The 60,948-nt window shown below is 43.4% G+C and overlaps 2 pseudogenes; both read right to left on the reverse strand.

Annotated features, from left to right (window-relative positions):
• Positions 1 to 32,305: 32,305 nt before the first annotated feature.
• On the reverse strand, positions 32,306 to 32,424 carry LOC148442140 (5S ribosomal RNA; annotated as a pseudogene).
• Positions 32,425 to 37,733: 5,309 nt separating this feature from the next.
• Positions 37,734 to 37,852, reverse strand: LOC148442141 (5S ribosomal RNA; annotated as a pseudogene).
• Positions 37,853 to 60,948: the final 23,096 nt, after the last annotated feature.

Consider the following 60,948-nt stretch of genomic DNA (forward strand, 5'->3'; position numbering starts at 1 on the left):
TACTAATAATAATAATAATACGCTCAAAACCCTCTTCGCAAACCAGGACCTACTTCCTATAGGAAGGAGCATGATTCTGGGGACCAATGCCATGTAAAGTTATTGTTAGCAAACTCCAAAAACTTTTAGTATACTGAGGAGGCGATACAAATGTTTTCCCGGCGGCTTATTTTTTTTAAGACGTCTGATGGAGCAATTCAATTGTTGCTCCATCAGCATTTCTGCTCGTACCCTCAGGAGGGTGTGAGCAGAAATGTGTGAGAAAGCCTTAACCCGAACTTTAGACGGGTTTAGCCATTTTACACGGCTAAACCTGGGGCGAAGAGGGCGATAATTAATGAGCGCCCAGAATAATTGAATTGCGACACTTGGTGCTCATTAATTATCACGGCTTAAAAAACATTGCTGAATATTAGGCAGACCTATCGTGCCGCTAATAATGAATGGGCCTGTTATGCAAAAACTAGCGTTTTCGCTTGTGTAATGGGCCCATTAGTGATAATAAATAGGCCTCTATTACACAATATCACACATTTCAAACAGTTACACCAGCATAAGGATAGTAGCCTGACTTCACAAAGCAGGGAGAAACATCTTTCGATTTTTTTACTTTTCCTTACTTTGGATTCAGAAATGACCATAAGTGTGTCCGAAAATGCAGGTTAGATGGACCTGTTGCCATATTGATACTGTATGTCTATATTTTGGACCAAAAATATATATTATTACCCAAGTGACTATGGGGCCTGATTCAGACCCGCTCGCAAGCAGGTCGATGGTTCCCCACTGCGCATGCGCCGCCTCCGGCATGTGCATGCGTGATACCCGTTCAGTGACGGCAGCTCCGTCGCTACGGGTCTCGCTACAAGACGGGGTGGCTGTCGATGATGAGTGACAGCTCGCCCCGTTTTGTAGGCAGAGAGGGGGGGTGGCTGCACAAATGCAGGCATTCCCTTAGGAACGCCTGGCATTTGTGGGCGGCCCTACTGACATCACTTGTGATGTCAGTAGTGGACTTCCTGCTTTATTAGACCTGGAAGTCCACTCGGGCTTGCGGGAGCCGAGACCATACCACAGGGTCTCGTCGCAAGCCCGATGGTCGCGATAATCGCGAAGGACTCTAGGCCGCTCGCACAAGCTGTGGGTGGTCACCCACAGCTTTGCGAGTGGCCTGTAGAAGAGAAAAAAAAAGCCCATCAGACCTGCGAGCTGTCTCCGGCAGCGAGCGGGTCTGAGTCAGGCCCTATGTCTTTTCGGAGTTTGGCCTCGTTAGTTTACGCCATCCTCAGATGGTATAAACTGCTTGATGCCTATGGAGGCATTTTCGCAGGAGAGGCATCTTACAATCCCTTTCTTGCACCCTCTGTCTGGCTCCGGAAACTAACACTGTGCGCATGCGCAGAGTATGATCCCTTGGAGGAAGCAAATGTGAAAGACTTCTCCAATATGCAGGGGATGTAACTCACATGGACAGCGGTTATTGCACCCGCTGTCCCTGCAAGTTATCTTTAGTACATAGAAGGGGAATTTTTATTTAAAATGAAAAAGTTCATGGGGCGTGGCTTGGAGCGGCATGGCATAGGGAGAAACCTGCTTGCTCTCCTGATGAATATCCTGAAGATATGCTAAAGGAGCTGTGCCCCAGGATTTCCACTTATCTGCCCACTGAGTGAAGGTCTTCTACCCCATCTGCACCTGCAATGGGGACCTCTCCTGCGCTGCTTGAGGTGCTGCGGACTCTGACTTCCGGGTCTGGCAGTGGCTGTGTACTGGGCACTCTGGCACTGGGTTCTTCCTGGAGGTGTCACCTCTACCTCTTCTTTGCTGTGGTGGACCTGCACTTCGCTCTCTCTCCTCACTAGGCTCCGGTGTTTGTGTCTGCGGGTGTACACTGACGGCGGCCATCTTGGATCCAGTGGTGCAAGACAAGTGTTGCTGCTGCCTGGAGGGTGAGAGGTTCTCTGTGCCCTGCCCTCTATCTACCTCCTTGTTATCTCACCTCCCTGCTGTTTGGTCTCCCTGTTGATCTGCCAATTGTGCCAGTGCAGCTCTATTATACTCTGGTGTTGTTTGACTAGGACTTGTAGTTCATCTGGGAATATTTCTCACCTGAGGTTCGGCTTTACTGTCTGCATACATTGCATTGCCGCTGTGTTCCGGAGTGTCCGTCTTCAACTCCTGCAGCTCCTGCCTGTATTAATATCTCATCCTCTGGTTTGCTTTTACTATGGGAAAATCTGGTGTCTGGAACTGTTTCTAAACTGGAGCGTTTTGCGCGCAACTCTACTCCGTCTCCACCAGTGGACCCCCCTCCTGTTATTCCACCGCCTTCTCCTCCCACTGCTATGTCTGACTCTGCAAATGACCCTTATTTTCAACATATCCTGCAAGCGAATGTGGAGTCTGAAAAAAGAGTTATTGACAATATAGTCGAAGTGCAGATTGATGTTTCATTGATTTGTCATGACCTTCAGGGAGCGAGTGGGGGAGGCAGAACCTCGTATTTCTGCCGTGGAAGACCTTATGACGCCTATGCCTGGGCAGATCACGGCTGTTTCTGCTGAAGTGGCATCACCATTCAAAACTCTCTGACCTGGAGGGCCACCTTCGGATAAATTATTTGCACATTGTGGGTCTCCTGGAATGGACTGAAGGATTAATTCCTGAGGTGTTTCTTGAGGAATGGCTGGTAAAGCTCTTTGACAAGGATGCCTTTTCCCCGAACCCACCGCGTGCCTGCTACACCCCCTCCTCCTGGTGTTCCACCAAGGACATTTATTGCCCGTGTGCTTCATTATAGGGACCGTGATGTTGTGCTACGATTGATTTGTCTTCATGGTCAAGTTGGACAATCGGATTTCGCTGTGGATCTACAAAAAAGTTGTTCTAAATGTCTTCCAGTTAAACGCAAGCTTCTTGACCTGCAGCTACAGTATTCCATGCTTTTTCCTTCATGTCTTCGTGTGGTGGCGGATATCATTACTCATTTCTTCAATACCCCAGCTGAAGCTGGGGCTTGGTTGGCTGGACATCCACGGCCTCACCTTTGATATCCAGCTCTGGTCTTATTTGATTATTCCTGCTTCCAGTCTAGGAATACCTTGGTACATTCTGTGTGATTGTGTGACATTTCCTATTTGTGTGCATTCATTATGGTTCATTATTGTTTCTCTTTTTTTCCTGTTTTTTGGTGGGAGTGCAGTTGGGGGGAATTGATTACTATCTTTCTATTTGGGGTTGCAGCTCCGTAATGAAGCAAGTATAGAGGGCCTTGCTAGTAATAGCTTAGTTTATTTGTCTATTTGTTTTTTTGTGTACTACTGGTGTTTCTAGGTGGTGTGATAATGTTGTGGCTTGTTCTGCTACTATCGCACTATCGGGGTCGGCTAGGAGTTTTTATTTCATCTGATGTAGTTTAGAATAGTGTTTCTTTTACTACTTTTTTGGGATTAGGTATATCTTAGGTTTTGTAGGGTATGCAGGGTGGGATGTGGGTATGGGTTGGTTTGTTATTTTTCTTATACTGTTAATGTTTGTTTTATATTTTTGTGTGTTGCTACTTTATGCATAATGTTGATATTGCGGATTTTATGCCAGTTTATGTATATCCTTATTTTTTTTCTGTTTCCCTATTTCTCTTTATCCTCTTTTATCGCCTGTGACTTATCTTTATGGGATAATTCTGTGGGCCTCCGTTTGCTCACCGGGAATGTTCATGGTCTTAGTGATATGGTCAGAAAGCCTTGGTTTTGTTTCAGGTCAAGAAACTGAATGTTGTCTTTAGGAGACTCATCTCTTTGGTAGCCATATATGTTAGCTTTGAAAAAGCCTTGGGTGGGATGGATGTACCATTCTACTTTCTCTCATAATTCTAGAGGTGTCTCTATCCTGGTTCACAAGCGTCTTAACTTTAGTCTTGAGTCAGTCCAATTGATCCAATGGGTAGATATGTTTTCCTTAGAACATTTATTACCTTTCTGTTTGTGCATATACTTGCAGTCTATATCCCCAGCCATATTCTAATGAGGTCTTAATTAAGGCTGCAGCCTTTATAGCACTTTCTCCCTCTACCCTTGTTATTTGTTTAGGTTATTTTAATGTAATTGTAATGTATCCATCATTGGACCTTTGGAGAGAGATAATTTCTTCTGTACCCTCTCCCCATCTCCTTTTTCTAAACTAATTGCTGAATTAGGTTGGTTAGATGTTTGGCGTGACTCTATTTTATCTTCCTTTATCTGGGGGGATAAGAAACCTCGGATTGCTCTCCGTACCCTATGTAGATCCAAATCTGTAGGTGGTATGGCTCTTTCTAATTTGAGACTGTATTATATGGCATCATAAGTGTCTCATCTGGTGACCTGGCTGACAGCTGGTAGTGACACCATTCTGGCAGGTTTTCTTGGTGAGCAGATGGGGTCCCCTTTAACTCCCTTACAGGTTTACTTTATGTGAAAATGCCAGGCAGAACTCCCCCTTACTCAGGCAGGCTCTATTGGTTTGGTGTATTGCTAAGGATGAGGGTATGGACCCTGATGTCCCACTATGGTTTAATGGTGGTCTTTCTGAGCTGGGTTTGCTTGGCTTGGATTTATCATGGTATCAAAACACTTGCTCATTTGTTTCACAATGGTGTTCTCCATTATTTTGACCATTTGCGCATGGAACTTGGACATCCTCGTATGGCCTTCTATAAATAGCTCCAGCTCCGTCATGCCCTGCGCACCCAGTTTGGAACTGATCCTATTTCATTATCCCCTTCTCCTCTTAAACTTGCACTCCTTCAATTAGCTTCTCATAAGACGTTTGCCTATCTTTACATTGATGTAAGTTGCCGGATGCCCTTCTTCCCCTTAGGAATAAATGGGAACTAAATTTGGTCTCTCTTCAGGATGAGCAATGGACTCAGTTGGTATACTCTATAAAGGTACACTTCCCCTTGTGTTTCCAACAAATCCATTATTTCATTCTGCACAGGTCTTACCGTTCTCCTATTTCTTTTGCTCATATTGATGTTAATGTTCCAACTAACTGTCACAAATGTCATGCACTTTATTGCGATTTTTGGCATTTATTATAGGATTGCCCTAGGTTTATTGATTTTTGGACATTAGTGTGGTCAGATATTCATTTCACTCTCCCATCATTACTCCCACCAGAAGATCAACTTTGTCTATTTGCACTAGATTTTGAAGAAATGTTTAATATTACTATTTACCATTACTATTTAGGTTTATCTACTTTGGCTAAAGCGAGTATTGCCCATTCCTGATGTGCTCCTGACCCTCCAGACATACACAATTGGTGGGCGCTGGTTAACGTTACAAATGACCATGAACAATATGTTTATATTAGTTGTAAGGCCCTTCCTAAATTTCATAAGTTATGGGATAGATGGGCCCTTTCTCCACTGGGTCTTTGCAGACCTGTTTGGGATCCTACAATGTAATATTCTATCTTTCTTTCTTTCTTGTACAAGTGTTTCTCTAATATGTTTTTTTTTCTAATTCATTACTTTGTTTGTCTCCCTTTGCCTCCATGTGCGAGATCCTTATTAGTTCTGTGTTTTAGGCTTGGCTTGTTATTACTGGTTTCCAATTTGACCGTGTATTTTATTATCTGATGTTGTGTTCTCTGATGGCAAATCTCAATTGTCTTTTATTTGTATTTGTTTTTTGATTTCTTTATACTAAGTAGAAAAAGTTTTCAATAAAAATTTATATATATGGACTGTTAATAATCGCTGCAATGGCGCAACAAATCCTTTACTCCCTTGGTCTATGTTACACTGCCCTCTCCTGCTGTCCTCCTACCTATCTGACCATTCCTTCTCTGTCTCCTCTCATGACTCATCTTACCTCCCACTTCCACTAACAGTAGGCTTTCCCCAAGGTTCTATTATTGGACCTCTCCTATTCTCCCTGTACATCCTCTTTAGGTGAACTCGTCAACTCTTTTGACCTCCAATATCATCTCTGTGCTGATGATACTCAGATCTACCTTTCCTCCACTGACCTCTCCCCTTCTCTCCTCAATCACAATTCCAACTGTCTCTCTGCTATCTCTTCCTAGATATCCCAGTGCTTTCTTAAACTCAACATATCTAAGACTGAGCTGATCATCTTCCCACCTTCCCGCATAACCTCACTTCCCTCAATTTCATTATCAGTTGATGGCACAATTATTTCCTTTAGCCCCAAAGTGCGCTGTCTTGGAGTTATCCTAGACTCCTCCCTCTCCTTCAAACCTCACATTCATCACCTCTTGCAGTCCTACCGTTTCCATTTCAAAAATATTTCTAGAATTAGACCCTTTCTCACCTTTGATGCTACTAAAACCCTCATCCACTCACTTGTCATCTCCAGATTGGACTACTGTAACCTCCTCCTATCTGGCCTACCAGACTCTGACCTCTCTCCACTCCAATCTGTCCTCAATGCTGCTGCTCGGATCATATTCCTCTCTAAACATTCTACATCTGCCTTCCCTCTCCTTCAAGCCCTACACTGGCCCCTGTTCCTCTTCAGAACCCAATTCAAGGTTCTTACTCTCACCTACAAAGCCCTCATCCAATCATCTCCCATTTACATCTCCGACCTCATCTCCCTTCACACTCCTGCCCATCCACTTAGCTCAACAAATGCATGCTGTCTCTCCTGCCAACTGATTACTTCCCCCACCTCCAAGATTTTGCCCGTGCTGCTCCCTTCCTTTGGAACTCTCTCCCTCTCCCCATCAGACTCTCCACCTCTCTGTAAATCTTCAAACGGGCTCTCAAGACCCACTACTTCATAAAAGCCTATCAGCTCTCATCCTAACCCACTACTAATGCTCTTTCCTCTCTGTCTACCCCATCTGTGTCACGTTTGTCTGCCCCTCCCCTTTAGATTGTAAGCTCTCAAAAGCAGGGCCCTTTGCCTTCATGTGCTTCTCCTTATACTTTCTTCTACTCCTTACTCCCCACAAGGGCATCTAACTCTTGATTGCTGACTCTCTGCTGCTGCTTAATTTGAGTGTTATAATCACTAATGTAGCATATCCTTGTCCTGTATTGTACTGTGAGTCACTAGTTTCTTGTTCAGTTATGTTTATGTACTTTGTAAGGCGCTAGGGAACACTTGTGGTGCCATATAAATTAAGGATAATAATAATAATAATAATAATAGTTGGCCACTTAATCAGGGCTACTGTACATAGACAAAACAAAAGGCGGGGTAACATCCCAAAGAGGAAGAAATACAAAACATATATTTTCTTTGTTACAACGGAATGAGATTTAAATGTCGGCAGCTGTTTAGCTGCTGGTTCAAATCCCGACAGCGGCTGCCCGACAGGATGAAAATCCCAACAAAGGCAGGTAAGTATGCATCTTTATCTGCGCAATGCAATGCAACTATGACGCTCTAGGAGACAGTGCTGATTAATTTGATATGTAACACTTGTATATCTTTGTGCTAGCAAAGTCTAACGGGACCAGGCGAGAGGGGCTGTTTGGCATGACTGCAACAAAGAAGAGTGAGGACACATCTGTAGCAGGGAATACTTGTAGTAGACAGCTGGGTAGTGTTTCCTGACTGCATTCAGGTTGAAGGAACAAATCTATCATGTGTCAATCTGCTGTACCATTAGAATTTGTACAATATTGGGGCCTATTCTATTGGCCCCCCATAAGTATCCAATTCACAAAGTTGCGGCAGTGTATACCTAACTACCGAAGCAATTTAGTATAGTTTTGGTGCGTGGAAAGCAGCTGTCCCGGCAATCCCTAACAATGTTACCAAGGTAAACCCCACGGTTAATTGAATCTTCCCATAGATTGATATTGTACTACTAGAGGCCTATTTATCGAAATGTGAATGCTATTAATTTTATGTTGGTGTTGGTTGAGTGGAAATAAGTATTAAATGTGAATGCAATTCATTTGCAGTAAGGGCTACTTGGGGAGAAATAAGCCTATGTATTAAATGCAGATGCTATTAATTTATTTCTCGGTTGGTGAAACAAGGCTGTTTATTATATGTAATTATTTTAATTTGGGCTGGTATGGAAGAATAAGGACTAATACTGAATGGAATGCTATTCATTTAATGTTATCTTGTTGGGAGGCCTAATCATTAAATGTAGTGCTATTGATGGATTTGTGAACTGTGGGCCTGATTCAGAGCCGGACGCTATTTGCGCTCGCTCGTTCAGAAAAAGGGGCCGGCTATTTAAATTGAGCGCTCGCTCTTTGCGGTCTGTTGACGCCTCTATGTCTGAGCGAGCGAACGAAACATGCGCTCGCTATTTTGTAAAGACGCCCCCTGGCCGCTCGCATCATACGTCATCTCCACTATTTATTAGATCAATCGAGTACATCGAAAGGCGTCTGAACTGCTCGCAGTGCTTGTGGTTGGATTTTCCTACCGCAATCATGCGAACAGTTCAGGCTAAGAAACAACCAAGTGACGTGGCCGATGATGCTGCTTTGTTAATTATGCACACCCTTAAAACGCCCGTTTTGACCGTTTGGCACGCCTGCGTTCGGATCTCCACTCCCCGTTTTCAAGCACCTTCCCCTGTTACCACCCACAAGCGCCTCATCCTGTCACTCAAATTAGCAGGCACTCGTAATTTTGCGAACACACGTTTTCCGACCGCACTGACTGGTTGGCGCATGCGCATTACGACTCATATGCATGCGCAGATGTGCGAACATCGCACGGAGCGAACGAGCGGCCGCTTACGAGCGGCTCTGAATCAGGCCCTGTGATTGTACTACGCTACTTCACAGGTATCACCATGCTCCCCAAGAAAAAGGGGACTGGAAATGGAACCTAATATGGACTCCACTTATTCTAATGATTTGGGTATATTACAAGGGAATCGGTATGAAATACTGCCAGCCGCATGGTCCGATTCCCGGCAGCGGCAGCCCGACACTGGAAGAGATCTCGGCAGCGGCAGCCTGACAGCGCTGGAAATTCCGATCGTCTTAAGGTAAGTAATGACTAAACTAACCTAACCCCCCCTAACCCTAACCCTCCTTAGGGGTACCTAACCCTAAACTCCCCCCCAAGTGCCTAACCCTAATCCCCCCTGTAAGTGCCTTTCCCTAACCCCCCCTTCCCCGCTGCCTAAACCTAAGTCCCCCGGGGGGGTGCCTAACCCTAAGTCCCCCCAGGGGGTGCCTAACCCTAACCCTTCCTCCCCCTAGCCTAACCCTCCCAGGGGGGGTGCCCTAAGTCCCCCCCGCGGCTGTCCGCTCGCGGCGCCCAGCATCCCTTCAATCGGGATACCAGGCGCCGGTCTCCCGGCGTCGGTGAAATGAGCAGCGTCTACATCTAGACACCGGGCATTTCACCCTCGCCGGGATATGACAGTCGGGAAGCCGGCTGTCGGTATAATGTCAGCCGGCTTCCCAATTGCATCCCATTACAAGAATTATAGCAAAATGAGCAATGTGAGTTGAATACAAACTTGCCGACTCTCCCAAAATGTCCAGGAGAGTATTAAAAATGGTAAAGCTCTCATGGACTCCGGGCGAGGGAATTACCTTTTCGGAACCTGCCCACTTCCCCAGAGGATGATGAAGCAATTCTTGGATGCAAATTTTGGTATTGTAAAGCAGGGGCTGTGCCATGGTGACACGATTCATGCACCTCCCACCAGGACCTCCTCAAGCCCTGGGATCTCTTGCACGGCGCTAGATAAATGTGGGACAGTAAGGTTAGATAGTGAGGCCCCCCACCTTGCTTTTCCTCTTCAGAAGTTAGTAGTAGTCAAGTCATGTTCTATTGAGCCTAGTATTTGCAAAGATCAGTGAGAATTATATTTTCCCTCACCCTTAGCACCTGTTTATCTTTCTATCTAACCTTTCTGAACCTGGAACCTTTTGCTCACAATAGAGTTTATGAATCACAATTGCACTTGAGTACAAAATAGCAGGAAAGGGTTCATTGTTTGTTATGAATTATTAAACATCTGCATTTTGGAGGCCATTTGTTAAATGTTTACATTTCCCTCAACATGGTAAATCTGTGTTTGCTTTCTGCTACTGTTCCTCCTCATATGGAAAGAACAAAGTGGAAATAAAATTTAAATATTTTAAATTGTTTTCTAAATAGATGTGACAGATATACAATATGAAAAAGCATTTGGATAAAAAATTTCCTGCATTCTCCGTCCCCATTAGTGCTTCTGCCAAACATGTGTCATAATACAGTATCTTCCTAGTAACCCTCACGCCTTAGTTATGTTCTCATTTTTTAAGGTAATATCTAACAGTATGGGCCAAATGTAAAAGGGTGTCAGTTCTAGTAACAGTACAAACTCGCACCTTCTCGCATTTTTTGAAGATGCGAGTTGGTGCTGGGACTCCTAAATGTAATAGCCTGCGAACTTTTCAGCTCGAGGCTACTACACTATGCAAATATTTGCGAATATTTCCCTATGTAAACTTACACCTTTTAATGCGACTAGCATTAAACGGTGCCAGCTATACAGAAGCCATTACAGATCAGTGAGATCCATGAAGGCTTCTGTCTGTGTGTTTTAAAAAAATTACGTGCACCCCAACCCCAGAAGCATAACAGCCCCGGGCTCTGTACAGCCTGTCCTGGTTCTAAAAATACAGGGGCCAAAATGGTAGGTGGGCCCCTGTATATTAAGTATAAGCACAGGGCTTTGCTGAGCCAGTCCTGGTTGTGGAAAAATTGTACAAAACGAGTAGGGGTCCCCTGTAATTTCCATAACCAGCACCAGACTCTTTCTAGCGGGGGGTAATGCCATAGCCAGGGAAACCTTTCACCGGTTTCCCCGGCCAAAGCATTACCCCTGACTGCTAGTCAGCCCAGGCCGGGGATCCCTGGTGAGGTGGGGACCCCCCTAAAAAGGGGTCCCCCTCTCCAGGGCACCCCAGGCCTAGGCTTATATCCCGAAGCTATCCCCGGCACCCCGGGCCGTTGGATGCCAGGTTGATAGTGTAGTATTGTGTAAAAATTAGAAGTAAAAATATTGTCTTTAGCTGTGGTACTACACGTCGCAAGCCTTCCCCACATGCTGGTACTTGGAGAACCACAAGTACCAGCATGCGGGGCATTACGGGCCCACTGGTACTTATAGTTCCCAGCCAAAGAAATACTTAAAAAAAACACAACACATACTGTGTCAGTAAAAGTTTATTGGGGTAGATGTATGAAGCCCAGAAACAGTATCAGCGCACGTTAAGTGCGCTGATACCGTTTCTCCCCGATGTATGATCGGGGGTCTGGGCGGTAAATGACAGGGGCGCTATGCGCCCCTGTCATTATCGGCGCTGCTATCTACAAGATAGCAGCGCCGACAGCCTGGGCTATGTATGAACGGTCAGATCGTCTGACCGTTCGGCCGGCTGTAGCTGTCGTTATCGACAGCTACAGTCAGGCGCTAGCCTATCCCCACAGCAGGGACAGCGCTGTCCCTGCTGTGGCAGCTACCGGCTCCAGGGCTGCACGCGGGGATCTCGCGATACTTGCGAGATCCCGCGCATGCTCATTGGAGCCGGCCGGGCCTGACACACATCGCATCAGCACTAGGCTGATGCGATGTGGTCTGTAGCGGGTAGCGCCAGAGGGGGGAGTTAACGCTCCCCCTCTCCGGCCGGTGAGATGTTCACACATCTCACCGGTAGTGCTTCCTGCTTCGCCTCGGTAAAGAGGCGAAGCAGGAAGCGTTATAGCGGCACTTAACGTGCCACTATAATACATCTACCCCATTATAACATACATGCACACTCATACTAACTGACACACATACTCACCTAGTATCCCTGATGACATCATATCCTCTTGTCCAGTAGGATTCCATAGGGGTACCTATAATAAAAAATCCATACTCACCTTTCCTATGCGATGTTCCTGTCCTCTTTGGTCCCTGTAGGTATCCATGGGGTTAAAAAAAACGCAAACATCCGAAACCATGCCAGACAGGAGGAAAGGTATTTGGCCTTATGTCTTTCTGTTTAGAAACAGGTTAATCATACTCACATGCAGAGACATTTTTGTGTGTTTAGTTGTAAATATTTATGTACCTTTATATTGCTACATACTGACAGATACAACTCCATCTATACACATACAGTATGAATATTTCTACAGAGACATGTAAACAGTTGAACAACTTATGTATAAACATAAATTATATATAGAAGTACAGTGTAATAAATAAAGGTATGTACTGTAGCAGGATTTCTAACCATAATCCACAACGCCTCTAGATGAGGATTATATATTACTGATAGGTGAGTAACCTGATTTTTGTGGAAATTAATGAAAGAGAGAGAGGGGGGGAGGAAATGCGCCACTTACCGCCGGACATCGCATTAGTGCTGATCGCATGTGCACTAACATATGCGATCAGTACAGCAAAGGACAGCTCTTTCGATAATAGCCGTCCTATGCGATCTCTGCTGCACTGTGGACTTCCGGGTTTATGACCCGGGAGTCCATCTGCGCATGCGCAGAGTTACGCAGCGGCCGCGGGGAATGCTGGAAGGGATCCGATCGGATCCCTCATAGCAGCGCAATGTGGTAGAAGCCCATAGGCTTCTATAGGGTAACGTCAGCAAAAGCTGGCATTACCCTCCGCATAGGACCCTGGCGGCCAGGAGAATAATGCATACGGAAAATGCGGTAAACAGGGTTTGTACCGCATTTTCCGTTTAGTGCATCCCAGTCACAGAGAGAGAGAGAGAATGTCTGCCTAGGTTGTTGGAGCAGAAAGCGAATCCCTATCTGTAAGAAATAGATGAGTTTACAGAGCAATGAGCAGTTTGGGGTGAAGTGACACAATACTGTCTACCACTGTGGAATGTGTAATGAAAATAAAGTGCCTTCACGTACATGTAATCTTCAGCTTGTCACACTATCTGCGGGATTTATCCCCAGCGGGGGTATATTAAGTGGGAGGAATTATGGCTGCACTGGGGACATCTGACAGCTGATACAAGGGAGTAGAGAAAGCCAGCAAATTCTGGGAGGCATTTTTGTAAATGTGAATGCTCCTAATGCTGTAGAAGCCTCCCAGAACAGAGTTTTAGCAGTAATAATAATTAGTTACAAATGAAATACAGTGGCATATATATATAATAAAGAAGAAGAAGCAACAAGCAGAGCCACAAACTTTGAACAGGATGTAAAGACATTCAGCTGAGGTAGCCTGTGACTCGCCGGTTCCTTGTTTATGATGTGATCTCAGAATGATAGGAGCTGTAGTTGGAGAGCTGCAGATAATAATAATATACAACTGCTTCAACATTTTGTGCCTCATTTCTAAGGGGTCTATCTATAATTCTTAATAAAGTGTCCCTGTAAACTACCACTTCTTATTGCTGCATATCACAATGATAACAAATAGTTATTTATCGCTATTTATCAAAATTCTCTTTGATAGGATCCCATTACATCCAAGAGAATATAGTACAGTGGTAGCGGTCTTCAGGCCATGTATGTGCCATTATAGGCACAAATAAAATTGAAAATAGAACCTATAGGGTGCAATGTTTTACAACATCTAAAGATGCCAAGCAGAGCCATAACTAGACTTTTTGGTGCCCTGTGCCAGAAAGAGCATTGGCGCCCCCCTCATTTTTCAAAGGGACATACTGCACCCAAAAAAGGGCCATGGCTTAATGGGGAAGGGCCAGGGAAGAGATAGGAGAGGCCAGGAGATGCTGGGGATGAAATAAGAGGAAGCTACAAGCAAGAATGATAATAAACAGAAATTTGACAGGCCCAAACAGCGCCCCCTGACCTGTGGTGCCCTGTGCGATGGCACCGGCCGCACTACCCTAGCTACGGCCCTGATGCCAAGCTCAGACTGCTTTTGCAACTGAAAACAGTGGGGCTGTCACAGATAACTCTGATAATTGAGATGGTATCCCCATAATAATGGCCCCAATATAAATAACACAGCAATCCTCAGAATGCTGCAGGGTTCTGAGGATTGACTGCAAAAGTGGACAAACCCAGATGTAATAAAAAAAACTACAAATACCTCACTACCATCCTGCCCTGCTGTCCTGTCATGCTCTCCTGTTGTTCAATTTTTGTTGGTCCCTGACTTCTATGCTGACTTCCTCAACTCAAGTCCAACACTACCTGACACTGAGCCTGAGTACCCCTTTATTAGTATTCTTTCTGTTAATATACCCCTGCAATGCTGGGAGATAGTCATATTTTTACTTTATTGTATAGGTGTTAAATTAGATCATTTCATGTATGCTGTACCGTGCCTTGGTTGTTATATATTGGATTTACTTCATGTAAAAGACTGTAACCCATTGTCATGGAGTGTAATGATATTCCCTACTTGGTCTGAACTGCTTCTAAAAGGGAGGTGCGAGGCAAGGACTCTCCCTCTGGACATTATGGGGGAGCCCTGTCTGAACTGGAGTTAATGACCAACTGTCTTTGTGGAACAAAAGTACAGCATGTGACCCAGAGGGAGGTTATAAAAGGAGCTGCCCCCCTGACAGTTGGGCAATCCTGAGGCAGTGATGAAGAAGACTGGACCTGCGTTGGGACCCTTACCTGACAGGAAGAGACTGAAGGAAGCAGTGATATTGCTGACAGGCTTCTCACACTATCAGATCTGGTACTACAGGAGAGGTCTGTAAATGAGAGCAACAGCACCAAACATCACTACCTCACTCTGCAGCAGTCAGCGTTAATAGAACATTTAGTTTTCACTACAAGAGACTTAGCAATTTATTTCAGCATTATATTTATCAATGCCACAGTATCATTAGCCCTCATTAAGGAACATAAAGGATAGGGGCGGTCCCCTGATCATAATAGAGGATTGGAGACAGCTTTTGCCCTCACTCTCACTGACCCCCTACTTTAATCAGCTAATAACTCTCTCCTAGCAGCTCGTCCCATATAGTAACTGCCAACAGGCTGCCCGATTGGCAACACTTACTGTTGGCATAAAAAGAGCAGTCAATTTGGACTCCAAGTCGGCATTAATGATATTGCAGTTGGAACAAAAATATTTAAATTATAACTCAAAGTTAGTGAGACTGCATACTACAAAAGTATTGCCTCAGGTACAAAAGAGATAGACTAAATACTAGGGGCAATTAGCAACTTTGTTTCAGCACAGATCAGGAGTAAACCATGCTAACTGAATAGGACACATTTGTGAGGAGAAATAGGAGAGCACATCAGGGAAAACAGCAGGATTTGAGAAACTTATTCCAATACTGTTATTTACCAAGCCAAATACTGTGCACCACCTTTAAATAATTCACTGGCCTGCAACTAATAAACTGTTGTGAATTGGAAAGATATACTGTACTTCGTTGCAATGTTTATGTAGGACATATGTTGAGAGTTACAGCATCTTTTGTAAAGAGTGGTGATCTTTACCGCATGTTTTATTAATCCGTTTAGTTTCACAGACGTACAGCCCGGAAGCGAGATTATTCCAGTACAATAAAACTTCCTCTTATTGTCTGTATAGTACATGTATGTAACTGTGTCATCTTCACTCCACTGAAGCTATGTGTATTCAGAAAAGTATCAGTATTTCTGTTTCAAATATGCACTGTCATTGAAGTTGTTGTGAATAAATCATCACGTATAAGTACCAATTTGATTGATACATTGTAAGAAGAACGAGAAACTGCATACTTCATTGTAAGGTAACTCCTGGAAATATTGTCCTTGAGTGTGGCTGAGAGAATTGTTAAACTACCAGAAGCTTCGTAATACTCCACAGGTTAGGGGTATCACACACATCTCCGATGTTTTGAGGACTGCGCATGCACAGCAGGTGTACTCGCAGTGTGTCACTGTCGCAGCCTGATTGACAGGCTGCAGCATTTGGGAGGTGGAGCGGAGGTGTTCCCTGGTAGCGTTACCAGCAATGGGGGCGCTCCGCCCCCGTTTTCTGGGAGGGACGAGGCCAGGGTCTGCATGGGTGACCCGGCCAGGCTGCGGGAAGCTATAGCTCCTGAAGCCTGGCCAATGGAACATCGACAACAATCGCGACCGATGGTTGCGATTGTTTTGATGGTCACCAGTGGTTACCCCAGGCTGCGACCTGGATTGCAGAGCTGGGATTTCGCAAATGCAGCAAGGAGGTGTTTGACACCTCCTTCTGCATTTGCATTTTAAAAGTACGGAATTGCACAGCCGCTTGCGTGCGGCTAGGCAATTCCATCCATCTCTGCATCAGGCCCTCTGTACACTGTCAGATCATCAGTTTTAACCTGGGCATATAAACAGTAAACTGTATATGCTACATGCCTTTAAATTATTATCCTTGTAAAGTATTACTGGTTATCAAATAAGACATGAAAATATATTGAGTCTGAAGTTATTTATGATTTTTAATCAATATATCTAAATGTTTTTTTCAAGGTGCAGTTGAACAAGACAATATGATACTTGCCTAGTTGGCCAGTTGTATGATAGTGATGTGGCTTTACCTCTCATGATGTGGGATGCATAGGTCTGGCGGTATTTCAGATCGATCCCGGCAGTAGGAGCAGGTGCCTTGGAGCAGCAGAAAGTAAGACGTGTCCCCCCTCTGGGAAAGGTGAGATCAGTGCAAAGCACTGGGGAAGTAGAATAAATAGGCTTAAATCCTTCTACTCCAGAGTATTAGTACTAATTTTCCAAGTGGGGTTGTCCATTGGATAATTTGCTCCTTGTTTCATGAAAAGTTGTTTAAAATGAGCTATTCCTTTACATATGACTTAACATAGCTCCTGTCTTTACACCTTTCAACAAACCAGGAATGTTGCTAGTGTATCCTAAAACTGGACATGTTAATTCATTGTGACAGATGCACCATAACACTGTAATGTTGTGCTGTCTCTACACTCTGCTTTTCTTTCCACTGTAGCAGCTGCTTTTATTGCAGTTCTAAAGCTGTCTGTTTTTTATTGCTCAATGAGACTTTCACAATATATTTTCCACTTTCCTCAAGTCCAACTGACAATTGAAGGTGGATGTCGTAAAACATTTCCAAAAACTATTACTTTGCACTCCTATCCCTGATGGGTATTTATTAAAGGGAGTGGTGCTGGGTTTTACCGGACACCATTTAATTTCTAAACGGCTATTGACAAGATTTCTTAGATGCTGTTCATATACCTTTTTAATACATACTACAGTTCATTTATTTTGCGTCAGGATATCTTACAGAGTGTGCTAACCTCTATAGAGTGACAGAATGCTGCATACCAATTTATGGAATCTGGACAGGGGCTTGGTCACGTCATGGGGATCGGTCTTCAAATCCCGACGCCGGAAAACCGGCAGCAGTGAAGATCCCGATGGGATTGAGATAAGTAACACTAACCCTATCCTCCCCCTAACCCTAACCCTCCCTTAGGGGTGCCTAACCCTAACCTCCCCCCCTAGTTCCTAACCATAAACCCCCCGTAAGTGCCTAAACCTAACCCCCCCGTTCCCGCAGCCTAAACCTAACCGTCCCGGGGGGGTGCCTAACCCTAACCTTCCCCCGGGGGTGCCTAACCCTAACCCCCCCTTCCCCTAGCCTGTCCCTAACCCTCCCAGGTGGGGTGCCTAGCCCTAAGTTTTCTCCCGGCAGCCCTTAACCCAACACCCCCTCACCCCCCGCGGCTGTCCATGTCCGCCGCCCAGCTTATCTTCGTTCGCCATGCCGGGCGTCGGGCTCCCGGCGTAGGGATAATGATAGGCGTTGGGATTTCAACGCCTATCATTAGTCCCCTGTCGGGATTGCACAGTCGGGAAGTCGGCATGTCGGCCATCGGCTTCCTGACTGCATCCACTACTACCCTCTATGGCAGGTAAGCTGTGAAATGAGAGTTTAGGACCTGATTCAGACCCATTCGCAAGCTGCGATCGCTCGCTCCAGGCGTATGGAAATTCGGCTAAGTGACGTCAAGGCTGACGCTCGCAGGGTAAATCATAAGCACTCCCACTTTGTTTTGGCGAATGATCATTTTTTGTTTGTAGATGCCCACCAGCCTGTACATCATCTCCAGGAAGTGGAGGAAACCGTTGGTACATCGATCACCATCGGATGCGATCGCAGCACTTGAGGTTGACTATACCCTGCCGCAAGCACTGCGAGCCCTTTAGTGTATATTTCTAGCAAGCGACGTGTCCTATGACGCTGGCTGTTAATAAAGCACGCCTCTGAAACGGCGTTTAAACACTCAGACATGCCTGTGTCGGCAAATCCACTCCCCCGTTACTACTGCCCTGTCCCTGTTACCACCCATAAACTGCCTCTCCTGTCACTCATTCCTCTGAGCTGTATTTGCAGGGCGAGCAAGCGTATCCCGATCGCTCGTACTAGTTTGCGCATGTGCACTGCAAACTATACGTATGCGCACATTTGCAAACATTGCCAGCAACGACCGATCACTTGCTAGCGAGCAGGTCTGAATCAGGTACTTAGTGATAGGCAGTAGGAGGGCATAGCATTAGACTGTGAGCATGGTTGACGTTCAGCTGCAGGATGAGTCAAGGCTAGTGTTTGGACTCTGGTAGGGATATTTTGGTTAAACACTGGATTATGTCACAGATAGTCATTTAATGTTGGGGTAGACTGTTGGGAAGATGCTGTTAAGGGTAGGCTGTGGAGGACTATAGAGGTTACATACACTGTAGGGTAGCTGTAGGTTGTAGTTAAGGAGAATAGGGTCAGTTAAAATAAATGGTGAAGGACAATTATGATTACCAACAGCTGACTGTGGGCCTGATTCAGAGCCAGACGCTCGCTCTGAATCAGGGCCGGGCATTTTTTTTTTCAGAACGGCCTCCTGGCCGCTCACATAGCTGTGGGTGACCACCCACAGCTATAGTGAGTGGCCATGATGATGGTCATGATGGTCAAGACCATTACGACCATCGGGCTTGCGATGAGACCCTTGTGGTAGGGTCTCGTTGCCGCAAGCCCCAGAGAGCTTTCGGCTCTAACAGATGTCAGTGGGACGGCCCCAGATGGTAGGCGTTTCCATGGGAACGCCTCCGTCTGGGCAGCCATGCCCCCGGTCCGCCCAATAAAGGGGGCGTGCTGTCACTCAACATCGACAGCACGCCCCCTTTGGTACGAGACCTGGAGTGACGGAGTGCCCGTCGCTATCCAGGTCTCGCGCATGCGCACTGGCCTACCATCGACCCGGTTGTGAGCGTACAGTGCTTGCGACCGGGTCTGAATCAGGCCCAGTGTTACGATTTCTACGATGGCCTGTTCTGGTCTCTGTCCTCTTCTGTCTCTCTTAGTTCCAGCAGTATCACGCCACCAGTAGCTGCATAGAAATGCATTTTAGTGTACTGTACTTTGTAGTGGTACAGTATGGTTGGAATCAGGATTAACAGTTAAAGGTGAAGACATGCACACTACCTATTCATTGCAGAGACATAAAGACAACTGATGGAAACAAAGGGACCAATTTTGAGTCTGACAGATCTCGTTACACGGACGTAAATAGCGAGTTATAGCATACAGGGCCTGATTCAGCAAGGTACGCAAAGGAGAGAACACACGCACTTGGCCGATGTTTTTGCACTGCGCATGCGTGAACTAGCCAGTGCGATCGGGTTATGGTACGCAGACTACACGCAGTGTGTCTGCAGACCCCTCTGATATTGATTGACAGGAAGTGTCGCTTGTGGGTGGTGATGTGGGTGGTCAGGCGAACGCAGGCATTATAACGGCTTTATAGGGGCGTGCATAATTAAGGCAGTGGGGTGGCATACGCAGCCATACCGTAAGCTTTACACAGGAAGCGGCCAAAATCCTGCGGGGTCAGGTCAACCACTATTGTGCGTATAGGTCCGATGGTTCTCGATGTTACCGCTGTTTACGCTATCTTGCGTACTGATCAGTCTGTGAGTAAAGGGAGATGGATGGCTTAATATGGGGCTGGATGTCTGCATGTTGTGCTGCGGTCTCCATACGTATGCATTGATTATCATATTCTCACAGCAGATGGGTGCGTACGTCTGCTAGCGTGCGTTCCTTGCTGAATCAGGCCCACAGTGCACGTGTGGATGTAAATTTACATATATTTCCATATTTTCATCCTATTATTAGTTGGATGGATCTTTACTGGATCGGTCTTTGTGTGAAATATGGGCTTTTCGGGGCAGGAGCTGGGCAGCAACAATGCAATTGCACAGAATTGTTCTGTCTTAGGGCCTGATTCAGAGCCGCTCGTAAGCGGCCGCTCGTTCGTTCCGAGCGATGTTTGCACAACTGCGCATGCGTACGGATCGTAATACGCATGCGTGAACCAGTCAGTGCGGCCGCAAATCGTTTGTTCGCTAAATAGCGAATGCCTGCTATTTTGAGTGACAGGAGGAGGCGTATGTGGGTGGTAACAGGGGAAGGTGCTTGAAAACGGGGCGTGGAGATCAGAACGCAGGTGTGCTTAAAGGTCAAAACGGGCGTTTTATGGGTGTGCATAATTAATACAGCAGCATCATTGACCACGTCACTGGGTTATTTTATAGTCAGAACTGCTCGCAAGATTGTGGTAGGAAAAACCAACCACAAGAATAGCGAGCAGTTCATACGCTGGTCGATGTACTCGATTAATCTAATAAATACGGACATGACGTAGGATGCGAGCGGCCAGGGGGCGTAGTTTTAAAAAAAACGACCGCATGTTTTGTACGCTCGTTCAGACCTAGAGGCGTGAACAGACCGCAAAGAGCGAACGGTTCATTTGAATAGCCACCCCTTTTTTCTGAACGAGCGAGCACAAATAGCATCCGGCTCTGAATCAGGCCCTTATTGTAGTGTCATGGGAGTGTCACAGCATGTAGCTAGAGTTCTGTGTTATTCTGAGTTGTGCATATGGAGAAGGGAATCCTGTGTCAGGTGGCTCTCTTGCACATAGCATGGGGCTGGTGCAATTGCTGATAATAATGATGACTAGAGATTAGTGGGTCCGGTTCTCAGAGAACCGGACCCACACAACTTCACAATTCGGGCCGGGATCCGAGTCAGGCGGGAAAACCCGAGCAAAAACGGTTGTCGGATTCTTGCTGTCAGATTCTTGCGGGTTTTGGATTGTATATAAGTCCATCCCCGCGGTGATCAGCGCCATTTGCTTGCTGAGTCCTGGGCTGTCAGGTCTGTGCTTTGTCTGTGTTGATCAATACAGGGGTGTGCTGTGCTGGGCTGTGTTGTCCAATACAGGGGTGCTGTGTTGGGCTGCATTGTCCAATATAGGGGTGTGCAGGGGTGTGCTGTGCTGGGCTTTGTTGTCCAATCCAGGCATGGTGTGCTGTGCTAGGCTTTGTCCAGGGGCCTGTGTTGCCCATAAAGTGGTTTACTTTGCTGTGCTGTGTTGTCAATCCAGGCAGGGTGTGCTGTGCTCTGCCCAAGGCCTGTGTTATTTTTATATATCATTGGTTTGCTAATCCAGGGGTGTGCTGTGCTGTCCATCAAGGGGTGTACTGTCCAGGGTTGGGCTGTCCATCTAGTGTGCTGTCAAAAAGAATAACTGAAAGTAAAAAAAAAAAAAAGTTTTAAATATATTTTTGTGCTGTACCCCACACTGTATGTAGTACACCCCCCCCCTCCCTGTGTATTCAAAACACTGTGACGCTGCTGGCCATATTGTGAGTGATGCTGTTGGTTCATCATACTGCAGTGTATAATTCGTAAAGTATTATGAGTGACTCTGTTGGTCAGTAATACCGCAGTGTAATATTATTTATACAATTATTGTGACACTGTTGGTTAGTAATACCACAGTGTAATATATTCATAAAAAATGTTGTGATCCTGTGAGTGGAAACGTAGTGTAATATTCAACACGTATTGTTACACTAAGTGGTAGCGCAGTGTATTCATAAAAAATATTGTGACACTGTAAGTGGTAGCACAGTGTTTTATTCATAAAAAATATTGTGACACTGTAAGCGGAAATGCAGTGTAATATTCATTAAAAATATTGTGACACTAAGTGCAAGCACAGTGTTTTATTCATAAAAAATATTGTGACACTGTAAGTGGAAACGCAGTGTTTTATTCATAAAAAATATTGTGACATTGTAACTGGAAACGCAGTGTAATATTCAACATGTATTGTGACACTGTAAGTGGTAGCGTAGTTTATTCATAAAAAATATTGTCACACTGTAAGTGGTAGCACAGTGTATTATTCATAAAAATATTGTGACACTGTAGGTCATTAATACCGCAGTTAAATATTTAAAATTGGTACAAACTGACATGTGTGCTGTACCACACTTCGTTCGTGTTTGTTGATATGGAGAACAATCAGTTGTGAGGACAGAGAAACCACATACTAGTGCTGGAGCTGCTGCCAGTGCCACCAGTCATGACGATACTAGTCCGTCTATGTCATCTACTAAAGCCGATGCCCAAGGGCATACAGGGCTTAAGTCAGGGCATCTAAAATCAAAGAAGCAATTCGTCAGGATGCGGCCTGGGATCGGCCGCTACTCACCTTCGTGCCGGCGTCCTTGGGCTTAGGTGTTCAGTCGCTGGGAGTGGAAGTGAGTGGTGACTGAGTATTCTCCCTGGGGCCTGCTACGTCTTTTGTGTGTGCATCCTGGTTTCCGGGGTGCCGGGCATGGGCGCAGCCATGTTGGTCCATATCACCTGACTAGTCTCTCCCAATGGTAGTCCTGTGGTCACTCAGCTGATCCTCTGATCCAATGACCAATTACACAGGGGTATTTAAGTCTGACTCCAGGAACAGAAAACTGCTGTTCAACTTTGCTGTTCCAGCGACTGTGTTTCTCACCAGTGTGGCTCTGTGCTATTTCCTTCAGAGTGTTGCTTCAGCCTACTCACAGTTCTCCAGTATTTCCTGCATTAGCTTCCATGCTAATTTTCCATCTGAGACTTGAGCTCTCTCTCAGTTTTCCAGTCTTTTATGTTACTTTTCCTGTGTATTTTGTAGTGTGCTTCTCAACCTCTATTGCAGATTCTCTGTGAAACTGAGGTGTCAGGTTTCCTGCTAATTACTACTTAGCTTTCAGCTGGACCTCTACCAAATCCCAGTACATGCCTGTGTTCACATTTCTCTGAGTTCCTCTGTGGAAATCTACACCAGGATCTCTACATTCTCAAGTTAATTTTCAGTGTTCAAGTATTCCGTTCATTTCCAGTGTTCAAGTATTCAGTTCATTTCCAGTGTTCAAATATTCTGTTCATCACCAGTGTTCAAGTATTGCATTCATCATCAGTGTTCAAGCATTCTCAAGTTCATCTCCAGTGTTCAAGTAATCCGTTCTTCACCAGTGTTAAAGTATTTAGTTCATCACCAGTGTTCAAGTATTCCATTCTTCACCAGTTTTCAAGTGTTCTGTTCATCACTAGTGTTCATCATCAGTATTCAAGTATTTAGTTCATCACCAGTGTTCAAGTATTCCATTATTCACCAGTGTTCAAGTATTTAGTTAATCACCAGTGTTCAAGTATTCCATTCTTCACATGTGTTCAAGTATTTAGTTCATTTCCAGTGTTGAAGTATTCTGTTTTTCACCAGTGTTCAAGTATTTAGTTCAACTCCTGTTTTCAAGTATTATCTCAACTCCTGTGTTCAAGTATTATATCAACTCCTATGTTCAAAGTATTATCTAAACTCCCGTGTTCAAGTAGTCACTTCATCTCTTGTGTTAAGATACTCATGCTAATATAGTCCCGGTCTTTCTGCTACTCCCAGGTACCTGTCCAGAGGGCCGCGACCTGCCTACTTGGTGTAACGAAACCCAAATTCCAATTAGAGGGGTCACTGGTGAAGACCACCAAGTGGCTTAGACTCCACGTCTCTGGGCAGGTCTAGCCAAACCTGGGTTTGGCCACAATAGGGAGACCTAGTCATTGGCACCCACTTAGTTGTTCCCTAGCCACCCTAACCCCCTGGCTTTTATCTTCACCTGAGGATTTCCCATACAGATCATGACACAATCATTTACAATGGTAAATAAAAAGCATCAAAGGGATAGCTAGCTGCAGAAAGACATAAAATTGGCAATTGGCCTTTCACCACATGAACTGGCAAGGAAAGGCTAATATTTATGACTGGTGGTTCTGCCTCTTATGATGATGTAAGCACAAGTGAACATGCTGACATAGAAATTGAGGATGCTTCTGTGGAAGTGCACCAGGATGAGGAGATTATTTGTGTAGCTGACTCTAACAAGGATGTTGATGATGTGGATGTTGATGATGAGGATGTTATTTGTGTAATCAGACACCAGTGGAAAAAACAGTTATTGCCCATTGTCATTCCTGGGCATAAGACAAAAAAAATCCACTTTGTGGAACTATTTCTACCCAAATCCAGACAACAATTGTCAAGCCATCTGTACCCTTTTTAAATCCAGAGTAAGTAGAAGTAGGGACCTTAACCATCTAGGAACCTCCTCCATGTTACCTCATCTGCAGCGCATCCATCAAAATTTTTTTTGCAAAATTCAAGAAACTTTGGCTAAGAAAATAACAACAAGCAGTCCAGCATCAGCAAACTCCCTTCTCTATGCTAGATCCAGGCATCTGCCATCTTCACCACCAACACCTTCATCAACAATATCCTCAAACATGAAGCGATTGGTTTGTTTGGGCCCTCACAAAGAGTAAAAGTACCCTGACAAGGACCCTGCACAGTATATGCAGCCGATCGGTCAGCGCTACACTTACCGGAGTAGGCGGTAATGCCCCCTTCTGTGCGATTTAATGATGTCATGCATATGACTTGCTTAGTGGACGGGTCCGGCACAGGACACAACCATGCCCTGTAATGGCTAAGTGTTCCTGGAACTGAACTAAGATGGTATTCCAGTACATCCTCACAGCAACCCGTTTCTTGCTGTAATAACAGTCCTTTGCACCACCTTGTTATTACCTATTGTATTTCCCACTAGTTAAGTAGTCTTATTACTGATGTGGGATAGGGATATAGGGCCCATCATAGTTACATGTATTGCATCTCGATCTTCACCTGCACTCAGACTTAGCCGCATCTATGCAGCAACACCGCTCCTATTCATCAGCATGTGAAAGTATCCATCATCATTATCAGCATGAATTTCCACCAGCCCTATCCTTGGTTCAAGAGAGCCATCTGAAATCAGACAGATTTCTGCATGTGCACATCTCTAAATAACCCACCATTCTTCAAACCACATACTCATCCTCAAGTGGAGATGAAACTGATATGCATACTGGTGGATGAGGATCACTCTGCACTGCCTCATATCCATAAAGCAGCAAAGCCAGTGGTCTCTAGCATCTTCTGTGTATCAGCAGGATGTCTGACCTCCGACATGCACCACTGCGCATGCGTGCCCTGATGGTGAGTCTTTCCTCATCAGCATTCCAACATACCCTGGTTAAATAACCCTGAAACCTGGTTAAACTGTATCATATGTGAACTAACCACCACCAGCATCTTTGCTGCAACGATCCCGTTGCGCAATACGTCAACCAAGACCATTGCCAGAGAGCTAGTTCATGTCTTTAGCAGGCTGGGTATACCCAAGGAGATACTAACTGACCAGGGTACACTGTTTATGTCAAAAGTCATGAAAGAGTTATGCCGTCTGTTCAAAATTGAACAGTTAAGAACTTCGGTTTATCACCCCCAAACCGATGGGCTGGTCGAGAGGTTTAACAAGACGCTAAAACACATGCTTAGGAAAGTGGTCGACAAGGATGGTAGGGATTGGGATTACTTATTACCGTATTTATTTTTGGCCATAAGAGAGGTTCCCCAGTCCTCCACCGGGTTTTCACCCTTCAACTTGTTGTATGGGAGACACCCAAGGGGGTTACTAGACATTGCCAAAGAGACATGGGAGGGGCAGTCTAGTCCTTACAAAATGGTGATTGAGTATGTTTCTCAAATGCAGGAGAGAATTGCTGCGGTAGTGCCGATAGTGAGAGAGCACCTGGAACAGGCTCAACAGGCACAGCAGAGGGTATACCACCGCAATGCCCGATTACGCAGCTTTGCTCCTGGGGACAGAGTGTTAGTGTTGGTTCCCACTGTGAAAATAAACTTTTGGCTAAATGGCAAGGGCCCTTTGAAATCTTAGAAAGAGTGGGGCAGGTCAATTACAAAGTTTACCAGCCGGGGAAAAGAAAGCCGGAACAGATATACCATATAAATCTGTTAAAGCCCTGGAAAGATAGAACGGTACTGTCGGCCGTCCGAGCCCCTCCAGTAAATCCAGGGCCCTTAGTTCCCGAAGTGACAGTGGCAAAAACCCTGTCGGCAATTCAACAACAAGAGGTCAAGGAGTTTCTGATCAGAAATAGGGTGCTGTTCTCTGACGTACCTGGGAAAACCTCGGTCATTAAACATGACATAATCACTGACCCAGGGGTTAAAGTTAATCTAAAGCCCTATAGGTTACCAGAAGCACAAAGAGAATCGGTGTCAAAAGAAATTAAAAATATGCTAGAGTTAGGGGTTATTGAAGAATCACATAGTGAATGGTCAAGTCCCATTGTGTTGATTCCAAAGCCCGATGGGAGTGTGCGTTTCTGCAATGACTTCCGAAAGTTGAACAGTGTTTCAAAATTCGATGCCTACCCGATGCCAAGAGTGGATGAACTGATTGAGAGACTAGGGATGGCAAGGTATTTAACCACTCTTGACCTAACCAAAGGGTATTGGCAAGTACCATTAACCGAGAGCGCCAAACAAAAGACAGCTTTTTCAGCGCCAGAGGGCTTGTTTCAGTACAAGATGTTGCCCTTCGGGCTACATGGGGCACCTGCTACCTTCCAAAGAATGATGGACAGGATTCTAAGGCCCCATAGACGGTATGTGGCTGCTTATCTGGATGACGTGGTCGTTCATAGTCCTGATTGGCAGTCTCACTTACCCAGGGTACAAGCAGTGTTGGACTCCATCTATAAGGCAGGTTTGACAACCCAAAAAAGTGTTGTCTAGGCATGGAGGAAGTAAAATATCTGGGATACACCATTGGCAGAGGCCTGATAAAGCCTCAGCTCAATAAGGTTGATGCCATACAAAACTGGCCACGGCCTCTGAATAAGAAGCAGGTGAGAGCCTTCTTGGGAATTACGGGGTACTACAGGAGGTTTATACCCAACTTTGCCACCATGGCAGTCCCACTGACTGACCTGACCAAAGGCAAACAAAAAGTCATGGTAGAATGGAGTCCTGAGGCAGAGAAAGCTTTTCAGGAGTTGAAAGTAGCATTGTGTTCCCAACCAGTCCTGATGACTCCTAATTTTGAAAGGGAATTCATAGTACAAACCGATGCATCAGAAGTAGGTATAGGAGCGGTCCTGTCCCAGAACAAGGAGGGTGAGGAACACCCTATTTTCTATCTAAGTAGAAAGTTGAATGTACATGAGAGAAACTATGCCACAGTGGAGAAGGAGGCGTTGGCCATAAAGTGGGCATTAGAGGCTTTCAGGTACTACTTGGTTGGAAGAAAGTTCAAATTGATCACTGATCATGCCCCTTTGAAGTGGATGTCTGAAAATAAGGACAGTAATGCGAGAATTACGAGATGGTTCTTGGCGTTACAAACTTTTAAATTTTCAGTGGAACACAGGCCAGGAAGCCAGCTGGCCAATGCAGACGCGTTGTCACGCGTTCATTGTTTGGGGGCTTCAGTTGTTCCGCCCCACTGGTCGAAACAAAGGGGGGGGATATGTGATAGGATCACTGGTAAAGTGGTCTGTGGCAGGTACATTTGTCCCAGATTCCTGTCTTATGTGTTTTAAAACCCCCAGGAGAAAGTCTGCAGTGTAGCAGGCTTGAGTCTCGGCTTTTTGAAAAGCAGGTTTGGGACCTGGGGGTTGTGGGTGAGAGGAGAGGGAGGGCTCCACCCATGGCCACTCCAGGTTTTGGTTCTCACAGCCTGGTAACAGCCTTGTTAGGGTTTCCACCTGAGAGTGGCCAATATAAGCCTAGTGTGTTGAGGGCTGATTGTCTCACCTGGGAGAGCAGTTAGTGCCCAGACAGGGCTAGGATTTATGTTTATGTTTTCTTTATGTTACTTCTGACATTGTACAATAAAGACTGGTGCCAACCAGCTTGTACTCGAATCCAGTCTGGCGTACTGTTTCCCAGCTGCTGTGTGTGTAAGGAAGGAGTCTTCTACCCAGGAGAGGGACCCCCTAACCTGACTGTGTCACAATATATATATATCCTGAGGGCCCAGTGTACTCTCTGTGGTTATATACATGTATTTACATCATACTATCTATCAAGTTATGAACCCCTGTGTCCTTCTCTGGTCACTCTGCCAATAGGTCTCATACCCAGGCTCACTACGCTATATTCTGCTATTAGGTTATGGGTCTAGTATACTGTTCTGCTACCAGTTTATGAGTTCTGCCTAGCGCAAGTGGGATCTGAACCAAGACCATCACAGTGCACGATTCCTGCAGTGACACTGAATAAGAGGATCTCAAGGAATGCTGACAGGATCTTCTTTACCTGTATGAAAAATGTACAGTGATTAGCATGAGTTTTGAGAAGCTGACGGTGCACAAAAGTTTGCCATGGAGATGCAGTTAAAGCGGGAAAAGCTATGGATGGTTTTATTAGCAATTTTGGTGATAATCCAAGCTCAGAAGAAGTACAGTAGGTAGAGCTATGAGGACAATAGGTCTAGCTTTGCAATCACGCATAAATTCCATTATCCATGGTAAAGCGACCGCACATGATATGTGAGAGACTTTGCAGATGACTTAAATAAAGGGCTAATGAGAAGAATTAACTTGAGGTGCAAATTATATGCAACAAAGTTGAGTGCATGTAAGAACATGGCCAAACATATAAACATGTTATCCATCTCTAAGCAATTGACTTCAGTGGGCGTCATAGTAGATGACGAGGAGGTTGCAATGATGATTCTGCAAAACTTTACTCAAGAGTATGACTTCTTGGTACCAGCATTACAAAAAACTCAGCTTTCTCAGGTGCTGATACATATATATATATATATATATATATATATATATATATATATATATATATAGGCTTGCCATGTAATTCCTTTAATTTGGTACACATGTGAATTACACAGGTTCTGTGGCTAATTGAAACCAGGTGAAATGTAGAATTCAATATATATATATATTAGAAAGAAAACTTACTATAATGCAGAGGGATTAAGCATAAGATTCAATGTATCAATAAATCTATCAATAAATAAATAGCTGCTAGTGGAACCTCACTATAAAATCCAGAAGTACAGAACAAAAAAATGGAACTGCACTAATATACCAATTAGCCTCAAACACAAGAGCGATCGCGGGGTGGGGCTTAGTGCCGGGGGCGGAGCTTAGCACCGGAGGGGGGGTAGCTGCGGCGAATGGTCGGCACATGCGCGGGCACTTAATCACTGTATTTTTTGCGAAAATACCGTAATAAGGCTCCGAAGGGGATTAGCAGGGACAGAGCTTTATCGCAAGCTCTGTCCCTGCAAGGGATTTGTAGTAAATCCCTGTGATATTGCCTGAATTCGCAATGCGAATTCACTTGGTAATATCACACTACAATCTGCATTACCAATGCCAATGCGGATTGTAGTAAATAGAGCCCTATGTCTTGGCGTGTGATCACTTATTGTATGCAGACGACCACCAGCCATGCATGAGACGCCCACTTGCGCACGTCATCTCCTGGAAGTGCTTGAAAACATTGGTAAATTGAGCACCAGCGGATGCGATCGCAGCACTTGAGGTTGACTATACCCAGCCGCAAGTACTGCGATCACTTCAACGTGAAATCCCACCAAGTGATGTGTACTATGATGCTGCCTTTTAATTAAGCACACCTCTGATATGGTGTTGTAACACTCAGGCACGCCTGCGATCGCACCTCCACTCCCCCAATTCCTGTGGACTGCCCCTGCCACCACCGACAAACGGCTTCTCCTGTCACTCATTCTTCTAGGCTGTCTACGCACAACGAGCAAACGCATTCTGATTTTTCGCAGTGGTTTGCGCATGCACATTGCAATGCATATGCATGCGCAGATTGCAGCTGTCAGCTACGAGCGTTCGCATCCTAGCAAGCGGGTCTGAATCAGCTCCATAGTTCAGGTGCTAATGGATTCCCCGAGGCTATCTAATTAGCCCCGAAGTCAGCCTGACGCCGGCACTTATCGGGGCTCTTTTTTCGGGACCTGATGTGTCCCGAAAAATAATCCAAGATAAGTTCCATTTTTTCACCTTAAAAAAGGCGAAAACACATAGGTCTGCGAGCTTATCATGGACCCTATGTGTTTTTGTGAGATATATACTATATTTTCATTTGAAATAATAGGATAGGGTGAAAAAAACATTGTTGAAAAACGGGGCTAATCGGCGAAAAATCCCCATTTTTTGCCGATCGCGGGGATCAAATAATGTTCGGGGCTAATTGGATACCGCTCCAAAACTAGTAGTAGCATGGCAGAAATTACTTCAATCAGGGTACATATATATAATATATAGAAAATCCTAAACATTTGATAACATAAAATATAAACGTATGCAATTACTAAGTGAAAAACAAGAGAATTGACAATCAGGCGACTAGTTTGCTAGATGTGTAGATTCACACACAGTAAAATGTACAGTAGATAGGTTAATGGTTTACAAATATAGTTATACCTCAAACCATATAGAGGGGCGTGTTTCACGCTAATTAATAAATATAATAAACCAATAAATAGCAAAGTGCTTAGTGCAAAATATGATATATCTGATTACATCTAGATAAAAAAAAAAAAAAAAATTTTTGTTGAACTCATATAGACAACAAAGTGCTAGTGCAAAAATATAGTGAATCTGAAACAAAGTGCTAGTGCCAAGTATAATAAAAATTATGACAATTTATTGAAAAACAGTGAACATAAAAATATATAAATAAATATGACCATAAAAACAACGACTGGCAGTAAATAGATAAAAACAAAGTAGAGGAAAGTTGATATTTTTAAGCAGCTTATCTGATTGAAGGAGAGAGGTAGTTCTCCACAGTGCATGAGGCAGCCAACAGTCCCAACGCGTTTCGTCACTATGACTTCATCAAGGGGATATTGCTTCAGTGTGGTGGTCCTGTATTTATACCACACTGAGTTCAAATGAGAGTCAGGTGTTCACCCTACTTCCTTTGTCTTAGGGAGACCTCAAAACCAAGCGATTTCATAATTCAGCAAGCCATCATTTAAAATAGTTTGTGTTACAGGGTTTCCCATAAAGAAATGTTAGTTATAAATAGTCAAACGGCGATCTTTTAAGTTCAACTTCCGCCCTTTGTGAACTGGCCTCTGCCCTTAATTGGAGCGTCACATCCGTTCCCGGCAGCTGTGTTAAACCATAGCGCGCGATCAAGCACTTCCGTTTTCTTCCTCGTGTTCCGAACTGGGCACGTCACTTCCGCCCGCCGTGTGTTGACGTGTTCGGAGGTGAGCCGTGTCACTTCTACCAACCCTTCTGTCGTTTCGCTCCAGGACGCGGCACATCACTTCCGTCCTTACTTAATAGATGTGTTGAGCTCTTCCGCCCCATTGTTTTCTCCGGACTTAATGCTTCCGCCCTTCTTGTCTATAGAATTAGTATGTTTTTTGCCCAAGTATGAATAATGAGTAGGTGGTGTCTTCCATATTATCTGAAACTAAAATAATAAAGGATAAGCATTCCATTTAAGGAGGGTAATCTGTTTTGATGCTGGATATATAGGTTAGATCATTAAATGATTAGTCTAAGTATAACATTCTCCTTAGGCATAGATATATATTAGAATAATAATATATTAATAGTTTGATCTAAAAACACTATGAATATGTACTGAATTGTTTTATGTATATCATTATATTGGATATTGTTTAGATATTTATTCCAAAAAGGAATTTCTTTAAAAGTTCAACCAAGAGGAGCAGAAATTCAGGGATATAATAAGTTGTGAAATGTTCTTAAGGTATGGGGATCATTCTTTCACTCTTTTCCTTGAAGAAGAGGTTCCAAAGACTCTGAAAATTTCTTGGATTTTCATATTGATCCGACTCAGACAAACGACCTCTTTTCATCCAGTTAGATAGTTACAATCGGTTTTAAGATGTACTTGAAGTATGGGGATCATTCTTTTACTCTTTTTCTTGAAGGGGAGGTTCCAAAGACTCTAAGGATTTCTTGGATAATCATATAAGTCAAACCCAAGATCCACCTCTTTCCATTCAATTGGGTAGTTAGAATTGTAAAGTTCTGATATCATTAATCACTCCTTGGCCTTAAGGCTTGCAATTGTGAATATGCTATAATTCCCTTTTTAGGCATTATCATTCTCTAGCCTGGTTATATTCCAAACCGCCGGCTGAATTTGCAGCACCAGGTATTCTCAATGGGTTACCTTCCTTGGTACTAACCTGGCCCAATCATGCTTTGCTTCCAAGATCGGACGAGATTGGGCTCACACATGATGGTATGGCAGCAAATACATATTTCGATGGTCCATAATGCCAGATATTCTACCAAACCTGGACTTCCCTCAGAAGATGAACCTTCAGGGTACTACTCAGGCCCCTCCATAACCTGGGGGTATATTGGTAGATAGGAATGGAGCATATCACAAGAAAGGAGCAATTTCGTAGTATTCATTGAAGCCTTTAGGTGCCAGTGTGTCCAGTTCAAACAGCCAGAACATCTCTCTTCTTGATAGCAGATTGCCCAAATCCCCACCTCTTTCTCCCAGAGTAACGTGTTCTATTGCCTTGAAGGTGATATCTTCGGGATCCGAATTATGTTTTATTGAGAAGTGTTTGGAGACTGCATGACCTTCAACTCTGTTTCTAATGTTCCTAATGTGCTCCTGAATTCTGATTTTTAGTGGTCTCTTGGTTTTTCCTATGTACTTGAGTCCACATGTGCACTCTAACAGGTATATCACTGATGTGGAGTTACAGTTCATAAAATTCTTTATAGTGTATTCCTTAGATCCGTCCGAATTCGTGAATGTTTTTCTCTTGGGGTGAAGAAATTTGCAAATATTGCAATGTCCGCATTTATAGCTTCCATTGCACTTCAAAGTGTTCATAGTTGGTCTTTCATTTCCTTTATCCCTCAGCATACTCGGTGCCAGTAAATCTTTTAAGTTCCTTGATTTTCTATATATAATCTGTGGTTTTGTCGGTAGGATCTTTTGGAGTAAAGGATCCATCAGAAGGATATTCCAGTTTTTGTTAAGAGATTTTTTAATATGATTCTCGTGTCCATTATATGTTGTAATAAATGGTACCATTTCTTCTTTTTGTGGTTTCTCCGTCTTATATTGTAGTAGATTATTTCTCTGTAGGTTTTTCGTTTTCTGCATAGCTGTATTGATGATTGCTTCCGGATACTCTTTTTCTCTAAACCTGGTTGCATAAATATCAAGTTGTTCATTACAGACGTTAGCATTGCTGCAATTACGTTTAATTCTGTAGAACTGGGAGTATGGTATGTTGTTCTTCCATTTGTCCAGATGACAGCTTTTGTAATGCAGGTAGCTGTTCGCATCTACTCCTTTTATAAAAATTTTTGTGCAAATTTGGTCACCTTCTGATGTTAAAATCAAATCCAAAAACTCAATACTTCTGTTGTTAAAATTTGATGTAAATTTAAGATTCATATTGTTATTTGAAATAAAAATGAAAAAATCGTTAAAAGATTCTTCCGATCCTTCCCAAATAATTAAAATATCATCAATATATCTCTTATAAAAAATGATATTGTCTTTAAAAGGGTTATTACTGTAAACATAATTCTTTTCCCAACATCCCATGAACAAATTCGCAAAGCTGGGAGCAAAAGTTGTACCCATTGCGGTTCCACAGATTTGACGATAAAATTGATTTAAAAATTTAAAATAATTATGAGTAAGTATAAAAGACATAAGATCACATAAAAACTCTTTGTGTGGAACTTCAATTTCTTCATCCAACTCTAAAAAAATTCTTGATGCGTTGATACCTTTTTCATGCTCAATACATGTATATAATGATTGTACATCAATAGTTATCCAGTTATAAGTTGATCTCCATGTTATATTTTCGGTTTGCTGTAATACACTCGTAGTATCCTTTAGATAAGATTCTAGTTTGATAACATATTTTTGTAAAAAGATGTCAACATATTTGGAGAGGTTGGATGTGAGGGAGTCAATACCTGCTATTATAGGCCTCCCTGGAGGTTCTGTAAGTGACTTATGTATTTTTGGTAAAAAATAGAAAATCGGGGTTGTGGGGTTTGATTTCATTAAGAATTGAAATTCTTCTTTGGTTAAAATATTCCTCTGTAGACCAAAGAGTAGAATGATTCTAAGTTCTTCTGTATATTCTTCAACTGGATCTTTGGTCAATTTTTCATAAGAAATTTGGTCATCCAGTAATCTATGTGCTTCTTTTAAGTAGTAAGCATAATCCATGATAACCAAACCCCCCCCTTTATCAGCTGGTTTTAGAACTATCTCACGGTTTTCTTTTAAGTTTTTTAGTGCCTCCTTTTCTCTATTACTTAGATTTTGTTTCTTTATTGGTGCATAGTTTGTCTGATTATTGCAAAGGTCCTTCTTTACCATTTCATAGAAAACATTTATGTGAGTCCCTTTTGATTCCAGTGGGTAATATGTTGATTTACCTCTAAGACCGGATTTTGAATTAGGGGCAATATAGTTCTTTAGAGGTGCTGATTCTTTTCTCAGGAAATGTCGTTTGAGTGTGAGATTTCTCACAAACTTGTTTAAATCAATAAAAGTGTCAAATTTGTTCATGCTTCTTGTCGGGGCAAAGTTCAAGCCTTTGCTTAATAACGTTATTTCAGATTTAGTGAGTGTATGCTGGGATAAATTAAATATGCCTTTTGATTTCGGATCTATTAAAAATTCCTCCTTTTTTGGTTTCTTCCTCCTGCCACCCCGTTTTCCTCTTCTTCTCTGTACCTTCGCTTCAGGGGGGAGGCTGTTTTGGTGGTTTCTCTGAACATTGGATATTTGTTGCTTAAATGATCTTGTGCTGGTGATAAAAAAAGCTCATTATCACTGTTTGAGTCCAGATGTTGTAATGTGGAAAACCTATTTCTAGGTTTAAGTCCTATTGGGCCAGTATAAGTAGTGGGGTCTCTGTTACTCTGTAGCTAAACCTTCTTGTGGGTGCTACTTTCCAGCTAGGTCCTTCTCCAGACTCATATCTGGTGTTGGTTCTCTCTTTTTTCTGGAATCTCGTCCAATTCTTAACTTTATTCAACTCGTAGTCCTTCTTATCTCTAATAAACTTCTTTTCTTTGCTCTTCATGACTGATTCTTCTACTCTCTCCACCTTTCTAAGTAGTACTTTTTCATTTTCTTTGAATTCCTCTTTTTCTTTGTGTTCTTCCATCTGGGGTTCCATTCTAATGATTTCCTTCTCTAAATTTGAGAGTACTGCCTTTTTTTCCTCAATTATTAGTTTTATAAGCTCTAATGAGCATTTGTGTAAAATGTCATCCCATTTTTTTAAAAAATCTGAATTATCCAGTCCAAACGTTGAATTCTTAATAAGTCTTAGACCTCTTGGGATTCTGTTAACAGATAAATAGTGTTCCAGTCCCCTAATGTCCCACCATGCCTTTACTTCTTTTGTGAGCATTTTTTCCATTTCCCAGAACATATTATCCATGTTCTGTGTGGGGACATTTTCACATATTGGGGTGTTTTCATTGAACACTCTTTGGCATAGGTCACTCCTTTTATTCACACAATCTTTATTTCTAAACATATTAAACAAGTATAGGCAGCTATTCCCCCAATCAACACCAAAAAGAAAGAAGTATCAAGCAATAGATGGGTACAGCGCCACTACCTGTGTGACTTACTGAGTGAAACAAATAAATATTCAAATGTATAGCAACTTAGCCTATTATTTTTTTCGGCGTCCGCTCTGAGACAATACTGTAATACTAGTGTGAGTATTTTTAAAAAGTGAAAAACAAGAGAATTGACAATCAGGCGACTAGTTTGCTAGATGTGTAGATTCACACACAGTAAAATGTACAGTAGATAGGTTAATGGTTTACAAATATAGTTATACCTCAAACCATATAGAGGGGCGTGTTTCACGCTAATTAATAAATATAATAAACCAATAAATAGCAAAGTGCTTAGTGCAAAATATGATATATCTGATTACATCTAGATAAAAAAAAAAAAATAATTTTTGTTGAACTCATATAGACAACAAAGTGCTAGTGCAAAAATATAGTGAATCTGAAACAAAGTGCTAGTGCCAAGTATAATAAAAATTATGACAATTTATTGAAAAACAGTGCACATAAAAATATATAAATAAATATGACCATAAAAACAACGACTGGCAGTAAATAGATAAAAACAAAGTAGAGGAAAGTTGATATTTTTAAGCAGCTTATCTGATTGAAGGAGAGAGGTAGTTCTCCACAGTGCATGAGGCAGCCAACAGTCCCAACGCGTTTCGTCACTATGACTTCATCAAGGGGATATTGCTTCAGTGTGGTGGTCCTGTATTTATACCACACTGAGTTCAAATGAGAGTCAGGTGTTCACCCTACTTCCTTTGTCTTAGGGAGACCTCAAAACCAAGCGATTTCATAATTCAGCAAGCCATCATTTAAAATAGTTTGTGTAACAGGGTTTCCCATAAAGAAATGTTAGTTATAAATAGTCAAACGGCGATCTTTTAAGTTCAACTTCCGCCCTTTGTGAACTGGCCTCTGCCCTTAATTGGAGCGTCACATCCGTTCCCGGCAGCTGTGTTAAACCATAGCGCGCGATCAAGCACTTCCGTTTTCTTCCTCGTGTTCCGAACTGGGCACGTCACTTCCGCCCGCCGTGTGTTGACGTGTTCGGAGGTGAGCCGTGTCACTTCTACCAACCCTTCTGTCGTTTCGCTCCAGGACGCGGCACATCACTTCCGTCCTTACTTAATAGATGTGTTGAGCTCTTCCGCCCCATTGTTTTCTCCGGACTTAATGCTTCCGCCCTTCTTGTCTATAGAATTAGTATGTTTTTTGCCCAAGTATGAATAATGAGTAGGTGGTGTCTTCCATATTATCTGAAACTAAAATAATAAAGGATAAGCATTCCATTTAAGGAGGGTAATCTGTTTTGATGCTGGATATATAGGTTAGATCATTAAATGATTAGTCTAAGTATAACATTCTCCTTAGGCATAGATATATATTAGAATAATAATATATTAATAGTTTGATCTAAAAACACTATGAATATGTACTGAATTGTTTTATGTATATCATTATATTGGATATTGTTTAGATATTTATTCCAAAAAGGAATTTCTTTAAAAGTTCAACCAAGAGGAGCAGAAATTCAGGGATATAATAAGTTGTGAAATGTTCTTAAGGTATGGGGATCATTCTTTCACTCTTTTCCTTGAAGAAGAGGTTCCAAAGACTCTGAAAATTTCTTGGATTTTCATATTGATCCGACTCAGACAAACGACCTCTTTTCATCCAGTTAGATAGTTACAATCGGTTTTAAGATGTACTTGAAGTATGGGGATCATTCTTTTACTCTTTTTCTTGAAGGGGAGGTTCCAAAGACTCTAAGGATTTCTTGGATAATCATATAAGTCAAACCCAAGATCCACCTCTTTCCATTCAATTGGGTAGTTAGAATTGTAAAGTTCTGATATCATTAATCACTCCTTGGCCTTAAGGCTTGCAATTGTGAATATGCTATAATTCCCTTTTTAGGCATTATCATTCTCTAGCCTGGTTATATTCCAAACCGCCGGCTGAATTTGCAGCACCAGGTATTCTCAATGGGTTACCTTCCTTGGTACTAACCTGGCCCAATCATGCTTTGCTTCCAAGATCGGACGAGATTGGGCTCACACATGATGGTATGGCAGCAAATACATATTTCGATGGTCCATAATGCCAGATATTCTACCAAACCTGGACTTCCCTCAGAAGATGAACCTTCAGGGTACTACTCAGGCCCCTCCATAACCTGGGGGTATATTGGTAGATAGGAATGGAGCATATCACAAGAAAGGAGCAATTTCGTAGTATTCATTGAAGCCTTTAGGTGCCAGTGTGTCCAGTTCAAACAGCCAGAACATCTCTCTTCTTGATAGCAGATTGCCCAAATCCCCACCTCTTTCTCCCAGAGTAACGTGTTCTATTGCCTTGAAGGTGATATCTTCGGGATCCGAATTATGTTTTATTGAGAAGTGTTTGGAGACTGCATGTCCTTCAACTCTGTTTCTAATGTTCCTAATGTGCTCCTGAATTCTGATTTTTAGTGGTCTCTTGGTTTTTCCTATGTACTTGAGTCCACATGTGCACTCTAACAGGTATATCACTGATGTGGAGTTACAGTTCATAAAATTCTTTATAGTGTATTCCTTAGATCCGTCTGAATTCGTGAATGTTTTTCTCTTGGGGTGAAGAAATTTGCAAATATTGCAATGTCCGCATTTATAGCTTCCATTGCACTTCAAAGTGTTCATAGTTGGTCTTTCATTTCCTTTATCCCTCAGCATACTCGGTGCCAGTAAATCTTTTAAGTTCCTTGATTTTCTATATATAATCTGTGGTTTTGTCGGTAGGATCTTTTGGAGTAAAGGATCCATCAGAAGGATATTCCAGTTTTTGTTAAGAGATTTTTTAATATGATTCTCGTGTCCATTATATGTTGTAATAAATGGTACCATTTCTTCTTTTTGTGGTTTCTCCGTCTTATATTGTAGTAGATTATTTCTCTGTAGGTTTTTCGTTTTCTGCATAGCTGTATTGATGATTGCTTCCGGATACTCTTTTTCTCTAAACCTGGTTGCATAAATATCAAGTTGTTCATTACAGACGTTAGCATTGCTGCAATTACGTTTAATTCTGTAGAACTGGGAGTATGGTATGTTGTTCTTCCATTTGTCCAGATGACAGCTTTTGTAATGCAGGTAGCTGTTCGCATCTACTCCTTTTATAAAATTTTTTGTGCAAATTTGGTCACCTTCTGATGTTAAAATCAAATCCAAAAACTCAATACTTCTGTTGTTAAAATTTGATGTAAATTTAAGATTCATATTGTTATTTGAAATAAAAATGAAAAAATCGTTAAAAGATTCTTCCGATCCTTCCCAAATAATTAAAATATCATCAATATATCTCTTATAAAAAATGATATTGTCTTTAAAAGGGTTATTACTGTAAACATAATTCTTTTCCCAACATCCCATGAACAAATTCGCAAAGCTGGGAGCAAAAGTTGTACCCATTGCGGTTCCACAGATTTGACGATAAAATTGATTTAAAAATTTTAAATAATTATGAGTAAGTATAAAAGACATAAGATCACATAAAAACTCTTTGTGTGGAACTTCAATTTCTTCATCCAACTCTAAAAAAATTCTTGATGCGTTGATACCTTTTTCATGCTCAATACATGTATATAATGATTGTACATCAATAGTTATCCAGTTATAAGTTGATCTCCATGTTATATTTTCGGTTTGCTGTAATACACTCGTAGTATCCTTTAGATAAGATTCTAGTTTGATAACATATTTTTGTAAAAAGATGTCAACATATTTGGAGAGGTTGGATGTGAGGGAGTCAATACCTGCTATTATAGGCCTCCCTGGAGGTTCTGTAAGTGACTTATGTATTTTTGGTAAAAAATAGAAAATCGGGGTTGTGGGGTTTGATTTCATTAAGAATTGAAATTCTTCTTTGGTTAAAATATTCCTCTGTAGACCAAAGAGTAGAATGATTCTAAGTTCTTCTGTATATTCTTCAACTGGATCTTTGGTCAATTTTTCATAAGAAATTTGGTCATCCAGTAATCTATGTGCTTCTTTTAAGTAGTAAGCATAATCCATGATAACCAAACCCCCCCCTTTATCAGCTGGTTTTAGAACTATCTCACGGTTTTCTTTTAAGTTTTTTAGTGCCTCCTTTTCTCTATTACTTAGATTTTGTTTCTTTATTGGTGCATAGTTTGTCTGATTATTGCAAAGGTCCTTCTTTACCATTTCATAGAAAACATTTATGTGAGTCCCTTTTGATTCCAGTGGGTAATATGTTGATTTACCTCTAAGACCGGATTTTGAATTAGGGGCATGTGATGTGTACTATGATGCTGCCTTTTAATTAAGCACACCTCTGATATGGTGTTGTAACACTCAGGCACGCCTGCGATCGCACCTCCACTCCCCCAATTCCTGTGGACTGCCCCTGCCACCACCGACAAACGGCTTCTCCTGTCACTCATTCTTCTAGGCTGTCTACGCACAACGAGCAAACGCATTCTGATTTTTCGCAGTGGTTTGCGCATGCACATTGCAATGCATATGCATGCGCAGATTGCAGCTGTCAGCTACGAGCGTTCGCATCCTAGCAAGCGGGTCTGAATCAGCTCCATAGTTCAGGTGCTAATGGATTCCCCGAGGCTATCTAATTAGCCCCGAAGTCAGCCTGACGCCGGCACTTATCGGGGCTCTTTTTTCGGGACCTGATGTGTCCCAAAAAATAATCCAAGATAAGTTCCATTTTTTCACCTTAAAAAAGGCGAAAACACATAGGTCTGCGAGCTTATCATGGACCCTATGTGTTTTCGTGAGATATATACTATATTTTCATTTGAAACAATAGGATAGGGTGAAAAAAACATTGTTGAAAAACGGGGCTAATCGGCGAAAAATCCCCATTTTTTGCCGATCGCGGGGATCAAATAATGTTCGGGGCTAATTGGATACCGCTCCAAAACTAGTAGTAGCATGGCAGAAATTACTTCAATCAGGGTACATATATATAATATATAGAAAATCCTAAACATTTGATAACATAAAATATAAACGTATGCAATTACTAAATAAAATTACCATATAGGTCTATAATGCTCACATACTGTATATCATGCAATAAATATCACATGTATGCATGTCATCAAACACAAAAATAAATAGGCTGCACTACATTACATCCATATAGATGAGTATAGTATACTTCCCAGCTTGTAGGTCCAAATGATGATGTCCTACAGTAATAGTATTCATTTTTTTAGACACATATACACTGGGGAGTCCAGTTTACCAGTGAAAGTCCAGCACATAAAATAGGATGATCCCTCTTGGTAAGTAATAGGTATCCACAGATCAATGAATGAGACCTGTGTATACCTACAGATGCCCCCTCTGTCCATAGCAAATGCCCCCATCTGTTCCATAGCAAATGCCCCCATCTGTTCCATAGCAAATGCTGAATATTTAGAAAATTGTTCTTTGTAGTATGGGGCAGCTGTAGTTTATTGCACTTAGTATGTATATCAGTGTATAGCAGTGGCTGCTACTGTGCAAAACTTTTGGAGGTGTCAGTGTATGATTGCAGCTGACAATGCGCAGTCTTACTGGGAAACAGATGACCATCAATGTTGTTGTAAATTCCAAGCATGCAAGCAGTCAGACTGTCTGCCGTGTATACAGACCATATGAATGTTTGCCAATGAAAAGTTCTGTGTACACAAAGTTTTAGGCAGAAGTTCAGTAGTGACAAGCGGAGCTTCTCTAGCGCGTTTCCCACCTAATATGAGAGCTATATCAAAAAGTAGTGTCCCCAACATACTGAAGTCCTTATATATAGGCTTGCCATATCATCCCTTTTATTCAGGGCACATGTCAATTACACAAATTCTGTGGCTGATTAAAACCAGGTGAAATGGAGACTTGAAGTCAGATAGCCACAAAATCTGTGTAATTCATGTGTCCTGAATTAAAGGGATGATATGGCAAGCCTACTTTTATACCATCTATTTAAAATGCACAATCAGTTTGTAATACAGAGACCTCTCTCTTAAACAGAGCCCACCAATATAGACATTCCACAAAAGACACACTTTTGCTGTGTGTGACTCCCGACCCACTGGGCATGCGCAGTGCTATGATCTTCCATACGCCATGGCATAGCGCCACATGGCGTATGGAGCGGCTCCACTGGGCATGTGCCAGAGATCCCATTGCTACTCCTCGGAGCTGACAGCCACCACAGCGCTGACGTGCCGACATTGCTGCAAGTTTGCCGTTTTAAAATGCAAAATCAGTTTGTAATGCCTCACTTTTAAACAGCCCACTACTAGTTTCACTATAGTGTCTATGGAGCTCATTCAGACCCGCTCGCTAGATGCGTACACTCGCTGGCAAAAAGGGGCCAGATATTTAAATTAAATGCTTCTTTCACTGCATGGTGTAAGGACGCCCTCTATGTCTTAGCGAGCTACGGCACTGAGCGCTCGCAAGTGTATTAAGATGCCCCCTTTTGATTTATTGGTAACATCGAGAGTCATCGGAGCTGCTCGCAGCCCTTGAGGTAGCCTTACCCCGCCACAAGCACTGCGATCAGTGCTGGCTGAAATACATGCAGGTGACATGTACAATGACGCAACTTTGCTAGTTATGCATGCCCTTTAAACGGCTTTTTGTTGGCCTGACACGCCTGCGTTCGCAACACCCCCGTTTACAAGCACCTTCCCCTGTTACCACCCAGAAACAGCACTATCTGTCACTCAAAGTAGCGACCGGATCTGAATCAGGTCCTAAGTCTGGGACAGCACCAACAGTGCCCAAAAAATTATCCTTTTATCACGGTACACCAAAGTCCAGCCATCACGTAACGTTCCATGGTGCGACACAGAGGCCTGAATGGCGCGCTATGAGTAACAAACTATCTGGGCCCATCTGTAGCTCATTCAGGGGTTTATTCATCATTACATAATTATCACTTGTGATAATTCTGTTCTAAACTCACTGAGAGTTTAAAAAACTGTTTGGAGGCATTCATCATTGCTCAGTAACAAAAGTATCACTGCTCTTTTTGCAGAGTCAGCTTTTCGAAAAGTGATACTTTTCCCCCCTACAGCTGCCATGTCACCTGCCACAGTTGGAGCCTCCACCCCGCAGCTGCCGACACACATCTGTGCCCCCCCCCGCTAACCCCGCTGCCCTCTGTATTATCTCTCTTCCCCCTGCATCCTTTCCCCGGTGTTCGCGGTGTGCATTCTGACCCCTCTCTCCCCCCATCCATCCATTCCCCAGTGTGCACTCTGTCCCCTCTCTCTCTTCCCCATTCGTTCCCGAGTGTGCACTCTGGGCCTGATTCAGACCCGGTCGCGAGCACTGAGCGCTCGCAACCAGGTCGATCGTGGCCCAGAGTGCATGCGCACAATGACGGAGCCGGCTCTGTCGTGCGCATGCGCGAGACACGGATAGCGACGGGCAAGCCGTCACTCCGGGTCTCGTACCAAATGGGGCGTGCTGTCAATGTTGAGTGACAGCACGCCCCCTTTAGTGGGTGGGCCGGGGGAGTGGCTGCCCAAACAGAGGCGTTCCCATGTGAACGCCTCCGTCTGGGGCCGGCCCCACTGACATCATGAGTGATGTGAGTGGGAGAGCTTTCGGCTCTGTTTGAGCCGAAAGCTCTCTGGGGCTTGCGGCAATGAGACCCTACCACAAGGGTCTCGTCGCAAGCCCGATGGTCATGATGGTCTCGACCATCGCGACCATCTTCCTGGCCACTCGCTATAGCTGTGGGTGGTCACCCACAGCTATGTGAGCGGCCAGGAGGCCGTTCAAAAAAAAATAGCCCGGCCCTGATTCAGAGCGAGCGCTCTGCCAGAGCGAGCGGCTCTGAATCAGGCCTTCTGTCCCCTCTCTCTCTTCCCCATCCGTTCGCAAGTGTGCGCTCTGGGGGCAATTTGGACCCGGTCGCAAGCGGGTGTTCGCTTGCTAGCCGCCGATGTTTAAGTATTGCGCATGCGTATACTTAAACACTTATTCACTTATTCAGTGCGTGTGTGCAAACCTATCACAGCGATTGGGAAGCGATCGCTCGTAGCACACCAAAGGCCCGGAAGCTTGAGTGACATTAGATGCCGTTAAGGGGAGTTGACAGGGGAGTGGTTCTGTGAGCACAGGCGTGTGAGAACGTCTGAACGCCGTTTCATGGATGTCCATAATTAACATGCATCATCAGCATTGACATCACAGGGCTGGATTAAAGTCAGCAGCACTCGCAGTGCTTGCGGTAGCCTCAGGTCTACCTTAGCAGTGCGAAAGGGTTCGATGGTGCACGATGGTACCGATGTTCACCTTATGTTGCGGCATGTCACTGTTTGCTCATAGAGGGAAGTGGGTGGACTTTAGTAGCGGATGGGCGTCTGCATGTTTGTACAGCGATTGCCTCTGCAATTGCATATTTGCATACACATGCTACATCACATACCGAGCGATCGCTTGTTAGCAAGCGGGTCTGAATCACCCCCTCTGTTCCCGCTTCCCCCCATCCATTTCACGGTGTGCACTGTGTCCACTCTCTCTCCCCCCTGTACTTTCCCTGTTGTGTGCACTGTGTCCCCCTCCGCTGTCTCTCACTGTCGCTTGCATATCAGCACAAAATGGTATGAGGGATAGTTAAAAGAATTTGAGCTATGCTGAATGATGCAGGTCTTGACACAAGAATTTGGGCTAAAGCAGTGCAAACAACTGTGTTTACCTTAAAAATCGATCACCTACAGTGGCAGTCAAAGACAAGAAACCATTGAAGGCATGGACTGGCAAAAGTCCGAACATCAATCATTTATGTGTATTTGGAAGTAGAGCTTATGCTAACGGGACTAATTCAGAGATGTACGTAAATTCAATATTTACATACATCTCTGATGTCTGCAGATCTGTGCATGTGCAGGAGCCACACTGTGCATACAGATCTGTTTCTGCGATGTTGCTCTCAGTGGGCCTGATTCAGACCCTGCCAGAAAGGGCTGGACAAGCCAAATTTTCCTGATCCTAAAACAGGATGGCTCAGTGTGTCCAGTGTTAAATGTAAAGGCTCTAAATTGTGTTGAAGCTGAATAATTGGCTAAGACAAGTTCAGGTTAAAATTTAATTGCAGCGACGCCATCTTGCGACTTGCCGCAAGACGCCATCTTGAAAATGAGATCGCAAGACGCCATTTTGCGAATGGCAGCCTAAGCGCCATTTTAGACAAACTCACATTTTAGTAAATGTGGCGATAATACTAATAGCACCATGCATTTGCATCTTTCACCATTTCTCATACACACATTAATACACACAATTGCACTGTTAACTAGTCGCATATTAGCGAATGCATAGGACCAAGTTAACTAGCGTCCTTATTTCAAACCCTGAATACCCACACATTACATATTCACACATAAGGTTCAATAAGCTCTAAAGTATATGATTTAAGTTGGTTCAGTTAGTTTAAATGCTGAGAAATAAAGATATTTGATAACTAAGGTATTATACATGCTAAACAAGTCATGTTTGGAGTTGTACTGATGCGTATCCTTTTTACAGTATTCTGGTGTTATCAGTGGGGAGATCGCATCATGCATTCCCGAGTTATGGATCGCAGAGCCTACAAGCAACAAAATGTATATTTTAGAAACAACTGTTAGGATGCTACGAGAGGTGTGAAGAGGAAGACCCCCAGCTGTTACAGGCAGGGAGAGTCTGTTTGAACCAGCCTGTTAAATGTGCTGTAACAGATGCTTCACCCCTGAGAACCAATGATATCAGCAACAGACTTCCCTATTGTCCTGTATATTCTGGGGGGGGTATAAATATGAGTCTTCGTGCTGAATGCTGAATGACGAGAGGTCTCTTGCTGATGCCTATCTCTGGGTCCGGAAGCGCCTGCGTATGTATACTGTACTTGGGTCTGTATAATTTCCTTTTGCACCTAAATTGTGTCTTGATCAATTGCGTGTAACTGTCTGAACTTTTACCTGAATATCACTTGTACTTTGGAACCACAGATTCCACGTCTAAGTCTTTATTTATGGTGTGACTGCGTACGCAAATTAGCATCATCCTTAGAAGGTTTAGGCAGGACATTAGAAGGTATAGGAAGGTGTGTATAGAGGTTCTGATCCAGTATCGTTAGTTTGGGGCTCGTAATGAAGTCACTTACCTGCTCACACGGTACATACGGTCATCGATATTTCAGCAAAGGGTGGAGTGGCCACATGCGGGGTTTGCCTGCAACCGCTTTGTGCTGAAAGATCACTATCCATCTCCATGTGAATCAAGGGAGCTGACTAGAATCCAGGGACAAGAGAGGAAAAAGTTTGTTTTCCTCTGTTGATAGAACCTTACGTTTAAAGGGGTGTCGCAGTACTGAGTAGGCGGCTAATCACAGGTTTGCGCAGAGCAAAGATGCACTTTTGCGTACGCAGTTAAAAAAGCCATTATACGGTTGTGTGGTAGTCGCATTATTGTGTATGCGACTGGCCGCACAATAGCGTATACGTACTTCCGGTTGTGCTGCCACGTGTTTGAACAAAGCCATTGAGGTTTTCATTTCTTTCTATTACCAATATCTGGGTTAACGTGTATTTTTCTGCGCAGGAAAAAAGTGTGTAACAGTGAATACTTGTTGAACAATGTTAAGGGTATCGTATGATCCTAAAGGGCTAGGTGCAAGGGTTAGCCTAGCCGCTCGGTAAGCAGCTTTACCATTCTATACACAGTAGCAGGTGTACATGTTGTCTTTGTTGTAGAGAGGTGCGTGAGAGTAGCCGACTTATAAACTCTCATAGGTGTGGAAGTTGCCTTACTAAATCTTATCTGGGTGTGGAAGTTGCCTTTTTCAAATCTTTATCCAGGTGTGGAAGTTGCCTTACTAAATCTTATCCAGGTGTGTGGGCGCCGCCGACTTAAATCGTCCGCAGGTAAGTGAAAGTGTCTTGATTGTCTTTCTGATTTAAATCTTTATTGAAAAGCGTAGGAGTTGTCTCAGAATGGGAGCCACGCAAACAGTAGAGATGTTAGGCAATGATGTGCTGATCGGATCGGCCCGTCGTATCATGCATACCAAGTACGGTACTTATGCAATAAGGTATTGTGATTTATGGTTTAATATGACGAGATCATATTGGACCGTTTCCCAGAATTGGTAGTTTTGATAAAAATGTTTTAGACAATGTCCGGGATCACATCAGTTTGATGCGCTCCCGAGAGAAAAAGGTTAAATATTTTGAATGTTTAAAACTGTGGCAGCATGAAGGGGATGCGTGGCTAACTAGCTAAAACGCAAATTAGCGTCACGAGAACATTGTCAGAAAATACATCCGCGACGTTGAATTGCAATGCGGGCGAGCCGCAAAATGGTGCGCAATTGCGGCAAGGTAGCGTCATGGAGAGTATTGCCAGCAGTTCACGCTCACCTCCCCCACCTTATGTGGATGGAGGTGCAAGTACAGTAACCAAAAATACCCATAAAAATGTAACAAGCAACTTGTACCCTCTCTTAAGCAATTATGAAGAAAATGTTCATGATGCGGATGATGAGCCTATTGTAATGTCTGCCATTTCCCATGCTGTGCAGATGATAGATGCTGCATCACCACAATCACGAGTGGTGCCGCCATCTCCATCGGTAACAGCAAGGGAAGTGTTAATGCCCTCTGCACCCGTAGAGGAAGATGTTCATACCATACGCAGCAGCAGCAGACTAAACCCCCAGCCAGGTAACCAGGTCAAAGGTAGCAGCGCTACCGGTCTGCATCCCATTCGGCCAATAACTGTTCCAAATGGAAATGCAGACGCAAATGGTATAGTGCCCACGAGGGAAGTAGTTGTCCTTGGACAAGAGCAGAACTAAATTCCATCATAAATGATTTCCCCGATCCCAAAAAGGAATTAGCCAAATGTCAAAGATTTTTGAGAAATTTGGGTAGTTCACATGAGTCCACTAATAAAGACTGGCGTGTGGTGTTAAGGGCCTGTCTGCCACGCAATACCGACGTGACAAAATTTATCACGGATTGTGTATTGGATGGTGACGTTCCCCTAACAGACCAAGTAAACCAAGGTAACATTTGTAACTCAATTGGGTATATATTTTCCAGTAGTAGTTAACTGGAACAAAATTGTCACCATTAAACAAAAAGAGAGTGAGACTGCAGAAGATTACTGCGATCGGGCTCTGCAGGCTATCACCCAGTACACTGGGATAGAAGATATTAAAGATAGCACTCATCACAGGGGAATGATAGTCATGGTACTTGTGGACGGTCTGAAAGAGAATTTAAAGACTCGGGTTCAGACCTCACAGCCTGGCTGGCGGGGACTTACAATAGATACCCTCATAGAAACCGCTATTGAACATGATAAAAACATCTCCAAAAAGAGAGAAGCCCAGAGCGAAAAACTAATGGCTGTCAGTATACAAGCTCTGGAGGGAATGACGGTAACACCACAGCCCACAGACACACTTGCACTTGCACACACACTCACTTCTGAACAAGTATGTGCTCTCACTAACCCCATACAACAACAACAAACACAACTCTATCCCACTAGCCCGATGCAACCACAGGTCCCAGGCTATCCACCAACCTCTTATCCCCCACAATACCCTTACCCTCCCTATCCTTACCCATATCCACCACCTTTACCCTCTGCGCAAACCTCACAACACCACATGTCTTCACCCGAAACACAAACCTGTTTTAACTGTAAACAAACAGGACACTTAAGTAGAAACTGTACAGTAAAAGGAGTAGGGATCCCACATCAGGGAAGACCTAGATATCCCCATAAGGGATATGCACAGAGGCCAGCAAATGTTCAGCAGGCACCAGCTCCAATTGTAGCCGTAAATGCTTTATTGGGGAATGGTAGCAAACGCTAGGGGTCAGGTCATACCTGTAGTCTACAGATGGTCAGGTTAGCGGGAAGTACTAGGGAAGAACCGGTCATGATGGTTGATGTAGCTGGTACTGAATATCCTTTTCTTGTAGACACAGGGGCGACCAGATCGGTGATAAAATCTCCTGTTAATTTGCAGGTGACCAACGACACAGTACCAACAATGGGTGTAACAGGTAAAGTGGAACATTATCCTTTACCAAAGTCCACAGAGGTTACTATTGGGCCGTTGCATACCAGGCATTCTTTTCTCCTGGCTGCTGCGGCTCCTACTAACCTACTGGGCAGAGACTTGTTATGTAAGATGGGATGTGTTATATATTGCACCCCTGATGGTGTATTTTTAGATATCCCAGAGAGAATGGTATACGAGGTGCGGGATATGTTAGACACTCCTCAAAGGATAATGTATCACTCTACAGTTTTTAATGAAACTCCATCACAGGTAGATGAAATGTTGTCGCTAATTCCAGATTCCCTTTGGACTAAAGATGGACAGGACACTGGATTAATGGCACACGTAAGCCCTGTAATGGTAAATTTAAAAAGCGGAAGGCAAGCTCCAAAAATTCCCCAGTACCCACTAAAATAGGAGGTAGAATTAGGGGTTTTTCCAATAATTGAACGATTATTGCAACAGGGAATTTTAGTTCATACAGCTAGTGTAGCCAACAGTCCCATCTTTCCAGTGAAGAAGAGTGGTGGGAGGGGTTATAGGCTGGTACAAGACCTTAGAGGTGTCAATAAGGTAGTAGAGAGCCAATTCCCCGTAGTGCCGAATACAGCTGTCATTTTGATGCAAATCCCACCAAATGCAACCCATTTCACTGTCATTGACTTCTGTTCAGCTTTCTTCTCTGTGCCTCTCCATCCTGACTGTCAGTATCTATTCGCATTTACATACAGAGGTTTACAATACACATGGACACGATTACCCCAAGGTTTCATAGACAGCCCTAGTATCTTCTCCCAGGCATTGCACGACTGTTTACAATCTTTTCAACCTGCCAATGGATCTGTTCTAAGTCAATATGTGGACGATTTATTGCTATGTTCTGACTCGTTTATGTCATGTTTGAATGATACTAAACTTTTGTTACTTCATCTCTCACAAACAGGACACAAGGTGGCTAAGGACAAACTACAGCCATGCCAATCCATAGTAAAATATTTGGGACACTGCCTAACCCAGGGGTTACGACACCTCACAACAGATAGAATCCAGGCCATACAAAACATGACACTGCCGCAGAATCAACAGCAAATTCGTACCTTCTTGGGAATGTGTGGATACTGTAGAATGTGGATACCAGGTTTTTCTATTTTGGCCTTACCTTTACAGGAATTAGTCTCTCCCTCAAAACTCGATCGTGTCATACACACAGAGGAATCAGAACAGGCTTTCCTTAATCTTAAGGATAGTCTGACAAGAGCTCCTGCATTGGGAATACCTGATTATGAAAAACCATTTGATTTGTATTGTACGGAAGCCGATGGTTGTGCTGCAGGTGTCCTTACACAAAAACATGGTGATGCCAGTAGGCCCGTAGCATACTACAGTGCCCAATTGGACACGGTAGCAAGATCACTCCCCACCTGTTTGAAAAGTGTAGCAGCTACCGCTTTATTGGTGAGTAAAAGTGAGGACGTAGTATTGGGCCATGATATGATTGTCTACACTCCCCATGCTGTATCTGCTCTGTTGAACTCAGCTCAAACCAGACACGTCTCCTTGGCTAGGTTCACCAAATGGGGACTCTAGCTCTTATCGCTCCTGCAAATATTACTGTTAAACGTTGCAGTACGCTGAATCCAGAAACATACCTACCTTATGTACAACATGATGTACAAAGGGTGGAAGGAGAGGAGTTGCTGGCGGGAGGTGAGTTCGGCAGACAATGATACGCACGATTGTATGATATCTGAATCAGACCTTTACTGCTAGACCTGACATACATGACACACCTTTAGAGAATGTGGATGTAACTTTTTATACGGATGGGAGTTGTCATAGACAAACAGACACAGGTGAATTATGTACAGGTTATGCTGTTGTAAATGACACAGTGTGCAAAGACGTATTTTCTAACTGGGTTGAGGCTTACCCAGTGGCCACTAATACTGCTGCGTTTACTGCTAAGAAAATAGTTCAGGAATTTGTATGCAGGTACAGTATCCCTAAAATCATCGAGAGTGACAGGGGAACCCATTTCACAGGTGATGTTTTTCAAAATATGTGTAAGCTGATGGGTATTAATAGCCGACTTCACACCCCCTACTGACCGCAAGCCAGTGCCAAGGTAGAGAGGATGAACGGGACTATTAAAAATAAGCTAAGTAAAATCATGGCAGAGACTGGACTAGGATGGCCAGAAAGTTTACCTTTGGTCCTACATAGCATAAGGACCACTCCTAGACCTCCTCTGAATCTGTCCCCATTTGAAATATTGTTCGGTAGACAACCTCATTTGATTATAAGTCCACAGGAAGATCTAAAGGGTAACAACGAGGTAACTGCGAAGTATCTTATATCAGTGAGTAAGCAGTTAAAGCAACAGCAGCAGAAACTGAAATTGTTGTCTAATGATATGCCTGAAACGAACTGTCATGATGTTGAACCAGGAGAATATGTAATGATCAGAAATTACTTGCGTTCAGGTTGTTTGACCGATCGGTGGGAAGGTCCGTACCAGGTGCTGCTGACGAGTACTACATCTTTGAAGGTGGCCGAGAGAGATACCTGGGTCCATTCCACTCACTGCAAAAAGATCAATCAACCGGTGGAGAAACAAGTCGGAGACAAAGCTGATAGCGTGGATCTGTCGCTCGCGAGCTTGTTCTGGGAGGATTGAAAAAGTCGTAGTAAGATACCTGAACTGAGAGAAATTTGCAGGTCTTGTTGTGACAATGGACGGGCCTGCTGTGTTCATTTTCAGATTCTCTTTTAGAGTGTTCACCATCCTGGTCAGTCTGGGGATATCCATTGTCTGTGATGGGGGACCGATTGAGGAAACAGGAGCTGATGGCAGTGCTGATGGAGTGGAATCAGGAGGAGTGCAATGCCAATCAGGGGAGTGTCTTTCCAATCTTAGTACTGTTATTGTTAAAACAGCTGTCATTCCGGATACTCGGGGAAGGTGTGGAGGGTTATCATCTGAAGATTCCTGTATTTTTGAGCTTTGTGGGTCCCTAGTTGATGAGAATTGTATCCAACGGTGCCAACCTAAAAATAATCCGTACTGGGGTGGGTATCCTCTAGAGGATTATCATAGCATGGTAGGCAAAGTGTTAAATCAAACTGATTGCTGGGTGTGTTCACATGTGCCCCAGGGACAGCATAACGTAGGGTTGGTGCCATTTCCGCTGAATATCACGGAAATTTTAGAATTACAAAAAGGGAAAACATTGGATGGAAAATTCCTCTCATCCAAACCACCTCATTTCAAACTCTATCAATTCCAAGTAGATAGATCACTTTTGTGTTTAAACATAACCATCCCCAATAAACCCGGGAGTTGGGAAGTGACGGGGAATAATCAGATGATAACCTTCTCACAAAAAGCTGATAATGAGTCCATAAACCATGATCTATTGTGCTCCATTAAGTCTGGTGGGAAACATTTTAGGTATCGATATACATTGAGTTCCACCAAAGAAATTATTGGTAAGGTGGCAAATGGTTATTGTGCTAAAATAATACAGCCATAAACTTGCATGTACCAGAAAAAGGATTGTTTGCAAGGGAAATGTGCTTAATGATAATGATGCATACCATTCCTTATGTTCTCCCTGATAATGTATATTTCACCTGTGGAAGAAAAGCGTATAAATGGCTCTCCCCGAGTTCCGAAGGTTTGTGTTACCTGGGAAGAATAGTCCCAGAAGTTATGACCCTCACACATGTTGAAATGCTGGGTATACATAAAAACACACCGTCACCATATCTTCACACACAATATGAACACAGAGGCAAAAGAAATATGGTACCTGGTGATATACATAAAGCCACTCAGTTAATCAGTGAGACAACTGGCTTTCAAGTTCTGGTCGCATTAGACCCCACCAGGATCGCTCGGGGTACATTAAATTTTAGATATATCCAGGAACTTGCTAAATTAATAGATAATATCACCGAGATGTACGATTACACATTCAGGTATACAGGGAGAGAATTGCAAGCATACAAGAAAGAACTGGTGCAACACAGGCTAGTGTTGAATTATTTAACTGCTGTTACTGGAGGGTATTGCGTAACATTGGCCACCCAATTTGGAGTAAAATGTTGCACCTATGTCACCAATGATACCAGCGACCCTAAGGAGGTGATAGACCAGAAGATGGATGAGATTCTGCCGCTAAAGTGGGAATTTCGCAAGAACCATAACGCTTCAGTGGCTGAAGTAGGGGAACAGATAGAAGGATGGGTGTCATGGCTGAACCCAGTAAAATGATTCTCAGGTCTAGGGGAATGGGTCCAGGAAGTGATCACCAGCATAGGCACATTCTTAATCCTTATACTGATTGTCATCATAATAATTGGCATATGCATCTGGTGTGTTCCTATTGTGTTGAAGTGTGGAAAATTTAAAATCAGAGTGAAACGAAAGAATGAAACTATGATGGTGGTCAGTAATGATAATATATATACCGAGGTAAATATAGAACTGCATTACAACCCTGAACTAGGAAATACAATCGTTTGATGTATTATATTTAGACATGCATAGAATGTATTATTGAAATGTTATTCATAGAACACCTCAGATGATGTAAAGTCTCAAATTCCCCTTCAAGACTGCTATTATAAGACTGGTGCATTCCCACACCTTTCGCATGATCTCCCAAGATCCGCGGTGTGCGTATAATAGTAGTTTTATGTCGCCACCCAGAGACACATTATTGATGGATAAAGAACCACCTTGTGCCATCCCATAATAACACCAAATAATATGTAAATGTAAGCCTAAATTAAATTCTAATAGCAGATTGTGATAGCATGTTGTTTGCTATCAAAGGGTGGACTGTCGAAGCTGAATAATTGGCTAAGACAAGTTCAGGTTAAAATTTAGTCGTGGCGACGCCATCTTGCGACTGGCTGCAAGACGCCATCTTGAAAATGAGATCGCAAGACGCCATTTTGCGAATGGCCGCCTAAGCGCCATTTTAGACAAACTCACATTTTAGTAAATGTGGCGATAATACTAATAGCACCATGCGTTTGCATCTTTCACCATTTCTCATACACACATTAATACACACAATTGTGCTGTTAACTAGTCGCATATTAGCGAATGCATAGGACTTTGTTTGAAACCGCTGTTTTATTAGCTTTATGCGCACGCATCTGCCCCAAGTTAACTAGCGTCCTTATTTCAAACCCTGAATACCCACACATTACATATTCACACATAAGGTTCAATAAGCTCTAAAGTATATGATTTAAGTTGGTTCAGTTAGTTTAAATGCTGAGAAATAAAGATATTTGATAACTAAGGTATTATACATGCTAAACAAGTCATGTTTGGAGTTGTACTGATGCGTATCCTTTTTACAGTATTCTGGTGTTATCGGTGGGGAGATCGCATCATGCATTCCCGAGTTATGGATCGCAGAGCCTACAAGCAACAAAATGTATATTTTAGAAACAACTGTTAGGATGCTACGAGAGGTGTGAAGAGGAAGACCCCCAGCTGTTACAGGCAGGGAGAGTCTGTTTGAACCAGCCTGTTAAATGTGCTGTAACAGATGCTTCACCCCTGAGAACCAACAGACTTCCCTATTGTACTGTATATTCTGGGGGGGTATAAATATGAGTGCATGAATGCTGGTTCTGAGTCTTCATGCTGAATGCTGAATGACAAGAGGTCTCTTGCTGATGCCTATCTCTGGGTCCGGAAGCGCCTGCGTATGTATACTTTACTTGGGTCTGTATAATTTCCTTTTGCACCTAAATTGTGTCTTGATCAATTGCGTGTAACTGTCTGAACTTTTACCTGAATATCACTTGTGCTTTGGAACCACAGATTCCACGTCTAAGTCTTTATTTATGGTGTGACTGCGTACGCAAATTAGCATCATCCTTAGAAGGTATAGGCAGGACATTAGAAGGTATAGGAAGGTGTGTATAGAGGTTCTGATCCAGTATCGTTAGTTGTTATCTGAAATACAAAAAGTTCTGTATCGAAGCATTACATTACCTTCCTTTTCTTCTTACCAGAGATTGTTACTGCATAAATTTAGATCTCAAGGATGCTTTCCACTCTGTACCCATTCACCTAAACCATATATGCCTGTTTTGGTTCAGGTGGAGAGATCAGCTATACCAGTGGACGGTGATGATGTTTGGCTTAGCAAACGCCCCATTTTCCTTTACCACAAAGTAATGAAGGTGGCCATATCCCACCTTCGTCAGCAAGGCATACTTTGCATGGTCTATTTAAACTATATCCTTTAAGTAAGCTCCAACATAAATACTCTGATAGTAAACCCTAATTCTACCAGAGCTACAAAGCTATGTTCTGGTGTGCTCTCAAATACCAAAAGTCAATTCTTACCTGATCCACTCAGATTCAGTTTCTAGGATGTCTCCTGGATACCCATTCCTTTTCCCTCAGCATTCCTCTGGACCAGGCATATCAAATTCAAAATACCAACTGGGCCGAATATTCAAAGTCTAAGGGGTAAATTTACTAAGAACAGAGTTTGGTCGAGATTGCAATCTCGCCTGTTTTTAGACATGTTTTCCATCTCGCAAAATTACTAAAGGCAAACTCGGGAAGGTTATTGTGTTGAGTTTGGTTCTCTCACCTGTTTTCTCACCCGAGATGTAAATCTCGCCTTACCTCGCTTTCCGCAAACATCGGTACTTTTTAACATGTCAGAAATACAATCCGCAAATTTACCAAGAATCGAGATTAGAATCTCGGGTGAGATTCCTGCAAACTCGCCAGAAAATTGAAGTTTTAAACACTCACCTCCTGATCAGCAGATTTTGCAGAGAGATGCAGATTTTTTATTTTTTTTTAAATGACGTGAGGTCCCCCCAAAAAACTCTAACCAGCCCCAGACTTGGCAGCCTGTCCTGGTCCCTAAAATTACAGGGTACAAAATGATATGTGCAGGCTGCTAGCTCTGGCGAGATTTCCAGTGAGAGAAAACACTGCAATCTCGGGTGAGAAATCTCATCTTCACTTGTAACTTGGGAGAGAAATCTCGATTTGCTTCACCATCGGAAAACTGACTTTCACCTAAACTCTCTTCTTAGTAAATTCACAGAACCAATAAAAAAAAACACACCCGAGTTTAGGCGATGCAAATCGAGATTTAAAAACAAAAAACTCGATGAAACTCGATTCTTAGTAAATTTTCTCCTAAGAGTGTGTGGGCCGCAACAAAAAAAAAGTCTTTAATGCAATTTTGAAAGGTTTATTATTAATAAAAACTAATGCAGTGCCCCCTGTAGTAGTGTCCCTTATGCAATTCCCCCCTGTATTAGAGCCCCTTTTGCAATGCCCCCTGAATTTGTGCCAGTTATGTAATGCCCCTTATGCCGTGCCCTAATAGTGCCCATTATGCAGTGCCCTAGTAATGCCCCTTATGTTATGCCCCTTATGCAGAGCCCCCAGTAATGCCCCTTATGTTGTGGCCCCAGTAATGCCCCTTATGTTGTGCCCCCAGTAATGCCCATTATGCAGAGCCCCCAGTAATGCCCCTTATGCAGAGCCCCCAGTAATGTCCTTAATAGTGCCCCTTATGCAGAGCCCCCAGTAATGCCCCTTATGTAGAGCCCCCAGTAATGTCCTTAGTAGTGCCCCTTATGCAGAGCCCCCAGTAATGCCCCTTATGTTCTGCCCCCAGTAATGCCCCTTATGTTGTGCCCCCAGTAATGCCCCTTATGCAGAGCACCTAGTAATGCCCCTTATGCTGTGCCCCCTCCCAGTATAGAAAAGGCCCCACTCACCTGTCTGTGCAGTACTCTCCTTTCTTCACGATGGCCGCTGGGCACCGCTCCAGTCAACGCCATCCCGCGTAGACGCTGCCGCTGACTGGATCTAATTAGATCCAGAGCGGCAGGCGCAGGCTCCACTCATCGCGGGCAACGCGGGTGAAGTAATGATTTCACCTGCGCGCTGCCTCACTGGGAACGCTGGCCTCTGAAGTGATCAGAGGCTTCTGATTGCTTCAGAAATCAGCATTGCCAGCTTGTGGATCGTAGCTGAGCTTCGATCGTGGCAGGGGTGTGGGTCGCATATTATATATATGTGGGCCCACACTCTCGGGCCGCATAAAATGTTTGTTTGTTGACATGCCTGCTGTAGACAAATGGAAAGGTGTGAAGAATGCCCTTTTTCTCTTTTTACACAGGTAGACAATATCCCTCTGGGACCTGGCTGCAGTGCCAGGAAAGATATTTTCATGTGTCTCCCCAGAGATTCCTAATAGCACTAATTCACATTAATTGTAACTGGTTAGACATATATATAATTTGGCATATCATGTAGCTCAAGACATACGGAGCTGGACAACTTTACCTATCCAAGTACCCTCATTCTGCCTCCCCCAGTCCTCTCCATTACATCAGACACTTCTCTTCAGGTTTGGGGAGCTGATTCTTCATACTCAACAATCAGAGGAGAATGGTCTCCAGCAGAATCACTCCTGCACATCAATGTCCTAGAACTGAAAACAGTGAAACTGGCTCTTCAGTTCTTGGTTCTCCCATCAATGCTCTAGTTCTTCTTTGTCAGAACAGAACCACAGCAGTTTCCTATATCAACAGAATTGGTGGTACCCACTTCTTATCACTGTGCAAGGTGGTGTTATTAATAAGGCATTGGGGCATACAGAGTAAAATTATAATTTCAGCCGTCCTTGTTCCTATTCTTCAACTAGGCCTAGATTTCTTGGCCAACAAACTTGAATTAGGGATGGCATCAGCCACCATCAGATCTTAAGAGTCACTACTCAATCTTATGATTCCAGGCTTCACAGATAATAGAATTTACCTACGCTTGCTAAGGGGTATTCTTCTATCTAGACCAAATCTTCCTAGCTATTCCAAAACTTGAGAAATTGATTAGTTCTTGTCACACCAAGCTGCTTTGGATGATATCCAGCTTTTAGAAGCTCACCTCCTTATTGGCTCTAGCCTTTGCAGCTTGGTGACTTGAACTTACTTTAATATATATGAACCCTGGCTTACTGCACAAGGTTTTCACATAATCCTTAATGGCTCCACAAAACCTTTATTGGATAATTCCATTGTGAATTCAATATCATCAGAGATGACTCAGATTATAATCTTTGTATAGTATTTTGTCTTTGTATGTACCTGTCTCCTGTGGTGGTTCTGAAGCTTGGGCTCAGAACCACCACTGCCTGTTTCTCATTAGATTTTAGTCAGTTGTTCATTACCTGCAGAAAACCATTCAGATCTGTAAGGCCCTCTACTATCTGAGGTTGGATTGTAACAGCTACAGTATGAGAGGAACGGAAAATGACACAACCCATTTGAAAGGTCATTCCCTTCAGGAACTGTGGCTAGTAAGGCTGCCTTAAAGGGCTTGCATCTACAGACCATTATGCATTCAGCCTGTTGGTCATCTGCCAGAATGTTTGCCAAATTCTATTGGAGGTTCCTCTGCACAACCACCAAGTATGTGAAAATCTGCCCATCTGCTGCCCACCGGCAAAGCTCCAGAGGAACAAACTAGTTTGCAGGAATCTATGATTTACAAACTTTGGGCCTCATTCAGACCCACTTGCAAGCGGCTGTCCGCTCGCAAGTGGGTCGATGGTGCACATGCGCCAGACGCGACGAGCAAAGGACTTTCCTTCGCTCGTTGTGTCTGATCAAAGGGGGCATGCTGTCGATGTAGATTGACAGCATGCCCCCTTTGGTGGGCATGCCGGGGGCGTGCCTGCCAGACGGAGGCGTTCCCAAGGGAACGCCTACCATCAGAAGCCGGCCCCACTGACATCACTAGTGATGTCAGTGGGAGTGATTTTGGCTCTGATAGAGCCAAAATCACTCCAGGGCTTGTGGTTGAAAACCCCGACCACAGGCTTCTGGTCGCACTGGCGATGGTCACGGTGGTCAAGACCCACAGCTATACGAGCGTCCAGGAGGACGCTCCATTTTTATGGAGGATGACCCTCATTCAGAGCGAGTGCTCTGCTCAGAGCGTCCGGCTCTGAATGAGGGCCTTTATTTGTTTTAAAGAATAGGATTGCCACCTAGCAACAGCTCCCATCCCTACCCACCCTATTGCTATTGCTGTTGTCTTTGCTTTGGAACTTTGGTTATAGCACATCTTTGTTATTGTAAAACGATGAACGATTATCGTTCATGCACGTTCACGTTTGTCGATTGTAGTTTGTACTTCAGTCAGACTGGCCACTGAACGATTTTCAATAGAAGTTGCAACATTTTTCCATCAACACACAGAAAATCGTTTATTAAGTAAAGTAAACCAACTACTTTGTAAAACGATTTTCGTTCACTTTTCAAGGGACAAAGTGAATGAAAATCGTTCAACGAAAATCGTTCATTGCTTACATCATTGTGTGTGTACACCCTTTAAGAATTGACTCATATCCATTCTTCAAAGTACTGCCTTGATACAGAATGGATTTATGTTACAACTTTATACTGTTGAACAGTATAAAGTTCAACATCTAAGAGCTTGGTTTATACCATCTAGATTCATCTACGCATATTCACAGTTTATTTTAATAGCGTTTGTATTTTGTATTATTGGCGACTGTGTCTTCTTCATCAATGAAAATATAAATTTTCGTCAACCTTTGGATACCTTTTATTTGCCATACACACTGCATGATCTAGTGTACAATGGCTCATTGGTCGTTACATGCTGTATAACAGCACCACGTCTTTCATTGCATCGTGCTATCTGCTGTGCAGCAGATAGGACAATGCGGTGAATGACTGTCGTTAAAGACGGACTATACGATGTGTACGATATATATCGTTCAAACCTCTGTTGGAACAATATATCATATAATGGGTACCCAGCTTTAGTGTTGGCAGGGAAGTACTTTTACTGTTCCTGCCGGTAGCTATACCCACCTGCTGTTGCTAGGTGGCAACCCTATTCCTTAGAATAAATAATGTTCGTAGATCATAGATTCCTGCAGGTGACAGTTTCTTTACATACCATCCTACACAGAGGCTCCACTGAGCAGTTTATGGCTAGTTGTTATTATAGCAGGGATTCTCTGCACTTGTGATCTACCTGTTATAGTGGAAACAAGTCCATGCTGTTTAATATTGTAACTGGTTGAGGATTAGGGTAGCTGACTGGTTGAGGATCGAGAGCTAGAGCGGGCTTGGCCAAACACAGGGATGTGGACATGCCCAATTGCATTGGCCTTGCTCCAGCCTCGCCCAAGCCCCCCAGAGAAGCCAACATAATCAGTACCCAACCAACACCTCTATCGCCCCCCCTATTGAGGATTTAGGAAAAGGCATGTTGCTGGTTTATTGATTTATATATTTATTTTGCACAGCACACTGTGTGGGTTGTGAATGGGATCCCAGCAGTCAGGATGCTGGCGGTCAGAATACTGAACAATGGCACCCCGACAGTCAGAGTCCTGACAGGGTTAGGTAAGTATCCTAAACCCTAACTGCCTCCCCAACCCATGTTTCCTGCAGCCAAACCCTAACCCTACCCTCCCGCACCTATCCCTAACCCTCACCATAGTGCCTAACCCTAAACTTAACCCTAATACTATTCGTGAAATCTAGCGGTCAGGATTCTAGAGCCAGGATTCCGACTGCTGTCGGGATGCCAGCGGCGGTACTCTGACCGCCGGGATGCTAACTAAATCCACACTGCGCATGGGACCTGATCTGTCTCAGTCAAAGGGGTCAATCCAATTAGGTGATGTTATGTTCTGGGTTATTTGTGGACCCGGGGTGGTAGCCGGAGCGATCACAGAAGCAGATTTGAAAATAAAACTAGGATTTTTAATAAGTGCTTGAGTAGACATATAATGTGGCAGTAAATAAAAGTCCAGGAATATATAAATGTGCACAAGAGTTCTGTGGTGGGAGCAAAAGGGTTAATGTCCAAGTAGAAACAATTAGAGCTGTCCAGGTGTGCAGGTAGTGAAACTGAAAATAATCAAGCCAGGTTTGCAGGTAGTGAACTGAAAATAATCAAGCCAGGTTTGCAGGTAGTGAACTGAAGCGCAGGACGTCAGCAGGCTCAGGCACTCAGGTATGGGCAAGGGTGATGGAGGAAGCAGGGTAGTC

The sequence above is a fragment of the Taudactylus pleione genome, unplaced genomic scaffold (assembly GCF_031769625.1).
Source record: "Taudactylus pleione unplaced genomic scaffold, aTauple2 ptg001607l, whole genome shotgun sequence".
In the NCBI taxonomy this organism is placed as follows: domain Eukaryota; kingdom Metazoa; phylum Chordata; class Amphibia; order Anura; family Myobatrachidae; genus Taudactylus; species Taudactylus pleione.